We start from the raw sequence: 72089 nt of genomic DNA, 5'->3' as shown, positions 1-72089 counted from the left end.
TCATCTATCGTTCGTCGAGAGAGTGAACAGGAATTTGCAGTCGGTGCTTGCCATATTTCACTCTAACTCGCAAACCAAGTGGGAGCAGTGTACTGTGTGGCAAATTTTGCTCTCAGTACTGCTGTGCATGAGGCCCACAAGATGACTCCTGCCAAGTTGATGTTTTCTTATACAGTCATTTCTCCAGTTTCTAACGTATGGGGGATCAACGATTTGCTCCCAGAGGGTAGCGATCCTGAAACCATAAGGAAAAATTGTGAGACTGCAAAAAAAAAAAAAAAAAAAAAAAAAAAAAAAATAAGTCACCTAGTGCATAGAAGAGAGGCTGTCCACTACAGTCAGGGACGGTGTCCGATCTCGTTACCCGTGAGGAGAACTGCATTTTTGAACAGCCGCGCGGGGTTAGCCGAGCGGTTTAGGGCACTGCATTCATCGACTGTGCAGCTAGTCACGGCAGAGGTTCGAGTCCTCCCTCGGGCATGGGTGTGTGAGTTTGTCCTTAGGATAATTTAGGTTAAGTAGTGTGTAAGCTTAGGGACTGATGACCTCAGCAGCAGTCCCATAAGATTTCACACGCATTTTAACATTTTCTGAAGAATTTCTGGACACAAAGAAAGTTGTTCACAAGGTCACTACTAAAATGCATCCTACAGTTATTGGGCCTTACATGGTCGTAAGAGCTATCTCTCCAGTCAGTTTTCTGATCGAAGATCCGTCTTCCCACGAATTTGGAATCCATCTTGCCGGAAGAGCGCATGGGACGTTAATTTCGCCGATAGAGAGCAGGTCAGAGAGAAGGCGAACTGGACAAAAGGAGACTGTGACACGGGCGGCGAAGAGCGCAAGTGAGGCAGAGTGTTGTTGTGGCCAAACGTTTGCCACGCTGCGTTGGCAAGAGTGGTGCCTTTGCTCACAAGATGTGCACGATGGGGCAGCGAATTGTCGTCCATGAAGACGAATGCTTCGCCAATACGCTTTCGATATGGTTGCACTATCGGTTGGGGGATGGCATTCAAGTATCGTACAGCCATTACGGTGCCTTTCATGACCACCAGTGGCGTACGTCGGCCACACATTATGATAACCCAAAACATCAGGGAACCTCCACCTTGCTGCACTCGCTGGCCAGTGTGCCTAAGGCGTTCAGCCTGACCGGGTTCACACGAAACACGCCTAGGACGACTGTCTGGTTGAAGACATATGCGACACTCATCGGTGAAGAGAACGATGCGCCAATCCTGAGCGGTACATTCGGCATGTTGCTGGGACCATCTGTACCGCACTGCATGGTGTTGTGGTTGAAAAGATGGACCTCAGCAAGGATGTCGGTAGTAAAGGTCTAAATCATGCAGCCTATTGCGCACAGTTTGAGACGTAACATGGCGTCCTGTGGCTGCACGAAAGGCATTGATCGATATGGTGACCTTGCTGACAGAGTTCCTCCGAGCCATAATCCGTATGAAGCGGTCACCCACTGCGGGAGTAGCCCTTGGGCGGCCTGAACGAGGCATGTCATCGACAGGTCTTGTCTCTCTGTGTCTCCTCCATGTCCGAACAACATCGCTTTGGTTCACTCCGAGACGGCTGGACCCTTCCCTTGTTGAGATCCCTTAGCCCTTCCTGGCAGAGAGTCACAATGTGGACGCGATCGAACCGCGGTATTGACTGTCTAGGCATGGTTAAACTACAGACAACACGAGCCGTGTACCACCTTCCTGGTGGAATGACTGAAACTAATCGGCTCTACAACCCACTCCGTCTATTAGGCGCTGCTCATGCATGGTTGTTTACATCATTGGGTGGCTTTAGTGACATCTCTGAGCAGTCAAAGGGACTGTTTCTGTGATACATTATTTTCAGTCAACGTCTGCCATTTGGAGTTCGCGGAACCTGGGTTATAGGTAACTTTTTTTTTATTTATGTCTGTTCCGCTTCGTCGTAACTGGAAAAGGCCCCAAATAAGGCCTAAAAACCTTCTGCATGGGCTTCCTTTCTGGGATAGGCCACTACAAGTGTTAAGATTGGGCTTTGCCATATTATAGGCTTCAGACTCACTAAGCAGAGTTCTGACACCTGGGTTTAATGTACGCCAAGTTAGGCACCCTAAAAGTTTTCCAATCACAGAAAACAACATAATAAGCTCCTTAGGGATACAAATCTTTTATTTCTTTTCACAACAAATGGTGTAACAAAGGAGTTATCAACACTTTATTTGTTCCCCAAGAGAAGTCTCTACTTACCACAATCTATGACTGAGTTCTAAGCACGTTTCCTTTCAGTTGCCGAATAGCAGAGGTATTTTTATCGATACTGGCGAACCCCAAGCTCCACACTGGTATCTTGAAACAGCTATGGATCAACGTGATCGATCTCAAACATGCATCTCACCGCATGCATCTCTCCTGTTCCAGAGGTTCCTCCTCATTCTGAAAGGTCCGGGAGTTCGCAGAGGGTGGGCTTACTGGTAGTTGGGAGCCCCTTAGGGATATGGCTGAAAGGGAGGGGGGGGGGGAGTCATTCCAGGTGTGGAAAGTGTCCTCCCGGATGCCTTGAAGTGTACAGGGTGCCCATCTGCAGGTGGTCGCTCATGTCGGCACCAATGATGTGTGTCGCTATGGCTCGGAGGATATCCACTTTGGCTTCTGGCGACTATCTGATTTGGTGAAGACTGCCAGTCTCGCTAGCGGTACGAAAGCAGAGCTCACCATCTGCAGCACGGTCGACAGGACTGACTGCGGACCTTTGGTACAGAGCCGAGTGGAGGGTCTGAATCAGGGGCTGAGACGGTTCTGCGACCGTGAGGGCTGCAGATTCCTCGACTTGCGCCATAAGGTGGTGGGATTTCGGGTTCCGCTGGGGTTGTGTGGCGTGGACTCGGCGGTTTTTAGGTTGGATGGCCTCGGGCAAGTACAGAAAGGGCAACAGCCTCAAACGGTACGGGGCAAAGTCAGGACATGCAGGGACCAAGCAGCAATCGGTATTGTAAACTGTCGCAGCTGCGTTGCGTTGGTAAAGTACCGAAACATCAAGTGCTCAGAGAAAGCACTGAAAGCTTGATGAAGCAAGAGATAAATTCTGCCGAAATTCTTACAAAATCATGGGTGGTGTTTAGAAGGGATAGATTGCATGCAACCGGTGGTGCCGTGTTTGTCGCTGTTAGTAGTAGTTTATCCTGTAGTGAAATAGAAGTGGATAGTTCCTGTGAATTATTATGCGTATAGGTTATACTCAAGAACCGAGCTGGGTTAATAATTGGCTACTTTTACCGACCTCCCGTCTCAGTACCATTAGTGGCAGAACAACTGAGAGAAAATTTGGAACACATTTCACATAAATTTTCTCAGCATGTTATAGTCTTATAGACTGGGACACTCAGGTGTTTAGAACGGGTGGTAGGGACAGACCATCGAGTGACATTATAGTGAGTGCACTATCTGAAAATTAATTCGAGCAATTAAACAGAGAACCGACTCGTGGAGATAACATCTTGGACCTAATGATAACAGACAGACCCGAACGTTTCGACTCTGTAAGGGCAGAACAGGCAATCAGTGGTCATAAGTCCGTTTCAGCTTCCCTGAATACGGACGTAAATAGGAATATAAAAAAGGGAGGAGGTTTATCTGTTTAGAAAGAGTAATAGGAGGCAGATTTCAGACTACCTAATAGATGAAAACGAAAATTTGTGTTCCGACACTGAAATTGTTGAGTGTTTATGAAAAAGTTCAAGGCAATCGTAAAATGCGGTTTAGACAGGTACGTGCCGAGTAAAACTGTGAGGGACTGGAAAAACCCATCATGGTTAAACAACAAAGTTAGGAAACCACTGCGGAAGCAAAGAGAGCTTCACTGCAAATTTAAACGCAGCCAAAACCTCTCAGACAAATAGAAACTAAACGATGTCAAAATTAGCGTAAGGAGAGCTATGCGTGAAGCGTTCAGTGAATTCGAAAGTAAAATTCTATGTACCGACTTCACAGAAAATCTTAGGAGGTTCTGGTCTTACGTTAAATCAGTAAGTGGATCGAAACAGCATCTCCAGATATTCTGCGATGAGAATGGTATTGAAACAGAGGATGACACGCGTAAAGCTGAAATACAGAACGCCTTTTTTCAAAGCTGTTTCACAGAGGAAGAACGCACTGCGTCTCCTTCTCTAAATACTCGCACGAACGAAAAAATGGGTGACATCGAAATTAGTGTCCAAGGAATAGAAAAGCCACTGAAATCACTCAACTGATGAATTCCACTGGAGCTGACTGAATACCAATTCGATTCTACACAGAGTACGCGAAAGAACTTGCCCCCTTAAGAATCTACATGGATTCCGGAAACAGAGATCGTTTGACACCCAACTCTTTTTATTGTTCATGAGACCCAGAAAATATTATATACAGGTTTCCATGTAGATACCATTTTTCTTGACTTCCGGAACGCGTTTGATACTGATCGCACTGTCACCTGATAAACAAAGTAAGCACCTGCGGAATATCAGAAGAGCTGTGTGACTGGATTGAAGAATTTTTAGCAAACAGAACACAGCATGTTCTTCTCAATGGAGACGTTAAAGTAACCTCTGGCATGCCACACGGGAGTGGTATGGAACCATTGCTTTTCACAACATATATATAAATGACCTAGTAGATAATGCCGGAAGTTCCATGCTGCTTTTCGCGGATGAATGAAGTTGAAGTGAAATGATCATATGAAAGTAATTCTTGGTAAGGCGGGTGCCATGTTGAGATTCATTGGGAGAGTCCTTAGAAAATGTAGTCCATCAACAAAGGAGGTGGCTTACAAAATACTCGTTTAAGCTACATTTGGGTATTACTCATTAGTGTGGGATCAGTACCAGGTCTGTTTGACAGAGGAGATTGAGAAGATCCAAAGAAGAGCGGTGCGTTTCGTCACCGGGTTATTTGGTAAGCGTGATAGCGTAACGGGTATGTTTATTAAACTCAAGTGGCGGACTCTGAAACAGATGCGCTCTGCATCGCGGTGTAGCTTGCTGTCCAGGTTTAGAGAGGGTGCGTTTTTGGATGAGTTATCAAAAATATTGCTTCCCCTTACTATACCTCCCGAGGAGATCACTAATGTAAAATTAGAGAGATTCGAGCGCGCACGAAGGCTTCCCGGGAGTCGTTCTTACCGCGAACCATTCACGACTGGGACAGGAATGGGAGGTAATGACTGTGGCAAGTACAGTGCCCTCCGCCAATCACCGATGGGTGACTTGCGGAGTATGAATGTAGATGTAGATCCGCAGTCTCATTATCTGATACACTACGCTGCATTGAAAAGAAAAAAGTTGAAATTTTGAACACTCACATGCTGCTTTCCAGTTTTACAGTCTGCCAAGCACACACCTTAAGGGCCTGTTGTCAGTATGTAAGAGAAATTTGTGATGTTCACGATGAAATTTCAATTACTCCAGGTTGAAAAGGACCGCTAGAGCATCTAATTTGACGTCAGAGTCCTTCATTTTGTAGGCAAAAATGTACCTGACTGGCATTATGTCAGAATTCTGCTCCTGAAGGAGGTGAGCTGGAGTTTGGAATTGCCGGCATCGGTCCGTCTTAAACGACCGTTCAACATCTGGAAGCGCAAATTGGAAGCACTATTGAAGACAAGTCTGAGAGCAACAAACGCCGCCCTGACTAGACGTCCAATTAAACACGACCCTTACAGTGTACGTGATTTAAAGGGGCAGGTGTACAGACAAGGTTTGGTAAATTCCACGAAGAAATTCTTCATGCCGATGGACGGAGCTACACTTTTCTTATTTGTGGTATAGGGGTAGCGTCTTTGATTCATAACAAAAACGTCTTCGGTCCCGGGTTCGATCCCCGCCACTGCCTATATTTTGATAAATAATCAGCATTGGCGGCCGAAGACTTCCGGCATAAGAAGTCAGCCTTATTCTGCCAACGGCCTTGTAAAAGAGGGCGGAGGAGCGGTTAGAGGTTCAGGGCACTCTCTTGTCAGAGGTGTGGGAAATTGCTCCTAAAGGCGGAAGAATCAGCAATGATCAACGACATGAGGATGCAGAAGGCAATGGAAACCACTGCATCAAAGACACGTAACGTGTATCCACAGGACATGTGGCCTGTAGTTGAAGAAGTGTCATGATGATCTCTCCATTGGCAAAAGATTCCGGAATAGTCCCCCATTCGGATCTCCGGGAGAGGACTGCCAAGGGGGAGGTTACCACGAGAAAAAGATTGAATAATCAACGAAAGGATAATGTCCAACGAGTTGGGGCGTGGAATGACAGAAGCTTTAGCGTGGTAGGGAAACTAGAAAATCTGAAAAGGGAAATGCAAGGGCTCAATCTAGATATAGTAGGGGTCAGTGAAGTGAAGTGGAAGGATGACAAGGATTTATGGTCAGATGAGTATCGGGTAACATCAACAGCAGCAGAAAATGGAATAAAAGGTGTAGGATTCGTTATGAGTAGGAAGGTAGGACAGAGGGTGTGTTACTGTGAACAGTTCAGAGACCGGGTTGTTCTAATCAGAATCGACAGCAGACCAACACCGACAACGATAGTTCAGGTATACATGCCGACGTCGCAAGCTGAAGGTGAAGAGGTAGAGAAAGTTTATGAGGATATTGAAAGAGTAATGCTGCATGTAAAGGGGGACGAAAATCTACACTCCTGGAAATGGAAAAAAGAACACATTGACACCGGTGTGTCAGACACACCATATTTGCACCGGACACTGCGAGAGGGCTGTACAAGCAATGATCACACGCACGGCACAGCGGACGCACCAGGAACCGAGGTGTTGGCCGTCGAATGGCGCTAGCTGCGCAGCATTTGTGCACCGCCGCCATCAGTGTCAGCCAGTTTGCTATGGCATACGGAGCTCCATCGCAGTCTTTAACACTGGTACCATGCCGCGACAGCGTGGACGTGAACCGTATGTGCAGTTGACGGACTTTGAGCGAGGTCGTATAGTGGGCATGCGGGAGGCCGGGTGGACGTACCGCCGAATTGCTCAACACGTGGAGCGTGAGGTCTCCACAGTACATCGATGTTGTCGCCAGTGGTCGGCGGAAGGTGCACGTGCCCGTCGACCTGCGACCGGACCGCAGCGACGCACGGATGCACGCCAAGACCGTGGGATCCTACGCAGTGCCGTAGGTGACGGCACCGCCACTTCCCAGCAAATTAGGGACACTGCTGCTCCTGGGGCATCGGCGAGGACCATTCGCAACCGTCTCCATGAAGCTGGGCTACGGTCCCGCACACCGTTAGGCCGTCTTCCGCTCACGCCCCAACATCGTGCAGCCCGCCTCCAGTGGTGTCGCGACAGGCGTGAATGGAGGGACGAATGGAGACGTGTCGTCTTCAGCGATGAGAGTCGCTTCTGCCTTGGTGCCAATGATGGTCGTATGCGTGTTTGGCGCCGTGCAGGTGAGCGCCACAATAAGGACTGCATACGACCGAGGCACACAGGGCCAACACCCGTCATCATGGTGTGGGGAGCGATCTCCTACACTGGCCGTAAACCTCTGGTGATCGTCGAGGGGACACTGAATAGTGCACGGTACATCCAAACCGTCATCGAACCCATCGTTCTACCATTCCTAGACCGGCAAGGGAACTTGCTGTTCCAACAGGACAATGCACGTATGCATGTATCCCGTGCCACCCAATGTGCTCTAGAAGGTGTAAGTCAACTACCCTGGCCAGCAAGATCTCCGGATCTGTCCCTCATTGAGCATGTTTGGGACTGGATGAAGCGTCGTCTCACGCGGTCTGCACGTCCAGCACGAACGCTGGTCCAACTGAGGCGCCAGGTGGAAATGACATGGCAAGCCGTTTCACAGGACTACATCCAGCATCTCTAGGATCGTCTTCATGGGAGAATAGCAGCCGGCATTGCTGCGAAAGGTGGATATACACTGTACTAGTGCCGACATTTTGAATGCTCTGTTGCCTGTGTCTATGTGCCTGTGGTTCTGTCAGTGTGATCATGTGATGTATCTGACCCCAGGAATGTGTCAATAAAGTTCCCCCTTCCTGGGACAATGAATTCACGGTGTTCTTATTTTAATTTCCAGGAGTGTAATAGTCATGGGCGACTGGAATGCAGTTGAAGGGGAAGGAGTAGAAGAAAAGGTTACTGGAGACTATGGGCTTGGGACGAGGAATGAAAGAGGAGAAAGACTAATTGAGTTCTGTAACATGTTTCAGCTAGTAATAGCGAATACCCTGTTCAAGAACCACAAGAGGAGGAAGTATACTTGGAAAAGGCCGGGAGGTAAGGGAAGATTACATCATGGTGAGAAACAGGTTTCGAAATCAGATACTGGATTGTAAGGCGTACCCAGGAGCAGATATAGACTCAGATCACAATATAGTAGTGATGCAGAGTAGGCTGAAGTTCAAGACATTAGTCAGGAAGAATCAATACGCTAAGAAGTGGGATACGGAAGTTCTAAGGAATGACGAAATAAGTTTGAAGTTTTCTAACGCTATAGATACAGCAATAAGGAATAGCGCAATAGGCAGCACAGTCGAAGAGGAATGGACATCTCTAAAACGGGCCATCACAGAAGTTGGGAAGGGAAACGTAGGTACAAAGAAGGTAGCTGCGAAGAAACCAAGGGTAACAGAAGAAATAGTTCAGTTGATTGATGAAAGGAGGTAGTACAAACTTGTTGCGGGAAAATCAGGAATACAGAAATACAAGTCGCTGAGGAATGAAATAAATAGGAAGTGAAGGGAAGTTAAGACGAAATGGCTGCAGGAAAAATGTGAAGACATTGAAAAAGATATGATTGTCGGAAGGACAGAGTCAGCATACAGGAAACACAAAACAACCATTGGTGACATTAAATGCAACGGTGGTAACATTAAGAGTGCAACGGGAATTCCTCTGTTAAATGCAGAGGAGAGAGCAGATAGGTGGAAAGATTACATTGAAAGCCTCTATGAAGGTGAAGATTTATCTAATGTGATAGAAGAAGAAACAGCAGTCGATTTAGAAGATATAGGGGATCCAGTATTAGAATCGGAATTTAAAAGAGCTTTGGAGGACTTACCGTCAAATAAGGCAAAAGGGATAGGTAACATTCCATCAGAATTTCTAAATCATTAGGGGAAGTGGCAACAAAACGACTATTCACGTTGGTGTGTAGAATATATGAGACTGGCGACATCCCTTCTGACTTTCGGAAAAGCATCATCAACACAATTCCGAAGACGGCAAGAGCTGACAAGTGCGAGAATTATCGCACAATCAGCTTAACAGCTCATGCATCGAAGCTGCTTACAAGAATAATATACAGAAGAATGGAAAAGAAAATGGAGATTGCGCTAGGCGACGACCAGTTTGGCTTTAGGAAAAGTAAAGGCACGAGAGAGGCAGTTCTGATGTTACGGCTAATAATGGAAGCAAGTCTAAAGATAAATCTAGATACGTTCATAGGATTTGTCGACCTGGAAAAAGCGTTCGACAATATAAAATGGTTCATGCTGTTCGAGATACTGAAAAAGTAGGGGTAATCTGTAGGGAGAAACGGGTCATATACTATATGTACAACAACCAAGATGGAATAATAAGAGCGGACAATCAAGAACGAAATGCTCGTATGAAGAAGGGTGTAAGACAAGGCTGTAGCTTTTCGCCCCTACTCTTCAATCTGTACATCGAGGAAGCAATGATGGAAATACAAGAAAGTTTCAGGAGTGGAATTAAAATAGAAGGTGAAAGGATATCAATGATACGATTCGCTGATGACATTGCTATCCTGAGTGAAAGTAAGGAAGAATTAAATGAAGTGCTGAACGGAATGAACAGTCTAATGAGTACACAGTATGGTTTGAGAGTAAATCGGAGAAAGACGAAGGTATTGAGAAGTAGTTGAAATGAGAACAGCAAGAAACTTAACATCAGGATTGATGGTCACGATGTCAATGAAGTTAAGGAATTCTGTTACCTAGGCAGTAAAATGTCCAATGACGGTAAGAGCAAGGAGGACATCAAAAACAGACTCGCTATTGCAAAAAAGGCATTTCTGGCCAAGAAAAGTCTACTAATATCAAATAGCGGCCTTAATTTGAGGAAGAAATTTATGAGGATGTACGTCTGGAGTATAGCACTGTATGGTAGTGAAACATGGACTGTGGGAAAACCGGAACAGAAGAGAATCGAATCATTGGAGATGTGGTGCTATAGACGAATGTTGAAAATTAGGTGGACTGATAAGGTAAGGAATGAGGAGATTCTACGCAGAATCGGAGAGGAAAGGAATATGTGGAAAACACTGATAAAGAGAAGGGACATGGTGATAGGACATCTGCTAAGACATGACGGAATGACTTCAATGGTACTAGAGGGAGCTGTAGAGGGCAAAAACTGTAGAGGAAGACAGAGATTGGAGTGCATCCAGCAAATAATTGAGGAAGTAGGTTGCAAGTGCTACTCTGAGATGAAGAGGTTAGCACAGGAAAGGAATTCGTGGAGGGCCGCATCAAACCAGACATTAGACTGATGACCAAAAAAAAAAGATGGAGGGAAATTCTGGATACCTCTGGTACTCTCCTAATGAATCATCATGCCGGCGTCAGGAACTAAATATCCTAAAAAGGAAATTTCCTAGAGGATGAGAACTCTGGATTATTTAACCGTCAAACAAACTTCAGGAAAACGAATTAATGATCAAACTGCTCCTGAAATATGTTAGTATTTGTTACTAAATTATTCAGATAGTTATAAATATATTTTAACCCAAGGCTACCCAAAAGGGAGTCAAATAAATCTGAAAGAAATGGCACACTAGTAGGTATCCAAAATGGAACAAGTGTGTATTCAAATAAATCTCTGCCCATACAAATATTTGTAAGGAGTTTCGATTCTTCTACTAAGAGCACTGGATGGGAGAGCTTGTTAAGATCTAACACAGTGAACTAAAATGTCTTACTGAACCACGTGAAAATACTGTGTATGTCCGACAACATAACTGAACACAAAATCACCTTTTGATTGAGAGCAGGATGATCTATGATCAGCCTATGTACCACACCATTACGCTTGAGCACCAGCGAGAAGGATGGAGCGTAGGGTGAGGTGCACGGCCTAACAGCGCCGTCAACAAGCTGCTTTTCAACAATCTGGTAAAAAACTTTTGTCTCATGAGGGGACATGTTACATGATGCTCTGTGAACCTGTATGGAATCGGTGAAGTTTATATGGTATTGAATCGTATTCATAACCACTAACCTGTCTTTCGATGCACCAAGAATCTGCTTCACAACACTTAATAGCTGTTCAGCCACCCTTGCTTCAGATGAGCAATATCAAATTCAAGAGAATTACCAGGGACATTGTTGGAAACTGATCCTGGTACAGACCGACTATTAGCTGTACCGAAAAATTATAAAGTTACTGTTGCCATAGCTGAGAATGCAGCACACAAAGTGCGATAGTCAAGCAGTACCTCAAGTACTAGTGACAGTCCGCGACTGAATTTCAGCTACCTTGGTGTCACAAGCTACACACAGACTCATAAATAATATCGCACACACAGAAACAGCAGCAATGCGTGGTGTCCCGTCGTGTGTTTCTTTGGCATCAGCTAATGCCAAATCTCTCAATTCCAAGGGGATGGTCTTGGAGAGAATGCCTGGGCCTTACGCAAGGAAAACAATTGATATTGTACGGATCGCACCTTACTCTCCATGATGCACACACTGACAAGATGTCAACTGGATTTCTGGCGGCGCATATTTCATCAGCAAACCAAATTTTCTCTATTCTTGTGCAAATTTGTCGAGGTCAGCAAGACTGCTGAGATTTTCGGTGTATAATTCATGCGATCGGTTTTCAGATAGCATCCTCTCCATAATGCTTCAGTAATCTTCAGACTCAGGGCCAAAATAACGGTTCGACTATGCACTTAACGAGCGTGCATGAGTCTGTTTCCAAAACAAATACTAGTTGGCAAGTTCGTGTCTGGGTCGACTGGAAACATCGTCTTGGACAGCTATTTCATGTAAATCCTTCAACATACCCATATTCTAAACCTTGGTAGCCACTGTTCACATCAAGACCAGAGTTGAAGGATTCATCATTTGAAGAACAGTTTATGCATAAGGTGTTGTCATTGCATGGAGTGTAGCAAGAGACTGATTGTGCTCGGTAGTTGAGCTAACGAAGTAGTAACGAAGCTCTGAATCATGGGCAAAACTGTGTGAGGTAATTTATTGAAGAGACAGCCGTTTTATCGTACTGACGTGTAAGCAATAAAGTTTTGATATACTGGCACGTGAAACAAAATGCTCCATTGCCGACTTTGAAGATGGAGAGATTCATACGCGACGGACCTAAAACCAGGGCCGTACAGGGGGGCTGGGCACCTGCCAACGTCGCTGGCACAGAGAGGGTGCAAGACGCAAGTAAAAGAGAAGTAAGGAAGACACCTTAAGAACTGACTTGGAGAGCTATGTAAGTTCTCCTACCTCTAGTGTACTTACAGCATATTCTAGCCATAAAAAGCAGAATTCTCCCCAGCCTGCGAGTGTAAAATCTAGCAGTTGTCACCGCTTCATTTCTGTATTGTCATTTCGATCAGGTAGCTTCGAAAAACAACATCTACTAGTAGACGCATGTCTGCTGCTATCCTTTTGTACAAGGCAACAATGCAATTGGTTCACATAGCTGACGCCTGCAATACTCTCACATGTCCAGCACTGAAGTTCTACTTCTGCTTCGCTGCAGTAGCGGAGAATTTTAGAGGTAGTCGTGTGGGTGCTTAGGCAAAAGTCCTATTTTGTCAAAGGCTACGTACTTTTGTTAATTTCTGCCGAGTGAGGACTGGGGCCAGACTATTTGCATTACAGTACTTCACAGTATTTGATACAATAATTAATTAAATGGAAACCAGATATTATTTGAGACACTGTATGTTACCTTCAAAAATGTGCTGTAAAGCTATATGCCAAATATAGCAAAGTAATTGATAAAGCAGAGCTAATTAACGAAATAGCTGTTTTAAAATTCCACGCGAACGAACAGCTAAACACCATTGACACAGCTTCTCATTTAGATATTTTGAAGTTCTCTTCATAGAATGAGTTAAAAGTTCTATAATCTGAAACTGCTTTGAGGATATAAATGGGAAACCCATTGACGTCAGAATCCTGTGACCGCAGTTCCATCGTAATAAAGTTAGCACAAAACTACCAAAGCTCGAATACGGGTGACTTCTGACTGTCAAATGCAGCAGTCTTGGCGGTAGAATATAACAGAGTTGATGAGTTCAATTACGTAATTAATGAAGTTGCATTTTTCATTCTTGGTAAAAGCAATGTAAACTAATGATGAAAGCACAGTCCCTAGAAATGAATTAATTATCAGCTCTTAGTTGAAGGTCTTTTCTTTTGTTTCTAATTTAAAATAGACAACGTGTGGTTCCTGAAGAGGTGCAGCTGCCTTTTCAGTAGTTGCAGGGGCAACAGTCTGGATGATTGACTTACCTGGCCTTGTAACAATAACCAAAACGGCCTTGCTGTGCTGGTACTGCGAACGGCTGAAAGCAAGGGGAAACTACGGCAGTAATTTCTCCCGAGGGCATGCAGCTTTACTGTATGATTAAATGATGATGGGGTCCTCTTGGTTAAAACATTCCGGAGGTAAAATAGTCCCCCATCCGAATCTCCGGGCGGGGACTACTCAAGAGGATGTCGTTATCAGGATAAAGAAAACGGGCGTTCTACGCATCGGAGAGTGGAATGTCAGATCCCTTAATCGGGCAGGTAGGTTAGAAAATTTAAAAACGGAAATGGATAGGTTAAAGTTAGCTATAGTGGGAATTAGTGAAGTTCAGTGGCAGGAGGAACATGACTTCTGGTCAGGTGACTACAGGGTTATAAACACAAAATCAATTAGGGGTAATGCAGGAGTAGGTTTCATAATGAATAGGAAAATAGGAATGCGGGTAAGCTACTACAGACAGCATAGTGAACGCATTATTGTGGCCAAGATAGATACGAAGCCCATACCTACCACAGTAGTACAAGTTTATATGCCAACTAGCACAGCAGATGACGAAGAAATTGAAGAAATGTATGACGAAATAAAAGAAATTATTCAGATATTGAAGGGGGACGAAAATGTAATAGTCATGGGTGACTGGAATTCGGTAGTAGGAAAAGGGAAAGAAGGAAACGTAGTAGGTGAATATGAATTGGGGCTAAGAAATGAAGAAGAAGCCGCCTGGTAGAATTTTGCACAGAGCAACACTTAATCATAGCCAACATTTGGTTTAAGAATCATGAAAGAAGGCTGTATACATGGAAAAACGCTGGAGATACTAAAAGGTATCAGATAGATTATATAATGGTAAGACATAAATTTAGGAACCAAGTTGTAAATTGTAAGACATTTCCAGTGGCAGAAGTGGACTCTGACCACAATCTATTGGTTATGACCTGTAGATTAAAACTGAAGAAACTGCAAAAAGGTGGGAATTGAAGGAGATGGGACATGGATAAACTAAAAGAACCAGAGGTTTTATAGAGTTTCAGGGAGAGCATAAGGGAACAATTGACAGGAATGGGGGAAAGAAATACAGTAGAAAAAGAATGGGTAGCTTTGAGGGATGAAGTAGTGAAGGCAGAAGAGGATCAATTAGGTAACAAGAAGAGGGCTACTAGGAATCCTTGGGTAACAGAAGAAATATTGAATTTAATTGATGAAAGGAGAAAATATAAAAGTGCAGTAAATGAAGCAGGCAAAACGGAATACAAACGTCTCAAAAATGAGATCGACAGGAAGTGCAAAATGGCTAAGCAGGGATGGCTAGAGGACAAATGTAAAGATGTAGAGGCTTATCTCACTAGGGGCAAGATAGATACTGCCTACAGGAAAATTAAAGAGACCTTTGGAGATAAGAGAACCACTTGTATGAACATCAAGAGCTCAGATGGAAACCTAGTTCTAATCAAAGAAGGGAAAGCAGAAAGGTGGTAGGAGTATATAGAGGGTTCACACAAGGGCGATGTACTTGAGGACAATATTATGGAAATGGAAGAGGGTGTAGATAAAGATGAAATGCGTGAAGAGTTTGACAGAGCACTGAAAGACCTGAGTCGAAACAAGGCCCCCGGAGTAGACAACATTCCATTGGAACTACTGACGGCCTTGGGAGAGCCAGTCCTGACAAAACTCTACCATCTGGTGTGCAAGATGTATGAAACAGGCGAAATACCCTCAGACTTCCAGAAGAATGCAGTAATTCCAATGTCAAAGAAAGCAGGTGTTGACAGATGTGAAAATTACCGAACAATCAGTTTAATAAGCCACAGCTGCAAAATACTGACACTAATTCTTTACAGACGAATGGAAAAACTAGTAGAAGCCGACCTAGGGGAAGATCAGTTTCGATTCCGTAGAAATACTGGAACACACGAGGCAATACTGACCTTACGACTTATCTTAGAAGCTAGATTAAGGAAGGGGAAACCTACGTTTCTAGTATTTGTAGACTTAGAGAAAGCCTTTGTAGAAATACTGGAACACGCGAGGCAATACTGACCTTACGACTTATCTTAGAAGCTAGATTAAGGAAGCGGAAACCTACGTTTCTAGCATTTGTGGACTTAGAGAAAGCCTTTGACAATGTTGACTGGAATTCTTTCAAATTCTGAAGGTGGCAGGAGTAAAATACAAATGTTACAAAATGCAAATGTTACAAACAAATTTCAATTCCAAAATGATTCTTGCACTGAAAGTGGCGTTAATACTAATGATAATGAATTGTGAATTTAAATAATTGAAAATTTGAAATCCTGTTCTGTTACCAAAATGGACTGACGGTAATAAAGGTTATATTCCCCAATGTGGTTAATATTAAGATAAAAAATTGCCATATAACGCAGTAAAGAACAAAATTTAAAAGACAGAAATTTGAAAGGAGCTTTGGTTACAGGAACTGACTAAGAAAACAAGATCTCATTTAAGGCAGCAAATAATAAGTCATAGAAACAGAAGTGTTAAATAACTACAGTATTAAATATCAGATTTCAATTTCTAAACAATTAACGTATGGAGAAATAAAGTATTACGCCTAATTTTGATAACAGTAAGACCAAAAGATTAAGGAAGGGGAAACCTACGTTTCTAGCACTTGTAGACTTGTAGAAAGCCTTTGTAGAAATACTGGAACACGCGAGGCAATACTGACCTTACGACTTATCTTAGAAGCTAGATTAAGGAAGGGGAAACCAACGTTTCTAGCATTTGTAGACTTAGAGAAAGCCTTTGACAATGTTGACTGGAATTCTTTCAAATTCTGAAGGTGGCAGGGGTAAAATACAGGGAGCGAAAGGCTATTTACAATTTGTACAGAAACCAGATGGCAGTTATAAGAGTCGAGTGGCATGACATGGAAGAAGTGGTTGGGAAAGGAGTGAGACAGGGTTGTAGCTTCTCTCCGTTGTTATACAATCTATATATTGAGCAAGCAGTAAAGGAAACAAAATAAAAATTCAGAGTAGGTATTAAAATCCATGGAGAAGAAATAAAAACTTTGAGGTTCGCCGATGACATTGTAATTCTGTCAGAGACAGCAACGGACTTGGAAGAGCAGTTGAATGGAATGGACACTGTCTTGAAAGGAGGATGTAAGATGAAGATCAACAAAAGCACAACGAGGATAATGGAATGTAGTCAAATTAAAACGGGTGATGCTGAGGGAATTAGATTAGGAATCGAGACACTTAAAGTAGTAAAGGAGTTTTGCTATTTGGGGAGAAAAATAACTGGTGATGGTCGAAGTAGAGAGGATATAAAATGTAGACTGCCAATTTAAAGGAAAGCGTTTCTGAAGAAGAGAAATTTGTTAACATCGAGTTTTGATTTAAGTGTTAGGAAGTCATTTCTGAAAGTATTTGTATGTAGTGTAGCCATGTATGGATGTGAAACATGGACGATAAACAGTTTGGACAAGAAGGGAATATAAGCTTTCGAAATGTGGTGCTACAGAAGATTAAGTATTGAATAGCATTGGGGAGAAGAGAAGTTTGTGGCACAACTTGGCCAGAAGAAGGGATCGGTTGGTAGAACATGTTCTGAGGCATCAAGGGATCACCAATTTATTATTGGAGTGTAGCGTGGAGGGTAAAAATCGTAGAGGGAGACCAAGAGATAAATACACTAAGCAGATTCAAAAGGATTTATGTTGCAGTAGGTACTGGGAGATGAAGAATCTTGCGCAAAATATAGTAGCATGGAGAGCTGCATCAAACCTGTCTTACGACTGAAGACCACAACATCTCTTCATTTCACGTCATACTAAAACCAGTGTACAGTAGCTGCCATACGACTGCGATATTTTGAAAGTTTATACTATTTATTGTTTATTCAATACAGCATTACATTATATTTTCTGTGTATATTATTTTTCATCAATATAGTACACGTAACAATAGAGAGACAGCGATAATCCCTCAGCGCCTACATGCAGGTACAATTCCGAAATTTTGTCGCATTTGTAGCTCGCGTGCTTTTGGGAACACAATCGGATGCCTTCGAGAAACTTTAGAGTCGTCCCACACAGCGCCTCGTCAGTACTCACTGTCTACCTTACTGAGCGATTACATTCTGACCTACGTATTTAGTATTTGCATTTACACGAAAGCTATTCGGTTTTATTTCTTAGATACTTCTGAAGTCATTTTACTGCATGAGTATGTCAAATAGATTGCAGTAAAACTAAACTTTCATGCTTAGAGTGAATATTATCCAAACAGAGTGAAAGTGCACCTATAACTGTAAAACGGAAACGTAAGATGTTGACAGTTCGCCATAACTTTCGACACAGTAGGAAAATAGGAAAAAGATGAGAAAAGTGACGACTTCGTGTATGAATTTAACATTCGAACTTCCAATGGGAGACTTTTGTAAAAAAAATGCTACTGGCTCACAATATGGTTTAGTTAAAAGTCTTGAAATTAGTGCAGCTCTAATAAACCAAAGTTAGAAAGTGTACACATAGTTTCTTATACGTGGTTCAATGCTAAAACAAAGCAGAGAGACAGTCAATAATGTGCCTTTGTTAACTGTAATAGCAAACTTTTTTGACAACGAATTAGATCTATTCACAGATAAAGTGCTCTCATTCTCTGAAGGGTGATTAATTGACTACTCCCTGCTGAACTGAGTTGACCGACGGGTCGAAGTTGATAGAAATTAAGGGGTAGAAGATATATGACGATTTGATATTAAAAGGTGTTTTCAACTCACACGAGTCACCAGAAACAGAGGATGACGAAACAGAATTGAGTACGGAATAAGGATTGAGATTAAATCGAAAAAGGACGACAGCAGTGAGAACTAGCAGAAGTGAGAATAGTGAGAAAACATCAGGATTGAGGGTTACGATTAGATGAAGATAAGGATTTCCGATATCAAGGCAGGAAAATAACAAATATCGGATGGAGCTAGGACATAAAAAACAGACTAGCACTAGAAAAAGGAGCATTCCTGGGCAAGAGAAGTCTACTAGTATCGACTATAGGACTTGATTTGAGGATGAAATGTCTGAGAATTAGGTCTGTAGCGCAGCATAGTATGGATGTGAAACATAGACTGTGGGAAAACCGGAAAGGAAGAGAATCGAAGTATTTGAGATGCGGTGCTACAGACGAATGTTAAAAGTTAGGTGGACCTATAAGGTAAGGAATGAGGTGGTTCTACACAGATTCGGCGAGGAAAGGACTATGTGTAAAACACTGACTAGGAGAAGGGACAGTGTAATAGGACCTCTGTTAAGGCTTCAGGCAATAATTGCACAGTACAAAGGGAGCTGTAGAGGGAAGAAACTCTAAAGGAAAACAGAGATTAGAATACAACCAGCAAGTAATTGAGCACGTTGGTATCATTCTGTTTAGAAGACTGATGACGATGAAATAAATATCTACTTTTCCTGAAAAGAGAGCATTGACTGAAAAGGTTTTACAGTCCAGAACAGATACTATTCAATCTGTGTACTGTATAATGCGTAAAAGAGGCAAAGGAAACTAAATAAAAGTACAAAGAGGACAAATAAATACAGATATATCGACGAGATTGTAGTTTTCTCAGAAATGGCAAAGAGCTTAGAGTAACGGCTGAACAGGATACGTAGAACGATGAAAAGTAATTATGAGATGAACCTATGCAACAGTAAAAAATGGGTAATGAAATGTAGACGTATTAAGCCAGGCTTTCTTGAGGGAACAGGGTTGGAAACGACACCCTAAAGATAAAAGACTTATCTCGCCGTTAGGCCAACAAAATATCTGACAACGGACAATTAAAGAGGATATAAAGTGCATTCAGGCCATAAAAATGTAGAATAAAAAATTTAATAAAATAAATTGAGAGGACAAATGTTTTGTCATCAGTTATGAATTTTAGTTTTAGGTAGTTTTTTATGTAAATGTTTAAGTGTGACCGTCTTTCACGAGTGAATTGTGAACAGAAAACCATACCGACAGAATGAGAATTGTGGAATTTGTAATGTCTTGCTACATAGGACAACTGAAAATTAGATCTGTAAGTCGACTACCAAATGTGTGGGTACTGAATGTACTTGGGGAAAAAAGAAATCATGGCACAACTCGACTAATAAGAGGGACCAGCTAATAAGACTAATACGAGTAAAAAGGGATAGGGATAGGGAGGGAAGATTCTGGTCACAAATTGTAAATATTAAAGCTTAACCAGAGATAGGAAGAGGCTTGCACAGTACAGATTAGCATGTAGAGAACCAACACATCAGCTTTCGTAATAATTACCACAAAAACATGTTTCTCAGTTTAAACGCACATTTTACGTTTGTAATTGGATCATTAATATCTGTACCTTTTACTACTTTCATTTCAGTATAATCAATACACGTCACAATCAAAGCCCACACATTTGTTCTTCGTTTATCTGGTTGAAGACAGCAGTGAAACAGCAACACGATTCTCAGTTAGGTTATCAGTCCCGTTCTGATCCCTATGGTATTTGGCTCTTATTAATTTCATTTCAGGGCAGTCCGTACTTTGGCAAAGTAATCTAATGCGTCAACTCATCTTAACTGGTGAGATTTCTGTGGTTTTTCATATCTGCATTCTCAGCATTGATGGTTGTTTCTGTACCAGTTGGTGGGTCCATGTTCCCTGTCGTAGGTAATAGTTTTAGAGCTTGGGGCTTATTCGATTTTTACATAATTATTTCATTATAGGCAGTGCTCTCCGTGTTCTGGGATAATGCTTTCCTCTAGGGAAGATGCACTCTGTCTAAATCATCGCAGTCGCACTGCAAAAATAAAATCCAAGAGATAATGCCAGAGCTTAAAAATTAAAAGGTTTCTTTATCAGCCACTTGTTTATTTTGAAACCACGAGTTTCTTAGGTTCAAACCATAATCTCTTGGTACAGAATAATTTATTTACATGGCTGGTGTTGGTGACGAGCACAGACGTGTTTTCACAGTATTAGACCAAGGAAACTGTAGGTTATTTTGCATATTTTGCAAATTTTAAAAATAGTTTCATTAGGTAATGCACTTGAGAGATTACAAAACCGTCCCTGTAAGTAGAGTCACCGTTAGAAATTCATGTTTTTAACATCTAAAGTGCCTTCTGTAAACAAGTAATTTTCTGATTAGCAAACGACGCACGCGAAATATCGTGCGCTGCCCTTGGGTTGCCACTATGAAAACATGTGTGTACTCTTCCCCATCACCATCTGTATTTATCAACAGTCACAGTCCTCATAAATGCGTTCATTACGAATATTGATTGTTGAACTTATTAATTAATCTGTGATATATCAGTGGGAAGACTGTATCAAAGTAGGTACAATACGCCACACTTCTAATCTCGAAACTCTTACTAAACGTTTCTTGCGTATAAATGGTTAATTGGAATGAGTTTATTGCTCAGTGTCACGGAAGTCATCTTTCCCAAACCCACATATCTGATTAGTGTCCAGTTTCGCTTGCTACTGGACTCTGTGGTGCAACCACACATGGGCTAGCACTGTCGCTAAACACAGTGCGAAACATTTTACAGTCAGCTTCAAATCAAACATAACAGTCAGTTACTAATGAATAGGTATAGTTTCTGTTGTCACTGATTACTTTTAGTTTTAACGTCAGGTCATTTCAGTTTTCTCTATTAATGTCTCTACCGCTCTCTGGTAGTTGTTTTCGCGACTTTGCGGTTGAAGCGCCCAGAAAAGGTGTCTCCTCTGTCGTGATCTGCGGAAGTGCAGCAGTATGTGCCGCTCCTAGCGTTTGTGATTATTGGTTTTCCTTGTATTGGAGAGGCGTGAGGTCATGTAACAGCCTGTCCATAACGCCATTATGTGCAGTAGAGTGGAGTAGCGTACTGTTCATTAATCTCGTAAGTACCTAAGGTGTCCCAAGTACTTTTCTCAGTTGTTCGATTGTGGCTATGCTCTGGATGTGTAAGTCACATGGCTTGGCAACTTATTCATGAAATGTAAAAGCATTGGCATGCTTCTGTCATGTTCTATCAGCAGCTAGTTAGTGTTTGTGTCCTACGACAGTAAGGAACTAGCTAAAGGGGAGGTGGGGGTGTGGGCCAGGGTGCCCTGACACCGAATACCCCCCTTCTCCATCAAACGAAATCACACACAGACTAGTTAGGGTGTGCTGCAACTGAAAGATATCTTGATTTTCAATGACACGACGAAAAGAGGATAAGTACTATCCATAGTAAACAGGGCCAACGACGGATTTAAACTTCCTCTTCATTGATAGCATTATCGGCTATCGCCCACCCCAGCCAAGACCAACCACTGTACGTTGTTAGCGTAACTTGAGCTGAACTTTTGTTTTGTTAATTAGTTCCGTTCTTACTTGCAGTTGAATTCAGATTAGTGCAAACATTTACTGCTTTCGTCAGGATGAATAATGACAGTATTATGAAATGGATAGTTGCTACTCACCATGTAACGGAGATGATGAGTCGGAGATAGACAAATCAAAAGCACTACCAAACAAAGCTTTCCACTAATCATGCTGTTATGGTTGGCAGGAGAGCCAACACCGTGTCACTAAAGGAGGGCAAAATGCACGCATTTTAGCTCACGCAGGCTGGCGTGTGGTCTGGAACATGACAAGGGAATTAGAATTGAGGAAAACTGATGTAGCTGGTGGAATACTTAACTTTAATCCATTAATGACGAACGTCGCTCTTGACGGTACATGATTTACAATATCAATAGAAACTGATCATGGCGCCTTGCTAGGTCGTAGCAAATAACGTAGCTGAAGGCTATGCAAACTATCGTCTCGGCAAATGAGAGCGTAATTTGTCAGTGAACCATCGCTAGCAAAGTCGGCTGTACAACTGGGCGAGTGCTAGGAAGTCTTTCTGGAGTTGCCGTGTGGCAGCGCTTGGTCTGCAATCACTGCTAGTGGCGACACGCGGGTCCGACCTATACTGCCGGACTGCGGCCGATTTAAAGGCTACCACCTAGCAAGTGTGGTGTCTGGCGGTGACACCACACATGCCTTCATCAGAATTAGAGAAAACACACACACGAGCGGAGTCTGTGGCTGACGAGGCCTTCTGATGGTTTAGTTTGCGTGCGTGTGTGTGTGTGTGTGTGTGTGTGTGTGTGTGTGTGTGTGTGTGTGTGTGATGTCTAATTCTGATGTAGGTCTGTTTGGCAGAAAGCATTGTTTGACAGTCTTTTTTTTTTCTCATCAGCGACTCAGTATCTCCGCTACATGGTGGGTAGCAACTATCGTTGTTATATGTACACACTACTGTAATAGCCTTATTACTTTATCTATAGCTGTCTTATAATTCACTGGAGTCGTCATCTGGAGGCTGGTAGAACTTTGGACTTAATATATTTCAGTAATTCACATAGTTACAAATAATGTTAAATTAAAATCAGTGCACAAAAGTAAATATAGATATTTCTGTGCCACCCATAAATCGCATTGATCAATATAAACATAACCTAAACGGCAATAGTTGTATATCTCCAGAAAAATTGCCCTATATTGTATCATTAGTAGCCAAAATGGCAAAATAGCGCCCAGTCTGTTCATCTGGGCGGTACTCAATTATAAAACCAGTTCCGATAGAGAACGATGGGGAGGGGTTTGAGGAGGGCAGAAGGGGTAAGTGATGACCGCATATTCTATAGTTGTTTCGTTTCTAAAAGGTGTTTTCACCGGGATGTTTCAACCCGTCCGAGCCAACTGCGCCCTGTAGATGTGTCTCTAACCCTTGTCGTGAAAAATCTATTTATGCTCTTGTAATGCTATAATAACTGAAACCAGGAATTTCACGCGCAGATAACTATCGAAATATGCAGGCATGCATTGGAGCACTATCAAATAACCAAACAAACACAATTAAAGAAATTATATCCAGTGTTAGAATTCCAAATTTTGTTGTGATACATTTTTCTTTAAAATAGTGTACAATGGCCAGTTTTTTTGTTTTCCTTTGTAATTCTTTATCGAACGGGTTAAGTCTGCTCTCTGAACTGCGGAGCTACCAATCCCTGAATGGCGGTTCGAATCCATCCGCCTGCAATCTTGTAAATGATTCTGCGTGACTTCCCATTTTCAAATTAGACAAATTCCGGGGCTGGCCGCAGGTAACTTCTTCCGAATCCTTTTCTTTCCTGGCGGATACCAGTTCCCTTACAGATGCAGACTTTCTACATCGAAGGCTAGCCGAATTTCTTTTCTGAGACTCCCAGCACCAAGAACCGTAATATAAACAAGTAATACTACAAATTCTGGTTATTTTGGATCATGCGTTTGTTTGCTGCTCCATTATTCAATGCAGAAAATGATCTTCCTACAGTGGCGACGCATACTTAAATCAGGGAATTTGGTAAGTGTAAGGTTGAATAATTCCACATCCTTAGCATTTTCTCCAGCGAAAGTTGTTCCTACTTGTCTGTCGCAAAGACATATCTCTCTATTACAACTGCGTTGTCGCTAATAATTACGGGTTCACAGTAAATTTGCGTTCGTCCATTCCTGATCACTTCTTCAGCTCAAATCCAGATTGTAAGAACAAGGGTGAAATGAGATTACTGCATGACTGCTTCTTAGTGCTTTGCCAAAATACAGCAATTTTAAGTAATGAGATAATATCTCTGCTTGGTGAAAATTCCGAGATCACTATCGAATAGCTGTCCTCGGGAATTTTGGCAATAAATAAAAAGCACGAGTCATTTTAAGGGGAGACGGGAGGCAAATTTTTATCCCTGTTCTGCCAACATTATTTTACCATTCTAATAGGTACACTTATCAAAAGAACTGTAAATCATAAAACAATTTTCACTGAAATATGTAACATATATGCCTCGATTTACAAGTAAAAGGAACATAATACCTCTTATGATTTTGAAAAAAATTACTTTTTTGTGCATTAATAATTAAAAAACTGTATCTGATTGTTTACTTGTAATAACTTATTTGCATGTGCAGTACAAATTGACCAAATTTCATGTTTCTAAGCCCATTAGTTTATCAAATATTGGTGCCTGAATGTAAAAAATATGTAGTTGTGAGAAAAAAAAAAACATTTTAAGTTTAGTATTTCAGTTCCAGTATAGTTATTGATGAGATTTACTTACCGCTAATATTTTACTGCATCATAGTGAGCATCATCAGAATCATACTGATCTTATTTTCTTCTCTTGGTCCCTCTTCTTTTCTGCCTGGTTCCTTTTGTGCATTTTAAATTAGAAATATCTGCTTTGTGGATTCTCTCTTCATCTATTTGCACCAAGGATTTTGCAGTATTTGCACTAGAATTTTTGCCCAATAATTACAAAACATCCAGTCTTCTAATTACACAATTATTGAAGAATAAAATAGCATAAAAACACTAAATTTGAAGGTAGGAAGCTAAACAAATTTACGTTTGGTAACCAGTGCCGAATGACAGAATTCACACGTTCATTTAAATTTTGGGTTTCCCTTTATGACATTTCTTCAAAAATGTATCTTTACAAAGGTCTCTAAATATGGGTTTAATTTCATTCATTACTGATGCAAGTAAAGAATGTTTGTGGTCATCTTTGGCACTTCTCCTGTACTTGCACCAAGTGTCAGGATCGTTCCGGAAAAGATCGTGCATTGTATTTTTACTTGTTGAATGCTTATGGGAAAAGATAGCCCAAACTACTTTTTTAATGTTTTCTAAGTTCTCTAAATTTCTTCTTATGGAAAAGCCATAATAATTCTTTACTCTATCTAGTTCAACATTTTTCATGCGACCTTTACCACGTATCTTCTCACCATCTTCCAACACTATTTCTGGAGATGGGCAGTGCACTCTAATTTAGAAATTGTTACATTAGGACGATAGGGGTGTTCTGCACATACCTCGACATAAGCCGTGCTCCTACTGTCCCCTAAATACTATTCATATCTGACACATCAGTTCGCCACCGAGTGATAAAAATCCTGAGAACTTCTGCTACTTCCAAACCACCACTTGGACTAGTGTAATTGGTCTGTCTGTTATTTTCATGCTCTTTCTCAGTTCAACTGCCACAAGTTTTACACTACGTGCTTAGAATCTCTATATCAATTACCTTGCCAGTAACGATGTAGCTGTTACGACACCATTTAGTGATGTTTGTCCACGTTTCTGCTAGTTACCATCAAAACATGCACAAATATCACCATTTTCCCTGTCATTACTTTCCTTCAGTGCTTCTTCAGCTTCTTCCTTCACTGAGATGTTACAAACTTCAGCAACAGCAGTATCAATAACATTATTGTAAGTCATAAATTTTGCAGGATTTGAAATGTCAAGTAATGCACATAAGAGTTTGCCTGCCTCAATCCCTTTACCAGTACATCTGAGACCATAACCTAGCCTTATGTTGTTCTCATATGAATTAATATCTGTCATTCTTAATGTCATTTCTGTAGCAAGTGCATCATATTTTGTATAACCCAATGTCAGGTTTGACCCAATCTCTTTACGAAGAAGCTGATTCTCACCTGAACATACGTCACCATCACATATTGTGCATACAGTATTTTTGGAAATGAAATTACAGAGAATGTAAGGTTCACCATAAAGTTTCCAAACGAATGTTCATCTCCACAAGCTGACTCGGAGGAAATGCCTTGAAGACATTGCAGTTTCTTTCTTGATATGCTGATTTTCTTTATGTCTAACATTCTTGTGTACTTTGACTCACTAACCTTATTTACCTTTACGTATTTATTTCCTGTGAATTTTAAGTTAGGCGAGAAATTCTCTATTTGCAGCATTTGTATGAAAACACTCGGAACCTAGAAAAGTACACGACTTCACTCACAACCATCTTCACTAAGTACAACCATTAACGCTCGGAAACGAAAACAAACACGATCGGAAAAACGAGTATCGATAGTAGATACAGGGTAGGAAACACTGAACCGTTAAAATAATTTTGTTTTTGTTATGTTGAGTTTTTCCTCATTATATAGGCTTATCTCCAACAAAATAATTTACTCTGATGTTACTATACAAAGAATAAACGTTCTCTAACTATAATTCTCAAGATATGCCTCAAGGAGTTTCGATCTTGTGTGCCCTTTTCCTCTACATCCATACTACTCGTTGTGTGCTGTACATTTTGGAGCCAGGTGGTCATAGGTCGACCTCTACTTCTTCTCCACTCCGGGTCCCACTCCAGTATCAATTTTGTTATTCTATCTTCCTCCATTCTTCATGCATGCCCGTTCCACTGTAATTTCTTCCGATCCATTACGTCATATATTCTTTCTTTTACTTCCGTTCTTCGGTGTTCTTTATCTTCTCTTTCCTGGAAAGTGTTGCTGATCTTCTTCAGAAGTGCATCTATAGAGCTTGTAATTTTTTAATGTACTTCAACTCAGTTGTCCAGGTCTCCGTTTCATACAGAACCCCACTCTCTTGTATAGATTTGAATATAAATTTTTTAGTTCTGCTCATTACATTCCTGCTCCATAAGACAGCTAAGCATCCCAATGATCTTCTATCGGCTACTAATTCTTTATTTGATTTCTGACTCTGATTTTCCCTCGAGTTTTAAAATAGATCCCAAATAACAGAAAGTGTTTATCTTCTAGATTTTCGTTCCTTCAAAGTAGGCCTATAGCTCATCTGAATCATTAGTACTCTATTTTTTGGTAATCAACCTTCAAACATCAATTTCTGTACGCTAATGCTAATTGATTGCACATATAGTTAGCATCGTTCCAAATCTTGTGCTACAACTACTTGATCATCAGCATACAATAAATGATGTTGGTAAACTCCATCTCTCACTTCTAATTCCATACTATTACATTTAGGAGACAATTTTAAAGGCTAATATCTTTATTGGTTTTAAATAAAAGCCCTATAAAAGGTCTTGGCTTGTTCTAAATTTCTATGAAAGTTTACTGCCAAAATTCTCTTGGCAAATGTTATGTTTATTCATCTGTTGTAAGAATTTCTTCAAGGAATGTTTTATGTTTGCCATGTGTAGTGCTCTCCAAAGTAATTTTCTTGGAACAGTATCATACACTTTTTCTAGATTCACGAAAATTAACCCTATATTTTTATTGTTTTCCCTATATTTCTCCCAAATCTGCTATAATATGAAAATACGGTCTCCAATTCGTGAAACCACATTGTTCTTCTTGAGTTCTATGATTTTTTTCCACTTTCTTTTTAATTACTTTCGTAAAATTTTCATTAATGGGTTTGTAACAAAAATTTCTCTATAGTTTGAACAAACTTTGCTATCCTCTGTCTTAAACATGGTATTAATGTAACATAGATTCATCTCATTGGGTATTGAGTCTCCATGTTTCAATTTGTAGGGAAGCTGTGTTATCAGTTTCACAATTTTGTCACCTCCATATTTCAGACACTCCAGTTTGATATTGCCTGGTCCAGGTGATTTATTAGTCTTTCCTGTTCTCAAGCCTGAATTACTTCACTTTCTAAATTCTGGATCTCATCACCTTCATGTCCATTTTCTTCCATTGTTAATTCTAATAGATATTCTTCTCTGTCATCATTTAATAATTTTTGGAAATACTCTTTCCAGTCCTTTCGTGTTATCAATTGGTGATTGGTTTTGCTTTTTATATCCTGTCGAAGCCCTTTTAATACTGACCCTGCTTCTTTTGGTCTCCCAAATTATAATTTGCTATTAACTGTGGTACATGTGCTTCACTTTTTGCCATCCTTATTATTTTCATCATTTAATTCTTATTTTCCTTGTATATTGATCTTGTTTCTTCTGATTTACTATTCAACCACTGAAGGAACGCATTTCAGTTTTCTCTAACGAGGACCACTAATTCCCCCGACCACCACTCTTCTTCATGGTCTTGGTAGCTACCTTTTTTACCCAATCCCTCTGTTGTAATGATTTTCACGTTAGTTTTTATGAAGTCATGAATTTTCTCTGCATTTCCTTCAAATGATTCAACTAGTTTCCTCTCCACCCTGCCGGCAAAGAGTATTCCGATACTTTTGTGTTGTATACTATCAATATTAAAAGGTAAATTTTCATCTTACTCAGTGTGGTTCGATTTATTTATGTTACTTGTATTATTCCTTGCATTGTTCCAAGACAAAAAAGGTTTCATTTTTGCTAGATGGTTGTCTGATTAGCACTGGGCTCCTCTGTAAGTTCGTACGTCTACTGCCTTAAAACTACTTGTTTGTCAAATGATGATATAAACTATTATAGAAGGAAGTTCTTTAGTATTCTGTTGTAAAGAATATTTATGAACGTCCTAGTGTTTGAAAAATGTGTTGGTAATTCTTAGATCAAATGTTCACAATTTACAATCAATGGTTTCCCATTGTCATTATATTCTTCCTTTCCATGTTTTCCTACTATTCTACAGGATTCTCTAATTTGTACTCTTCCATTCATGTCTCCCATGATAATCAGTTCCTTTCTTCTTGGGATTTTCTCAACAGTCTCCCTGAGGGTGGCCCAGAATGTTATATTCCTCCTTATTTATTTTATAGTTCGTGGGTGCACATACGCCAATAATCACCACTAGCAAATAATGTCATTTCAACAGTTATAATACATTGATTGACGAATGTCCAACTTGAGATTCTTTTTTGCATGACTTCTTTATCATAATGGAGACTCCTGCTTTTCCTCTTACTGATTTTGATACCCCACTCCAGATACGTACATAATTATCCAGTTCTCCTTCTCCTTGGCGTTTCTTCTTTGTTTCAGAGAGTACGACAACAACCATGTTGAACATGTCAAGTTCCACCGTTAGTAAATTTAGTGAAAATACCTTGCACATTCCAGCATCCAAACATAATTTAAGCATTCTCACCGCCAGCTCGTCGTTCAAAGTTCCACTTTTTCCGAGGGATATTATTAGGTTTTTTAGCACTTAGGTTTTTGTGAGTGAGGAGCTGGCCCACTGCACAACTCCCAACGCGGAGGACGAGGTAATTTTTACTCAAGGTTTCTTCCCTTAGCCTTGGATAAGCCAATGTCATTCTATAAGGTAGCAGTTGGTAATTTTGGTCCACCCCGGGTACTTTATTTCCCCCGTACCCACCATGTCTGGTGAGCATTCCCATATCCGCCATCTGGGGAGGCGCCCGATGGGAGACCAACAAACTACACACGGGGACAAAACAATAGAAGCACGGAATAATAAACAAGGAGTAATAGAAAGCTGTGCATAATCTCTGCATGACACAAAAATTAAGGCGTTACATTTAAACGCCAGATTGCACAGACCCTCAGGAAAACAAATCATATCTCAAGAAAAAAAATTTTTTCATGTTTATATAAAACAAAGACTGTTTCACGCAGAAAATACCAGGCATTTCAAATACGCTAAAATCTAAAACTCGAATTTTACATGTCCACTTGCCTTCCGTCTCCCTTTCAGGTCTTTCTCCTTTGACAAAATCCTGTCTATGTCCTTGGCAACTGTCGCCTAAAAGCTATTTTCAGAATGGCTTTGCTGTAACTTTGGTTGACGAATGTATTATTGGCCAGAATGTTTCATGGGTTCGGGATTCGGTTCTGGTTCAGCATGATTGGTTATGCAGTGACGTTCGATCTGTGACTAGGCACCCCAGGTGTCGTATGAGCGTCTCGTTAGCGAACCACGTGAACGGTTAGTAAATCTTTGTTTGTCTGTCTGCTGTGAGAAATGTTTTCTATGTCAAATCTCAGGCAACTAAATCAAAACTGGAAGACAACTGTGTGTTGGATGGGAACATTATAGTGCTTTAAGGAGATATGTGGTTTGCGAGTGCCGCGTCCCACAGGGTATTCATTTTACCTTGTTGGTCTTATTAATTTTTCGTGCTGTTTTTGATGGTTTGTTTTTTGCATGGTTGTGGCCACGGTTAGTTTCTTCACCGTCTCGTGTTCCTCTGTATTTGACTTGACGCTCATATTTTAAGGCCTCTGTGGGATACCAAAATTCCTCAGCTTCTTTAAATATGTTCCCTAATATATTGTCATGCGAAGATATTCACGACTTTTACGCCGAGAGAGGAGACAGCGGCAGTAGGAAAATAGAAGGAAAATTAATAGATACTGAAAGGTAGTGGTATACAGGTTGTTTGGAGATTCTTGTTACAAACGATTTAGGACATGTAGAGGAAGTGAGTACGTAATACTCTGAATACGAATCCATGTCCGGAAACGTACCGTTTCAGTTCTAAGACGGTCTCATTTCAGATGTGTGACGTATGCACGTCTGTTGAGGGAAAAGTCTCAGAGTTGCTTGTCCTCGAATGCAATTGTGTAACTCAACCACCAGATTTAACTCCTCTGGACTACTGATTATGAGATATATGTGACGATGCCGTGCTGAATATATTTATGTATTTTGACAGTGCCATTAAGGCCTTATCACTTTATGACTTGGTGTAGAAAATATCTGAGGATGGTCATTACTGACTGAAACCAGTCATCGTCCAAAGAAGTTATATAGTGATCAAAGACTGTAATAAAAAAAATTTAATTATGAGATCCTATGCAAAGTTAAATTCATGACACTACTTCTGGGCCAGAGGAATATCAGGTCGCTGTGTTAGGAACTGGAGAGACACCACCTGGGGTAGAGAGTAAGTACTGCAACATTCTTCGTAAGTACAATACGTGTAACAAATTGGTGCTCACTACGTCGAGTTACTATTGAAATGCATCAGTTCTGTTAACGACGTAGATCAAGTTGGATTCTTTTTCTTTTTCAATGATGTAAGTGCTTAAGTCTAGTAGAAACATAGTTTGTTCATTGATAAACGGATGTTTCATTATGTTTCCAAAAGTGGATGACTTGAATATATGAGTAGAATCTGTCATAAAACGGAAAGGTACAATCTGAATATTGGTTCCTGTTCAAAATATTATCTACCCATTCCACTCTACAAGTCTTAGAGGTTCGTAACGGAAATTTCCGAGAATCCTGTCGGAAGAGTGAAGACAACAATGGTAGCGTAACAAAGACAGGGCTGCAGTGACAGTGCAACATAGACCACATTGATGGAACGGTGCTAGGAAAGGAGTGAAGCGAGCAGTGCCAGTCAAAGAGGAATGAAGTTAAGGAGAAAGTGGTAGGGACTGAGAGCCAGTGATAATAATAGACAGAGCCCATGACAGTGACAACGAGGTAGGGAGATGTAATGACAATTGACAATCAGAACAGACAGCATTAGTGGCAAGGAATGAACGAAATAAGTAGCAGTAAGACAGAACAAAAAGTAGACACGGTGAGAGGTTCCTCTACTGGATGGACAGAATAAGGGCTACTGTGACTGCGGGACAAGAGCCAGTGAGAGGAGGACGTATAGAGATAATACGATGAGCTTAAAGAGTTTGTAGGAATGGGCACGTGGGAGTGGAAGCGTATGAGTGATTAACACCGATGGCCTAGTGGATGTGAGGGAGTCAATGGTTACGGAAACTTGTGGGAGTAAGGTGTGAGTTGGCTTGTAAAAAAGGAGCAAGTACGTTCGCATGTCAAGACGTTGGGTAAAGTTTTAATGGGCCGGAGGACTTGCAGTCATTCTGTTAAACAGGAACATATTCGCTTTTTATACTCTGACAGGAGTATTTTCCCGCTGGTTTCTGTTAAGTTGAGCCATTGTGTTGTGTAAGGAACAACGGACGTACTTCCCCATAGACGCTGTTAATCATTCATATCCAAAGCCGGGAACAGTTATAATTCCTGTAGTCATAAATTACGGTAGTGCCCGGCTGGCTATTATCGCTGCCGCTCTGTGGAGGGTTTTACTGTTATTTAGGCTAGTACCTGTCTAGTTATAAAGGGTGTTAGCTATTTTCAACTTTGTTAAAGCTACGTCTAGTCGCGATTAGCTAAGTCACTGTTATCCTGTGGGGGTCTACTGGCATATTTACAAGGGACATTAAGCTCACTGAAATCAACAAATTATGAGCGCCTTGCTTAAGTAGCTTTGAGTGTGGCTTAGAGCGCCCACTACTTTTCCTAATTTCCTGTACACTTCATTATTATCAACTTTGCACGTGGAAAAAGGTTAAGCGTGTAACTGCTTGAAAGATAACCCGAGTTTCTTACAAGTGATGTATATAGCTTTTAAGTTTAATGTTTCAGACCAGGTTGTATTTTATGTATTTCTGATTATATTTGGGTCATAGTCCCACTGTATGTTTTGGTGTGATTTTAAATGTCTCGCAGTAGTTTTGTTCCTTGAAGTGCAATCAAGTTCCTTGCTCCGGACTGCGCTTCAGAGTTGCGATTCGGAGTTGCCATTAGCCTTCCAGTCTCAGAAGGTGAGTGGGACGCATCATCGTTGCTACCGACTCCGTCGTGGTTGAACTGGGTCAGATCTTAGCATCTGCCTCTTGGCTCGCTCCACAGATGGTGATCGTCCTTACTTGATGCCACATCCTGGGACTCGTTTATGAAATATGAGAAAACATGAGAAAAAAATTAAATAGTGGAACTGAAAAACTGAAATTGTCACCCCAACGGACTCTCATTTGCAAACACAGTGTGCTTCACATCCCAATAACAATCCATGCCGTTTCAAGGCCGTTGCCATAAAAAAAAGTACATGCACAATACGCGATTTGCAACACAAAACTAGCTAATTAGAAAAGTTCTTCCATCGACAGTATGATGTTTCTAGTCATTTCATTGCGACAAATCATACCAGAAACAACGCATTCTAGAAAGGTCTTGAATGTCCTGGACGGTAGAAAGCAGCATACATTCATACGCTATAAATAACGATGTAAAATCCAACAATCGTGGGCTTCAACTGAAAACGACAAATATGTTGTTTTTGTGAATACGTTTCCCATAAGTTAAATAAATACAACATATAAAGAGAACAGAGACATTAGTCTCAGTAATATTCTACTTAACTATTTCGAACAATCGGCCAAAGCTGTTCAAATAGGAGGCAAGGCTACTGGTAGTGATTGAGGACCACATTACAATTGTGGACTGTGAACATAATAGAGAACTACCTCCTTCTCTTCATGTTTCATGTTTTCCACGACTGTACAAGAATCTTGTAGGAGGATAACTGTCCGTGTCACAATACTAGAATCTTGCTACAGTGGTTTGAGGTGGGTGATAGTTGACGTCTTGGCCACAAATTTGCCTAGTGTGAACCCGGTGGAACACACCTGCGACGCTTTGGGGCGTTTTCTTCGCTCCAAGTAACTACCATTTATTAATTATCTGAATTACGTGTCCTGTACGTACACATCTGGTGTCACAGACGACGGCAAACCTACGAACGATTCATCAAATTCTTGCATCACATAATCGAATGTCGACAAACACTCTATGAAGAATGTGGTCGTAACAGTTTGGTACATCAGCATTTCTTTAATAGGCTTCCATGAATGATGAATACTGAAACAAATCACAAATCCCAGGCTACTACAGGAAGTGACATTAAGATGGTATATGTTCCCGAAACAACCTATACCCCTGATGACCGTGCCGCATCTCTGGAATGAAATGGTATTTAAATGAAAACCCTTAGTTGCCGACAGGTGTTGTTGATATACATCAGTGGGGACAGGTGAAAATTGACCTTTTTCTGTGCGAATGTGCACACTTTTCCCAAACTCTTACCGGACTCGTCAGCTTCGTCTGGCGGGAGTACTGAGTGAATGGGCAAATATATATTAGGAACACTACGAACGTAGTTTGTGGACAGTTGGGAATGTGGGTTTCCAGGAAGCGCGCTAGGGATTAGTCCCTGCAGTCGCACTGTCCTTCGTGCACTCACTGGTTCAGATGGATAGAGCGTCTGCCATGTAAGCAGGAGATCCCAGGTTCGAGTCCCGGTCGAGGCACATATTTTCAGGTGGCCGAACTATTGTATATCAACAACACTTGTCTAAAGCTAACGGTTTCCACTTAATTATCATTTAATACAGGAAGGTTTCTACCGCTGGAAAATTGCTATTTTCAGCAAAAATGTTTAGGTCAATGGAATTGTGTTACAGTAATCGTACTTTAAAAAAAAATAAGAAACTGGGAAACAGTGTAAATATCTGCATCTACATCCATACTCCGCAAGCCACCTGGCGGTGTGTGGCGGAGGGTACCATGAGTACCTCTATCGGTTCTCCCTTCTATTCCAGTCTCGAATTGATCGTGGAAAGAAGGATTGTCGGTATGCTTCTGTGTGGACTCTATGATTTAATCCTCATGGTCTCTTCGCGAGATATACTTAGGAGGGAGCAATATACTGCTTGACTCTTCGGTGAAGGTATGTTGTCGAAACTTTAACAAAAGCCCGTACCGAGCTACTGAGCGTCTCTCCTGCACACTCTTTCACTGGAATTTATCTATGATCTCCATTACGCTTTCGCGATTACTAAATGATCTTCTCTATCTCTTCTATCAACCCTATCTGGTACGGATCCCACACTGCTGAGCAGTATTCAAGCAGTGGGCGAACAAGCGTACTGTAACCTACTTCCTTTGTTTTCGGATTGCATTTCCTTACGATTCTTCCAATGAATCTCAGTCTGGCATCTCCTTTACCGACGATCAACTTTATATGATCATTCCATTTTAAATCAATCCTAATGCGTACTCCCAGATAATATAAGTGAATTCTTATCATCCGCATATTTGTGTTACGATAATTGTCACAGACTGGAATATATCCATGAAAAAAGCCGTCTTTTAAACAAGTTCTAGAGATATTTCTGGGATCACTGCTATTATAATGTAAGTTTTCAGTTGCTTTTGCAACTCATTCCTGAGAAATTTCAGAAAATAAAATAAATTCTTGCACTAGTCGATCTTTGAGGCGATGAACACGTTGAACAAGGTTAGGAACGCATTTTCATCTAGAGAGGAAGTTCGTTAAAATTTCTTTGACAGAGAGTGGAGGAGGTGCAAATCTGAGGGCTCTGATGTTCAATGAGGTGGGTGGGGAATGACTTCGCAACACAGCTCCTGTATTGTGTATTTGTGTCTAGCAGAATCCCAGCGGGCTTTATCGTTTAGTAACATTACTGCACGCAGAGTTTTTCTTTTGCGAAAGCGTGCAGATCTTTGTTCCGGGAGTTGCTGCTTTGTTTGGACTCAGCCACTCCTTTCTTTTCGTTACATTAGTGTGAAGACACCATTACTCATCACCATTAACGGTAAAAGAGAGAAGTGGTCGGTGTAGTCCACGAGCCAATCGATGGTCAGCAAGCAGGCACGCAAATATGGCCATCCGCTGACTTTTGGGATATCGACTTAGAGCATTGGTAGTCATACACGCATTATTTCACATGTAACCATAGCACGCAACTATCGCACGATAGAGGAATATCACAGTTTACCACATTTATCAGTTCTCGAGTAGACTGACGTAGATCATTGTGGATTAAGGCGTTTAAATGTTCTTCACCAAGCCCCGAACATCATTAAGAACGAGAAGATTCACTCATTTTCTCCTTGAAACGAGAAAACCAGTTTCTTTTCGTACTCTGTAGAAAAGCGTTGTGCCCATACACGGTACAAATGGTTCTGGCTGCCTCGGCTGCTGTTACCACATAACTGAACTCAAAAGCTAGAATATGTCGGAAATTATACGACCTCTGTACCTGGCACTACATTTTCTAGGGCCCGCAGCGCCACTCGTGTAGGTCCAAATGAAAAAATTAATATGTGTAAAGTCAAATAGCATGAGTGAGCTACAAATAAAGAGCGACAATCGATAAATAAACCCACAGCTTTCAGAATACTAACATGCAAAGCAAAAACTGATGCACCAGCCTAATAGTATGGCGCCGGCAGGGTTGGGCGAGTGGTTCTAGGCTACAGTCTGAAATCGCGCGACCGCTACAGACGCAGGTTCGAATCCTGCCTCGGGCATGGATGTATGTGATGTCCTTATGTTAGTTAGGTTTAAGTACTTCTATGTTCTAGGGGACTGGTGACCTGAGATGTTAAGTCCAATTTGGCTCAGAGCAATTTTTTTAATAGTATGACGTCTCACAAGTTACGTTTGAGACATAGTCGTGTTTGATTCTTATTGGTGGCACGTTACCGAAATATTGTAGAAAGTATTTGCTTTCTCAATTGCCGAAATTTTAGGAAATTATGTAACAATACTCGTACTACTTGACGTCAACGTAAGCAAAGTCGTCGCGTATGGGGTCAGTTTACTGTCTTCTGCAAACTAGTGAAAAAAAAAACTATTACCCGATGAGAGCCTAGAACCTCGTTTGTGAACATCGCGGGCGCGTCTGTGACCAAGAGAGGTCGCAATCCAGGCGGTGAGACCGTGGTTGCCGGCGCCCAGTTTGCTCTATTGGAGTTTGCTGTCGCCTGCAGCCGGTGGCGGCGCCACTGAGAGTGAGTGCTGTTTATCCTGATGCTGTAACATTGCCAGTTGGGAACAATACTCCCACTATGGTTTTCCAGGAAGGTTGACGCATTGCAGCGGTCAGTGACTAGCGGATATGATTTCTGCTCGTGTATACATTGTAGTAGCAGTTTTTAATACGACTTCTCGCTAATTGAATTTCGTTAAGCAGGTTGACAACGAAGTATGTACTCGTCCAATTATAGAATTTGGAAGTTGAAGGTGATTATAACACATCTGCTGAAGACGTTTACAAAAATTTGGTCTATCATTCGGGAACGACATTTCGTTCAATACGGGTATACAGTCTGCTGCGGTTTTTCGAATACATCAAAGAAACTAGCAACAATATTTTCATAAAATGTCGACAATTTCATACTAACGTAAATACATGCATTCCATCTTATTTCAACAACTTGGAAAGCCTGTAGCAATAGTTGAGATGTGGACACCTTTTTTATCTACACTGAGATAACAAATGTCGTGTGTCATCAGGTTACATTCCATTACGAAAGTGGGCCCACTCAGCGACTGTTATGTGATTTATAAATTATAGAGCGTAGCCATCAGTCGTTCTTTTTCTTCGGCAGGTTTTATTACGCAAATCCAGAATTCGGCTAGTGCCAATCATTAGCAATGCATTCTTCTGAACAGCACGTTGTAAGGCTTCTCAGATTTGGTCAGTAATGTTCATCTCTGGGAAGTTTGGTGGCCAGCCAATGTGTTTGAACTCCGAAGAATGTTTTAGGCCATTCTGTAGCAATTGTAGACGTGTGGGGTGTTGCATTGTCCTGCTGCATTTGCCCGAAGTCCGTCGGAATGCGCAATGAATATGAGTGGACGCAGTCGATCAGACAGGATGCTTACGTATGCATCCCCTACCAGAGTCGTATCTAGCCGTGTTCGGAGTCCCACTTCACTCCAGCTTCACACACCCCACACCATTACAGAGCCTCCAAAAGTTTTAACAGTCCATTTCTGACGTGCAGGATCAATGGATTCATGATGTTCACTCCATATACGTACACGACCACCTGCTCTAGACAATTTCAAACGAGACTCGTCCGATCAGGCAACATGTTTCCAGTCATCAACAGTCCAATGTGGGTGCTGGAGGGTCCAGGCGAGGAGTAAAACTCTGTGTGGTGCGGTTGTCAAGGGTACACTAGTAGACCTTCGGCTCCGAAAGCCCAAATAGATGATTTTTCGTTGAATGCTTCGGATGTTGACGCTTGTTGATGGCCTACCACTTAAATCTGCAGGAATTTGCTGACAGGCTGCATTTCTGGCACGCTGAACGATTCTCTTCAGTCGTCGTTGGTCCCGTTCTGGCAGGACCTTTTTGCGGCCGCAGCGATGTCGGATATTTAATTTCTTTACGGGATTCTTGATATTCAAGGTACACTCTGAAATTGTCGTACGAGGAAATCCCCAGGTCATCGCTATAACGGAAATGCTATGTCCCAATGATCGGGCACCGATTGTAACACCACGTTCAAACCCACTTAAATCTTTATAACGTGCCATTGTAGTAGCAGTAATCTATATAACAAGCGCGCCAGACACTTGCCTTATATAGGCGTTGCCAACCGCAGCGCCGTATTTTGCCAGTTAACAAATCTCTGTATTTGAATACGCATCCCTATATCAGTTTCTTTGGCGCTTCAGTGTATGTGAGAGCTATTGATATAAAGTCCCGTCACTGAATTGTATTACGGCTAGAGCATTAAGAGCACGTTAATGGTTTAATATACGTGAAACCAGTTGATATATATGCGGTGGGCATAAATATGGAAATACCATAAACGCATTAACATGCCTAATAGTGCGTAGGATAACCTCTGGCATTTAAAAGAGTTTCCACTCGTAGCGGAGTTACGCTATATGCTTTTGAAGGAAATCGTATACCATTTTTCCCGCAAAATTGGTTACGTTCAGCTAAATTAATGGGGGCAGCTAATGCCCACTCAAAAAAGATCTGGTGGCCGTGATGGATAGGTGAGATGCGTTAATTCATTGTCGTGCCGGCAAAACCACTGCTAGATGGTGCGAGATACTGTACTTTAACAGGTGCTCTTGAACACGCCATTATCACCGGGGAACAAACACTGTACATGAGATGAACCCGATCAGCCAGAGACGTCACACTGTGGCAGAACGCTAATGGGACACATGAAATACTATGATTCGGCTGCCCTGATCATCACTGAACCCTCAGTATTTTCCACTCTTGGGACGTAATCTCGGTAAGAAGTTGGAAATAGTGTTAAACAAGAATCCTCCGATCAAATTATTTTCTTCCATTGCCACCTAGTCCACGCGATAAGGCTTCGGCACCCCGTGTTCTTGTTACGGACAATTGCATCAATGTTTGTTGATTTTGGAATTCCGTCTCGCGCTACAATTCCCTGCATATGGAGCTCCCTTTCACTTGATGCTGAGTAGGTTATCAAGTGCGACAGCAAGCTTTAGAATGACTTTTACAGCTGTCGTCTTCTTATTTTTCTTCACAATCCTCTTCAATGACCACCCGCCACTATCTGTCTACACCCACTTTAGTCTACGTTGTGAGTTTGCGCATGATGTTTTCCTACGTTGTTTGTATGCAATCGAAATTTCGATGTGGTATCTCTTTAAACACAAGACAATTCAGCTACATGGCTTACGGAAGATCGCACCATGCGAACACGAACAATTTGCCGACGTTTGAGATCACGTAGCTCTGACATAACCCACTCACTTCTACACATTACGCTGTTCTGAACGACACTTGTAACTTAATGAGCATACTGTGCAGTTACTGTCCGTGTTTTGTGTGTTGTGGAATGGTTTTAAAATATCGAGAGCTTACTTGTTTAAGTGTTATGGTTTCGAAGGAGACAGATTTGTTTTCCCTATTAGCAAATGTGATAAAATGTAGATGGATTTAAACTATGTAAATATCAAACAGTCCTGTTAGAAGAACATCCGCAACTGAGCATTATAGCAGAGACTGAAAATAGCGCTTCAGTTTGAAATTTCTTTATTTTCACACGACCGGTCTCGGACTGTTATAAGCCCATCTTCAGGTGTCCTAGCTGTGCTGTGGTCCCCAAACGCCGCGTGTACCAAGCGCTGTGTACTGCCTATGAGAATGGAACAAGCAGTAGCTACTCCCTGTTCTGCGCTTATAGGCAGCACACCGCTGGGCTTATAACACTCCGAAACCGGTCGTGTGAAAATAAAGAAATTTACAAATGAAACGTTACGTTCAAACTCTGTGTAAATATCGACAATTGTGAAAATTCTCATATGGCGTTTGCGTGTTTATCAGTCAATGATGAATTCAGTTTTGTCCTATGAGACCAGTAGCACACTAATGACCCCACGCCTGCGCTCTCTAACGGCGCAGTAATAGCGAGAAAACGTTTTACAAATTAGGGGGTGCACAGTCACAAGCGACTTTAAATGAGGGAAAATTTTTTAGGCCCGGCGCCTCGGAAAGTGCATCTCGGAAAAGGCGAACCTGGTCGGCTCTTCACACACTGCTTCAGGGTATATGTATGAAAACTTAATGAAATACCGTGAAATCACTACTACGCAACAAAGTATTGGACGTTTACGCCTCATCACAGAATTTGAAGGTCGGAGGCTTGCCCGCTCTATAAAGTTGAATAGACGGCGATCCGTGGGCGACCTGATCGCAGAGAGCAATGCTGGTGAAGGCACAAGTGTTTCGTAACGCTGCATTCGGCATTGATGAACATAGAACCATACAGCAGAAGACCCTATATATTCTTAAGTTGACTCAACGATATGGTGAGTTACGACTGCAGTGGGCCCACGATCATTCAGTATCTACCGTGGATGTTGGAATGATTCAGTTTCTTTAAAACCCCAACTCGCCCGTAGCATATGGTACGCCATCACGGTGAACGGGTGACTGAAACGTCCACGGTGCCATGAACGGAGCAGGGTGGTTAAGCTATGTGGACGTTCGCCTAGGTTTCAATGTGACTTGTGGCAGTAATGAAAGGAACCATTACGATTGTTGTGTACACGCTCAATAATACTGACCATCTGCTTCCTTGATGTTTGATGCTTGCATCTTTTCCCCACAATGAAGGCACTTTTTGATAGGATAAAATTCCCGGTCAAAATGTTAACGTCATGCAATGCTGAATTTATAATGGTAACCGAATTTGCCTGATCGAAACTCGATCGAATGGATCTCCTCCGTCTTTGGGAGCCAAGGATGTGTACACTAACTAGCGGCATGTCATTTGCGGGAATTGCGTAATCCTTGAGTAGACACTAGTATCACACACATACATAAAACTACCAAGCATATTGAGAATCTTTCCTGCACAGAATCGCTGTCGCGTCGTGCTCAAATGACGGACCATTACCCTGTGACACAGTTGCTCCTAGTAGTTTGGCTCGTCAGCGTAGGTGGACATCATCTGTCAATGAACTCACCTACTTCCTACATTCACAAATAATCAAGATGACAGTACCCGAGGATTTGGGGCACATTGTCCCAGAAATGGATTGAAAGTAGTTCCTATTAGTGATTGTTGCTTTCCCTTTAGGGAGATTTATGCAATATCGGATCTGGTAACTCCCTCCTAAAAATATCAGTATGGTCCGTTTGCCTACTAACAGCTCGCCTGGTACACGCCTGAAAGGATCCTGACCCTACAAGAGCCGTTTATGAGGAAAAAATAACAACGCCCTCCAACTAGTGAGTGAAACGAAGAAGCCGCGCTGAGTGGCCGCGCGGTTTGAGACGAGATGTCACGGATTGAGCAGCCCCTCCCGCCGAAAGTTCGAGTCGTCCCTTGAGCATTGGTGTGCGTGTTGTTCTTATCGTGAGTTAGTTTCAGATAGTTTAAGTAGTGTGCAAGTCTAGGGACCAACAACTTCAGCAGTTTGATCCAATAAAAATTCACACCCACTTCAACATTTGAAAGACATATAATGAAATACGGAAAACAGCACAATTTTAGAAATTTATGGTAAGAGACTACGGGACAAAACTCCTGAGGTCACCGATCGTTAGGCTTACCCACTGCTTAAGCTAACATAAAGTAATTCACGCTAAGAACAACACACACACACACACACACACACACACACATACATACACATGCCCGAGGGAGGGCTCGAAACTGCGACGGGGGAGCCGAGTGGACCTCGACAATGCTTCTTAGACTTCGTGGCTACCCCCCTGTGGTGAAAACTGCGTACTTTATCATACTGGGGTACCGCTGACCCAAGGTCTATGCAATGGATTTCTTCTCCTGCATGTAGATGCTTCCAGGCTGGTCGCTGTATAATATCGTACACATAAATTTAATAGTGCTAGTGAATCACTCCCCAGAAGTCCGAAAATACCATTCGTGAAATTGTAAACATTATGCAAAGAAAAGCCATTTTCTGGAGTTGGAGGCTGGTAAGTTACTTCAATCAACGACCAGTACATAACTTTTTTCTACGAGGATCTGCCGCTGCTATTGGGAATGACACAGTTACGGAAAATTAATATATCGAAGGTTTTTTTACCAAAGAAACATGGACAAAGAGTCGTATGTTTTCAGAAGTTATTTCATCTAGACGACCTGACTCGGTATCTCATCAATGCCAAATTCTAGCCCCTAAGCTCTCCATGTATAGACAGTAGGATATATCGACACGTTCATAACTGATATCGTCAGTATCTGGATTCCGTGAATTAACCAACTTCGAAGACTTGACAACAACTGAGTATCAGCAGTTGATCAACAGAGACCCATTGAAGATGTCATTACCATTGAAAGCAATAGGAGTGTCCTAGAATATTCACTACTCACGTCATGAGTCATATTGTCGCTTCATTCGTCATAGCGTAACCTTTCACTATCGATATCCTAGGCCAGTCCTGAATCATGAGACGATATCTGTCCAGTGTTTTGATGCGCCGATACATGAATTTACGGGTTCACACAGCCCTATCAACGGCAAAGCCCCATTGTCTTCAGGCCCACGCGTGTTGTTGGTGAATGACAAGGAGAGGTAACATACACAAGAGTGTGTTATCGACACGTTCCACCCCAAACAGTGCTTCTTTCAAGGTTAGCCTGTAATGTTTCCGTCAATATTTTTTTTTTTCGTTAGTCTACTGACTGGTTTGATGCGGCCCCCCACGAATTCCTTTCCTGTGCCAACCTCTTCATCTCAGAGTAGCACTAGTAACCTACGTCCTCAATTATTTGCTTGACGTATTCCAATCTCTGTCTTCCTCTACAGTTTTTGCCCTGTACAGCTCCCTCTAGTACCATGGAAGTCATTCCCTCATGTCTTCTCAGATGTCCTATCATCCTGTCCCTTCTCTTTATCAGTGTTTTCCACATAATCCTTTCCTCTCCGATTCTGCGTAGAACCTCCTCATTCCTTACCTTATCAGTCAACATAATTTTCAACATTCGTCTATAGCACCACATCTCAAATGCTTCGATTCTCTTCTGTTCCGGTTTTCCCACAGTCCTTGTTACACTACCATACAATGCTGTACTCCAGATGTACATCCTCAGAAATTTCTTCCTCAAATTAAGGCCGGTGTTTGATATTAGTAGAAATCTCTTGGCCAGAAATGCCTTTTTTGCCATAGCGAGTCTGCTTCTGAAGTCTTCCTTGCTCCGTCCGTCAACAGTTATTTTACTGCCTAGGTAGCAGAATTCCTTAACTTCATTGACTTCGTGACCATCAATCCTGATGTTACGTTTCTCGCTGTTCTCATTTCTACAACTTCTCATTACCTTCGTCTCTCTCCGATTTACTCTCAAACCATACTGTGCACTCATTAGACTGTTCATCCCGTTCAGCAGATCCTTTAATTCTTCTTCACTTTCACTCAGGGTAGCAACGTCATAAGCGAATCGTGTCATTGATATCCTTTCACCTTGTATTCCCTCTTGGTCGTTGTACATATTGTATATGAGCCGCCTCTCCCTATAACTTACCCCTACTTTTTTCAGAATCTTGAACAGCTTGCACCATTTTATATTGTCGAACGCTTTTTCCAGGTCGACGAATCCTATGAACGTTTCTTGATTTTTCTTTAGCTTGCTTCCATTATTAGCCGTAACGTCAGAATTGCCTCTCTCGTGACTTTACATTTCCTAAAGCCAAACTGATCGTCACCTAGCGCATTCTCCATTTTCTATTCCATTCTTCTGTATATTATTCTTTTAAGCAGCTTCGATGCATGAGCAGTTAATCTGAATGGGCGATAATTCTTGCCGTCTTCGGAATTGTGTGGATGATGCTTTTCCGAAAGCAGATGGTATGTCACCAGTCTCATGTATTCTACACACCAACGTGAATAGTCCTTTTGTTGCCACTTCCCCTAATGATTTTAAAAATTTTGATGGAATGTTATCTATCCCTTCTGCCTTATTTGACAGTAGGTCCTCCAAAGCTCTTTTAAATTCCGATCTAATACTGGATCCCCCATCTCTTCTAAATCGACTCTTGTTTCTTCTTCTATCACGTCAGACCAATCTTCACCCTCATATATGCTTTCAATGTATTCTTTCCACCTATCTGCTCTCTCCTCTGCATTTAACTGTGGAATTCCTGTTGCACTCTCAATGTTACCACCGTTGATTTTGGGTTCAAATGGCTCTGAGCACTATGGGACTCAACTGCTGTGGTCATCAGTCCCCTAGAACTTAGAACATCTTAAACCTAACTAACCTAAGGACATCACACATGTCCATGCCCGAGGCAAGATTCGAACCTGCGACCGTAGCAGTGGCATCATTCCGGACTGCGCGCCTAGAACCGCCGTTGCTTTTAATGTCACCAAAGATTGTTTTGACTTTCCTGTATGCTGAGTCCGTCCTTCCGACAATCATATCTTTTTCGATGTCTTCACATTTTTCCTGTAGTCATTTCGTATTAGCTTCCCTGCACTTCCTATTTATTTCATTCCTCAGCGACTTGTATGTCTGAATTTCTGATTTTCCCGGAACATATTTGTACTTCCTCCTTTCATTAATCAACTGAAGTATTTCTTCTGTTACCCATGCTTTCTTCGCAGCTACCTTCTTTGTACCTATGTTTTCCTTCCCAACTTCTGTGATGGCCCTTTTTAGAGATGTCCACACCTCTTCTACTGTACTGCCTACTGCGCTATTCCTTTTTGCTGTATCTATAGCGTTAGAGAACTTCAAACGTATCTCGTCATTCCTTAGAACTTCTGTATCCCACTTCTTTGCGTATCGATTCTTCCTGACTAATGTCTTGAACTTCAGCCTTCTCTTCATCACTACAATATTGTGATCTGAGTCTATATCTGCTCCTGGGTACGCCTTACAATCCAGTATCTGATTTCGGAATCTCTGTCTGACCATGATGTAATCTAATTGAAATGTTCCCGTATCTCCCGGCCTTTTCCAAGTATACCTCCTCCTCTAGTGATTCTTGAACAGGGTATTCGGTATTACTCGCTGAAACTTGTTACAGAACTCAATTAGTCTTTCTCCTCTTTCATTCCTTGTCCCAAGCCCATATTCTCCTGTAACCTTTTCTTCTACTCCTTCCCCTACAACTGCATTCCAGTCGCCCATGACTATTAGATTTTCGTCCCCCTTTACATACTGCATTACCCTTTCAATATCCTCATACACTTCCTCTATCTGTTCAGTATATGTAGATATTATTTATTTCTGTGAGATAACTTCCCACAGCAGCATGAAATATTCAGAATAAGATGCTGTTGGCAAGGCAGTTACATGTATACAAGGCAGCATTTGTCTGCTGAATGCGGTTCTGCAATCGGGATGTGGCATCGTACTATTTTAAGACCATTTAGTGTTTAGTATTTACGCGGCATCCATCACCAGAAGCCGTGTGGAATGGAATGATAATTATCAGGTTACAATCACGGAATGATTTAGTAGACTTTTCCCGTCAGGTTTTGGCGGGGATTTCAATTGTTCGGTTGGCTAATAAGATCGGCGTTGACTACTCTCAACTGGTTTTCCACAGCTTCCATACGTCATATAACAGAGGTACTGAAACCTGCTAAGATCACTTGCCCGCGAAAGGTAAAGGTCCAGAGTTCGAGTATTGGTCGGGCTCACAGTTTTAATCTGCCAGGAAGTTTCATATCAGCGCACACTCCGCTCCAGAGTGAAAATCTCATTTTTTTTTTACTTACACCCTCCGAAACGATCTGAGCATCTACCGAAGCCGATTAGAAACGACATATGGAGGAGTATAATCTGAAGTAGTTGTGGATTCATTTACATCTCTGATCTGTGCATTTTTCAACAGTCCATTTCGCATAAGATAAATTGAAGAATATTCTTAATATTCCAAATTTTTGTGATGACCACGAATCTACACTCATTAGCTTAGTACTAGTTTTAATCTGTGACGCCCTTAAATAAGGGTAATTCCTTGAATGAAATTTTCACTCTGCAGCGGAGTGTGCGCTCATATGTAACTTCCTGGCAAATTAAAACTGTGTGCAGGAACTAGACTCGATCTCGGGAACTTCGTTTTTCGTGGACAAGTGCTCTACCAACGGAGGTATCCAATCACAACTCAGAATCCGTCCACGTGAAAATACTTCCACCAGTCCCTCTTACTTTCGAAACTGTAGAGTAGCTCTGTTGCGAACCTTGCAAGACTAGCACTCTTGGAAGTTTTAATCTGTCATGAAGTTCCATAGGTAAGCCCTTATTGAAGGACCAGTGAGGCTTCTATACAGGCACCTCAAAAGAAGACATAACGGTTGTAATTAAGGGGTTCGAATCAGAATTCACTTTGACATCAGGCTTGTGGCAAGCCGGCCAGAATGACGTGGCTAGCAGCGCCGAATGACTGCGGAGTAAACCGAGGCGGGGCTCGGCATGGGACACGGTGACTTGCTCCAGCAGGGAAGCAGAGGAACTCAGCAACGAAAGGGGCAGACTAAAAGTAAAACACAGTATCCACAAGAAGAAACTCCTCTACGTTGGCAAAGGTGAATTGGCCCGACCAGCGCCGTCCGACAAAAACAAAATAGTTCGCTCGGTAATTAATTAATGTAAAGCTAGAAGCTGCGTGCAATAATATATAAGCCATAATGCCGTAATTTGAGTGCCAGGGAGTCAGAAAGAACGATTCAAGCAGGATCGCGTATAATTTCATCAATAAGATGGTGGCTGAAATTGCAGCAAGATGGAAGGGTGCAGGAGTGCAATTCTTTGACATTTCGAGTTCTGGAGACGAGCGTGACAAATTGGCATTAGTGTTAGGTTAGTGTTGCTTAACGTCCCGTCGACAACGAGGTCATTAGAGACGGAGCGCAAGTTCGGGTTAGGGAATGATGGGGAAGGAAATCGGCCGTGCCCTTTCAAAGGAACCATCCCGGCATTTGCCTGAAACGATTTAGGGAAATCACGGAAAACCTAAATCAGGATGGCTGGAGACGGGATTGAACCGTCGTCCTCCCGCATGCGAGGGCATTAGTGTCTCTCACTCAAATCTTGGAGATAAGCATTGCGTTTTGCTGTTACAGCGCCAGAGTGTATGAACTAGCAGGCCCGTAGGTTGCGCTAATTTTATAGCTGTGCATTAAAGTTTGAGTAGGATTAATGACAATGAAAGAGGCCTAGACGAACGTAATTAATTTAGCAAAGTTTATTTTGTGAGACCACACGGATGCCGTCGGAGAAGGAAAGTTAGCTGCTTCGCTTTTACCAGCTGTGGTAATTGTCGGTCGTGGTCAAAGAGCGGTCGATTGTAACCTGTCCATTACGGTCGCTGCGGTTTATCATTGTCGGACTGTAGTGGGACAGAGCTGCGTAGTTTCATATCATTTCTTTGGAAAACGTCTCGGCGTTGTGTAGGGAAGGCCTGTATAAAAAAGGAACTATTGGGATTAGCCTAACGGTGACAAGATACATTACAACTTTGTACCGGACGGGAGGTTGCACAAGTGGCGTAAGCGTCGCAGAGGTGCAAAAGCGCAAGTCCGATATCATTGTGGATTCTGAATCGTACAGTACGCATTCATGATATCGATGTTACAGCGCCCGAGCCTAAAGAGTAGATTTCATGTTCACCAGAACGTTGTTACTTGGCCAACCTTCACTTCCACGCATTATCCTTTCGCTTTTGTAGAATGATAGAATTTACAGCGTGGCGAACAGTTCACTCGTAGCTGCACTGTCGGTAAGGGAAGATACGTTAAAAGTCAAGTAGGTACGAAGGCTGACTGTACTGCTGATGTGCAGGTAAGCCATAGTTAGGACCCACAGCATTCCCCTTGCAATGCTACATATTACCGCCCAAATCAATGTGGTACTTGTGCGTTTTCAAGCAGGAATTGTCATTCATCACTTCTCCTGTTGGGGCACCCATGTTACGTCTTATTACGTTTTCAGCCAGTTGGGAGAAGTATAACCTTCATCCAGAAAGCAGGCCGTGATATAATGTTCATGTTAGAACACATAACGAAATTTTATGTCCGAGTTTGACCTCTTCTTTAAAAAACAAGGTGAATGGGAGATGAGTCAGAGAAGTATTTACATTCAATAGTGATATATTGTTGCAAAACTATTTGTGATGGATTACGAATATACTAGCAGTTACAGAATATCTGCACATTTCAGCAGTGTGGGCAGCAGTAGGCGGACTCGTGCAACAACTGACCATTTGAGATCAATCCTCGGTGTTCGTTTCGAATTGCAGGCTTTAGCCTGGCAGTAAGCATGTCACTGTAACGTACGCTGTTTACTGCAGTGCTCCTTTCCTCATAATGTTCCAGTACTGTACCTTGTGTCCACCCCCCCCCCCCCCAAAAAAAAGAATAACTATACAAAGTAATTACATTCGTTATAAACATGTGTGTCCTATTGCACTGCATGGAAGATTACAGATATTGACGACCGTGTTTGGAATTCCATAAGCTGTATGAAGACGTGAACTACTTTATTTGAAACTACGCAGTAGCAAAATTTTAGAGTGAAATGCTCTGTTTAATGAACTCATACAACTGATTAGACGGTAAGTGTGATTTTGAACATCGTGACTGTTCAGTGCCCTTAACATTTCTCTGTTGTTGTTGTGGTCTTCAGTCCAGAGACAGGTGTGATGCAGCTCTCTACTACTGTATTACTCTTTTTTTTACCAGTCTACTGACTGGTTTGATGCGGCCCGCCACGAATTCCTTTCCAGCGCTAACCTCTTGATCTCTTGCAAACTACGTCCTCAATTACTTGCTTGACGTATTCCAATCTCTGTCTTCCTCTACAGTTTTTGCCCTCTACAGCTCCCTCTAGTAACATGGAAGTGATTCCCTCATGTCTTAGCCGATGTCCTATCATCCTGTCCCTTCTCTTTATCAGTGTTTTCCACATATTCCTTTCCTCTACGATTCTGCGTAGAACCTCCTCATTCCTTATCTTATCAACCCACCAAATTTTCAACATTCGTCTACAGCACCACATCTAAAATGCTTCGACTCTCTTCTGTTCCGGTATTCCCAGTCCATGTTTCACTACCATACAATGCAGTACTCCTGACGTACATCCCCAGAAATTTGTTCCTCAAATTAAGGCCGGTGTTTGATATTAGTAGACTTGTCTTGGCCAGAAATGCCCCTTTTGCCGCAGCGAGTCTGCTTTTGATGTCCTCCTTGCTCCATCCGTCATTGGTTATTTTACTGCCTAGGTACCAGAATTCCTTAACTTCACTGACTTCGTGACCATCAATCCTGATGTTAAGCTTCTCGCTGTTCTCATTTCTACTACTTCTCATTACCTTCGACTTTCTCCGATTTACTCTCAAGCCATACTGTGTACTCATTAGACTGTTCATTCCGTTCGGCAGATCATTTAATTCTTCTTCACTTTCACTCAGGATAGCAATGTCATCAGCGAATCGTATCATTGATGTCCTTTCACATTGTATTTTAATTCCACTCCTGAACCTTTCTTTTATTTCCATCATTGCTTCCTCGATGTACAGATTGAGGAGTAGGGGCGAAAGGCTACAGCCTTGTTTTACTCCCTTCTTAATATGAGAACCTCGTTCTTGATCGTCCACTCTTATTATTCCCTCTTGGTTGTTGTACATATTGTATATGATCCGTCTCTCCCTATAGCTTACACCTAGTTTTTCAGAATCTTGAACAGCTTGCACCATTTTATATTGTCGAACGCTTTTTCCAGGTCGACAAATCCTATGAACGTGTCTTGATTTTTCTTTAGCCTTGCTTCCATTATTAGCCGTAACATCAGAATTGCCTCTCTCGTGCCTTTACTTTTCCTAAAGCCAAACTGGTCGTCACCTAGCGCATTCTCAGTTTTCTTTTCCTTTCTTTTGTATATTATTCTTGTAAGCGGCTTCGATGCATGAGCTGTTAATTTGATTGTGCGATAATTCTCACACTTATCAGCACTTGACGTTTTCCGAATTTTGTGGAGGGTGCTTTTCCGAAAGCAGATGGTATGTCGCCAGACTCATATATTCTGCACACCAACGTGAATAGTCGTTTTGTTGCCACTTTCCCTAATGATTTTAGAAATTCTCATGGAATGTTATCTATCCCTTCTGCCTTATTTGACTGTAAGTCCTCCAAAGCTCTTTTAAATTCCGCTTCCAATACTGGATTCACTATCTCTTCTAAATCGACTCCTGTTTCTTATTCTATCACATCAGACAAATCTTCACCCTTATAGAGGCTTTCAATGTATTGTTTCCACCAATCTACTCTCTCCTCTGCATTTAGCAGTGGAATTCCCCTTGCACTCTTAATGTTACCACCGTTGCTTTTAATGTCACCAAAGGTTGTTTTGACTTTCCTGTATGCTGAGTCTATCGTTCAGACAATCATATCTTTTTCGATAACTTCACATTTTTCCTGCAGCCATTTCGTCTCAGCTTCCCTGCCCTCCCAATTTATTTCATTCCTCAGTGACTTTTATTTCTGTATTCCTGATTTTCCCAGAACATGTTTGTACTTCCTCCTTTCATCAATCAACTGAAATATTTCTTCTGTTACCAATGGTTTCTTCTCAGCTCCCTTGTTTGTACCTATGTTTTCCTTCCCAATTTCTGTGATGGCCCTTTTTAAAGACGACCATTCCTCTTCAACTGTGTTGCCTACTGCGCTATTCCTTATTGCTGTATCTATAGCGCTAGAGAACTTCAAACGTATCTCGTCAAACCTTAGAATTTCCGTATCACACCTCTTAGCGTATTGATTCTTCCTGACTGATGTCTTGAACTTCAGCCTACTCTTCATCACTACTATATCGTTATCTGAGTCTATATCTGCTCCAGGGTACGCCTTACAATCCAGCATCTGAGTTCGGAATCTCTGTCTGACCATGATGTAGTCTAATTGAAATCTTCCGTATCTCCATGCCTTTTCCAAGTATACCTATTACTAGCTGAAACTTGTTACAGATCTCAATTAGTCTTTCTCCTCTTTCATTCCTTGTCCCAAGCCTATAGTCTCCAATAACCTTTTCTTCTACTCCTTCCCCTACAACTGCATTCCAGTGGCCCATGACTATTAGATTTTCGTCCCCCTTTACATACTGCATTACCCTTTCAATATCCTCATACACTTTCTCTATCTGTTTATCTTCAGCTTGCGACGTCGGCATGTATACCTGAACTATCGTTGTCGGTGTTGGTCTGCTGTCGATTCTGATTAGAACAACCCGGTCACTGAACTGAACAGTAACACACCCTCTGCCCCACCTTCCTATTCATAACGAATCCTACACCTTTTATACCATTTTCTGCTGCTGTTGATATTACCTGATACTCATCTGACCAGAAATCCTTGTCTTCCTTCCACTTCACTTCACTGACCCCTACTATATCGAGATTGAGCCTTTGCATTTCCCTTTTCAGATTTTCTAGTTTCCCTACCACGTTCAAGATTCTGACATTCCACGCCCCGACTCGTAGGACATTATCCTTTCGTCGCTTATTCAATCTTTTTCTCATGGTAACCTCCCCCTAGGCAGTCCCCTCCCGGAAATCCGAATGGGGGACTATTCCGGAATCTTTTGCCAATGGGGAGATCATCATGACACTTCTTCAACTACAGGCCACATGTCCTGTGGATACACGTTTCGTGTCTTTAATGCAGTGGTTTCCATAGCCTTCTGCATCCTCATGTCGTTGATCAATGCTGATTCTTCCACCTTTAGGGGCAATTTCCCACCCATAGGACAAGAGAGTGCCCTGAACCTCTATCCGCTCCTCCGCCCTCTTTGACAAGGCCGTTGGCAGAATGAGGCTGTCTTCTTATGCCGGAAGATTTCGGCCGCCAATGCTGATTATTTATCCAAATTTAGGCAGTGGCGGGGATCGAACCCGGGACCGAAGACGTTTTGATTATGAATCAAATACGCCACCCCTAGACCACGGTATTAGTCTAACAAGGTTTTTTTTATTTTTTCTTTCTTAAGTAGTTTATACACAGTCTGGTCACCTTTATGCGACCACCGGTCAAAAGCATGAATAGCCAGATTGGCTGTTTGGACTTCCAGGAAGAGTGTCACAGAGGTTCTGGAAGATACCAAAATAGATGTAGAGCAGTGCGTTCGTCATCTGTGTTGCGTATCTCGGGTGAGGATCCATGACGTAAGTAGTCCGATCGAGGTTAGCCAACAGATTCTCGATTGTACGTGAATATAAGAGTTAGGTGCGGTTTGGTGGGTTGGTGTTGCAGACTTATCATGAAGGTATTCGTACAATACCTGTACACTGAGAGCTGTGTGCCATGTGGCATTGTCCTGCTGGTAGATGCCACCGAGCCGAGAAAGAAACTACATTTCCGGGTGGGCATGGTCTCCAAGCATAGGGAAATACTTTGGTTTATATATTGTGTCTTCCAAAACCACGAAACCAAGTAAAAGATGCCACGAAAACATTGGCCAGACCACAAAGCTTCCACCTCTAGCCTGCAAATTTCCGACGATTGTTGCACAGCCGTATACGACAATGGCCATTCGTCCGATGCCGCATAAAATCTGATACATCTGGAAACGCCATCTATCACCATTAAGTGGATGTCCAGCTGCGATACTGGGGTGTAAATTTCAGCCTTCGTTGCTGATTAACAGCAGTCAGTATGGGTGTAAAAGTCCGTCACTTGCTGAGGAGGCCCACACGCACCAACGTTTGTTAAACTGGTTTGAGAAGTCACTGTCAGTAGCCTCTTGGCTCATCTTGGGGAGGGGGCTGCTGGTCAATAGTAGCAGTCATGGTTTACCGCTGTCATCTATGACTCATGGTGTACCAAAGTAGCCTCGGTACCGGTTTTGGAGTGCGCCATTTTGCCATGCACGCTATATTTTAGTCGCGGCGGGACACGAACAGTTCACATACTTAGCCAATTAAGTAAATGTTTTCACACATGACACGAAGCCAATGCTCATGCCTTTTCCGAAGTGTAATGCATCGCTTTGTTTAAGCATTGCGACAACGTCTGCACTGTTTTCCACGTCCCGCGACGTGTTTGCATACACTGGACTGTTAGTGCTGCCATCTGAGTTTAGTGCGTGGTTATTGCAAGTTGACGCAGAACACGGGCAGTGATCACAATAATGTTACTCCACTCTGTGAAAATTCACCCGATTATCTGATTTAGGAAACCTTTTTTCGATTGACGCTAATTGTGAGTGGCAGTTACATAGAGTACGTGTCTGCGGCTCGTGGTATTGCGCTAGCGACATCGGTTCCCGCGCATGGGGTCCCAGGTTCGATTCCCGGCAGGGTCGGGGATTTTCTCTGCCTCGAAATGACTGGATGTTGTATGTCATCATCATTTCATCCTCATTTACTCGCAAGTCGCCGTAGTGGCGTTAAAGAACTTGTGGAGCGGCGGCCGAACCGTCCCGCGAGGGGTCTCCCGGCCACCAATGCCATACGCTCATTATTATCACTCATTGCATGCAGTACGTAGTTTAAAAGTAGTCAAGGGTATCTCACAAATAATTACAGTTCGTCACCGAAGTGTGACTGTCAAAGAAAAACTCACAGACTGCAAATAAAAGATACTGTCAGCAAGCACCAAACGGAAAGACATCGGCAACGTTAAACCTCAATGGAATCTTTCCCTATTTTTCGTAAATAAATTCACGGAGACAATGGAAACACGAATCTAGGTGACCAAACCATCATTTTAACGTCCATGCTCCTGCCTTGAAATAAGAGGGTAAGTCAGTTAGTACCCGCAAAGTAGTTATAAAATTTTATTCTAATCAAATAGGAAACATCATTTTTCGACGTAGTCTCCTTGTGTTTCAACGCACTTGGTCCATAGTTGTACAAGCTCCCTGATGCCCTCATAAGGGAAGGTTCTCGCTTGAGCTGCGAGCCAGGAATGCACCGCTTCTTTCACTCCAAAGCGCTTCGACGGCCCCTTTAATGCCTGTTTGAGTGGACCAGTCAAGTGATAGAAGGAGCAAGATCGGGACTGTATGGAGAATGATCCAGTACTTCACATTTGAGTTTCAGGAGAGTTTAAGCAGTGTGGGCAGCAGTAGGCGGACTCGTGCAACAACAGACATTTCGACTGCAATCCTTGGCGTTTGCTTCGAATTACAGGCTTTAGCCTGGCAGTAAGCATCTCACTGTAACGTACGCTGTTTCTTGCGGTCTTGCTGTGCTCCTTTCCTCATAATTTTCCAGTACCGGACCTTGTGTGCCCAAAAAAATAAATAAATAAATAAATAAATAAATAAATAAAAAAAACCTAAACGTAAGCATCAGTTTTCCTGCGCACGATTGGGTCTTCAACATTTTCTAGCACGCCGAATTTGGATGTTTCCATTCCATACTCTGCCGTTTACTCTGTGGCTCGTAATGATGGATGCATGTTCCGTCACTAGTAATGGTCGTGTGCAAGAAGTTGTCCCTTCGTTACCATTGCTATCTAAATGTTTTTTGCAGAGATCCAAGCGCGTTTGTGTATGGAACTCTGTGAGTTGCTTTGGGACCCATCTGTAGCTAATAGACAGATAATTATAAAACTTACAACTCGTTCATACGATATTTCTTTTGTTCAAATATTGCTACAGTACGTATTTTAGCATCAAAGAATAAGTATAAAGTGTAAAGACATTCTTTACAAACATGTGTCCTATGTCATTAATCTTATTAATAAGTGTAAAGACTTCTTTATAAATATGTGTCCTATGTCATTAATCTTATTAATTAGTCAAAAGACTTGATTAAGAGATGTAATACTACTGACGTGTCTGCTGCTGAAGAATTAAGTCGCTTAGCTGATTTGACGTCATAAATATTTGAAGTATGTACTTTCTATTACAATACATGGTAAAAAGTGAATTTCTCCTGTTCTTATTCAAAATCTCTCCCTCCCTGTTGAAATATTTAAATGAAAATAATTAATTTAAGTGAGTTTTGTAAAAGACTGCCCATCTGGCTTTCATTTGTCATAATGGCACACAGACTGCCATCACATGAAATTTAATTAAAATATTAAATATTGGGCTTCACGCTCAAGAAACATAAAATATACATTGAATATTGATACTAATTTTCAATCATTAATATGTGCAAAATTAATTTCATGAAACTTTTACGGAATTCCATAGACATTTAACTGCAGTGGAAACAGGGCTTAGGTTTGCCTCAGGATGTCTTCAACCTTACTATTAAATTTACATCTGTCTAGTGAATACTTAAGCAAACTGAAGCCAGTGTGATATAATTGAAATTATTTACTGTGAGTACAAATCCTGACGCCGATATAATCGCCTCTCTTAGCAAAAATTAATTTATCGGGAAATATCAGTAACAATGGCGTGCTACTTCTGATTATCTTTGAGGTATCCACGAGTTTGGATAACGTAATTAAAGCACTGTAAGCAAAACAAGTTCCCATATTACTAATATTTTTGCGTGCGTAACAACCTCGATTATCGTCAGCGAATAAGTAAGCTGCTTTTACAAGCGTGCAGAATATTCTCGAGCCGGCCACTGTGTCCCAGCGGTTTTAGGCGCTTCAGTCCGGACCCTCGCTACTCCAACGGTCGCAGGTTCGAATCCTGCATCGGTCGTGGATGTGTGTGATGTTCTTAGGTTAGTTAGGTTTAAGTAGTTCTAAGTCTAGGGGACTGATGACCTGAGATGTTAAGCCCCATAGTGCTAAGAGCCATTTGAATTATTTGAATATACGGGATGCCAAAAGTGTATTAAATATCCTTTGGCTTCTACCAAAGAATCCCGATTGTATCTTACATTAAATTCGAAACACCTTAATACCAAAGAGAGAGAGACGACATAGAAAATCGACATAAACAGTATCGAACATTCTTAGTGCTTGGCTCAGTATCTGAGAACATCGTGATACATTAGTTGTCTCTTTCTTTATTCACCTACCATGTGTTTTATTTTATTTTTTAAACTCTTTTATGCACCGGGCTATCATCATTCTTCTGACTGGGTCGACGCTAGTGACCACGATATCGACTGTATGTTACACTGTAATCATGCTTCCTTCTTTCCTTATTTTGAGTGGTGTGAGCTTTGACGTCCTCCTTTTCGTCAGCCTATCAACTTGTTGTAGCACTTACACTAAATACCTTTCATTATTTTCCGAAGCCCCCCCCCCCCCACTACAAATTGTATTCTCTGTATAGGTTCCTATCCATATACGATCACATGTACTTCTATCGTGTCCTTTCTTCTAGTCAGGGTTTTGCACACATTTAGTTTCTCGTCGATTCCATGCGGAACATCCAGCTTTCTTACACCTACTTCTATTTTAAGATCCATGTATAACGTCAGATATCAAACGCCTCAGTTCCTATCTTTCCTTGTTCTCCCGATATTCAGTCCTTCACTTACTAAGCTGTATTTCAATCGTATGTTCCAAGAAATGTCCTTCTCAAATAAATTTCATTGATTCTTACTAGTGGAGTTCTTTCGACAAGGAACGTCCATTTATCTTGTTAGTGAACTTCAGTCATCATTCTAATTTTGTTTCCATGTTAGCAGAACATTTTGTCTGCTTTGTGCTTTCATGATCTGATGTTAAACTTCCCGCTAATCACGACGTACCTATGAACAGCACAGGAAATATGCAATCTCCCTGTCTTACATCCTTTTTAATCCGAACACTGCTGTCTTGGTCTTCAATTATGCCGAACCTTCTGGGTTCCCGTAAACAAAATATATGTTCCTGAGTACCTGAAATGTGTTACACCACATTATGATTATGCCTAGATCAGTACTTCTCTGGCCATCTTACTGTGAGTTGCGTGGGGTACAGTCTTCGTGTCGCACTGTCAATTCACTCCATTCCTGTTCCAGTCACGAATGATGCAGGATAAGAGAAACTGTTGCTAAGCTTCCATCGATCTCTGTCAATTTACTTTCGGTCTTTTATTGCGACATATATGTAAAAGGAAGCATTACATTGGTGGCTTCGTCAAGGAACATATAGTCACCGAATCTTTAAAGTAAGCCACACCGTGATCTCTTTCAGTACCTGCCACTGGAGTTGACTGACATGTCAGAGGTACATTCACCATTACTAAATTAAGAGCTATCGACTAAAAGTGCAGATCTTTTCTGAACCTATTTCCGTTGTCCATTGTATGTGGTGCTGGTATACGTTCCAGCCCGGCGAGCAATGTTTTCGTACTGGTCGAATGAGGATTTTGTAATCTGACTAGGTTGTAGGTTAACTACGATACCTGAGATTTCTCTCGATTCATGTTTCTTTCATACGTCTTACCCGCGTTTCGTTTTATGTATCCGTTGCACTTTAAACCACTCTTTACAAATACTGGAAGGTATTTTATGGACGTGACTGTTTCCACTAATTGTTCTACAATCGTCTAAATATCCTATAACAGGCCTTACTGCTTGTTAACACACAATATATCCTTACATCCCTGTGCAGAGTGTGACTCCTCGGCTGCACTTCCTGCATTTCGCTACAGTGATTTTGCGTAGCGATTTCTTTCTAAACAACAGCATCAACAGTGCAAGTTCTCATGAAACTTTCGACTTCATCTACTGGGTCATGTATATAACATGTTGAAAGAAATGGAGTTCGTAGGATAGTGGATATCTTTATTAGTTTACATCAAAAAATAGCTTTTACTTATGAACAACAGGTAGATAATAAAATGAAATTTTAGACATCTCTTTAATTAACAACAGTGATGCACGTGAGATTGCAATTTACAGAAAACCTTCCACATCTGCTACTACTATTCCTTTTCATGCAGCACACTTCAACCGGTACTAAATGTCTTTCTTCTACAGCCAGGTCAGTAGGCTTACTAGTGTTACAAATGATAATGAGAAAATCAGAAAAGGAAAGAATATACCCAAGGACAATGAGATGAATAATGGTTTCAGACCTAACATCGTTGATAGCACACATACCTGAATATTGAGGAAAGATTCGAATTTATGAAATGAGCTAAGCCTTTACCGCGAGAACTCAGTTCATAAAACCTATACATGTATGGAGTACAAAGTCCAGATATCTAATAAGATAGCAAATGCGTTTAAGAACATTAATGTTCACTTTGGTTTCAGTAATAAAACGACTTTGGGAAAAATATTAACGTATCCGTCTGAGCGTACCAAGCCTCTAAGTCTGGCGTTTACAAATTATCTGTAATGATTGTAATGCATTTTATATTGGCGAAACAGGTATTTCATTTAAGGAACGATTCATAGAACACACATCCCTACACTATTAAACATTCCTCTTTCAAACAACACTTTAAAACCAATAATCATGACATAGTAAGCATTGCCAAGTGTTTAGAGATTTTACGCCTTGTTGATGAATGAGGAACGATGGACCTATTGGAAGAATTGAAGTTATTTATCCATTTACATACCTCTTAAATGAGAAAGTAATTTTTGAAAATAAAAAATTCTTTGAAACTGCCAGTCACTTCTTCTAATTTTACCAACTACGGATATGCTTTATGTAATTTACATGCAGAAGTGTGAATTGTAGTGGAGGATCGTCCTGTAAGCTTCTCGTAAGATTTATACCTTGTCAATTTCTTGATGTCTTTTAGAGGTTGACAATAGTATAACTGAGATATTGTTAGATAGGTACTTATTATTACTTGTCGTTGCCAATCAGGTCCTTGTCATATTTGTGTCCTATTATTTCCTGTATAAGTAACCGAACAGCAATATATCGATGAGTCGTAGTAGTATCTGACAGGGATATGGAACATATTGTGAGGTCATCTTTGGCCCTCGTACACTCCTGGAAATTGAAATAAGAACACCATGCCTCGGTCGTATGCTGTCCTGATTGTGGCGCTCACCTGCACGGCGCCAAACACGCATATGACCATCATTGGCACCAAGGCAGAGGCGACTCTCATCGCTGAAGACGACACGTCTCCATTCGTCCCTCCATTCACGCCTGTCGCGACACTACTGGAGACGGGCTGCACGATGTTGGGGCGTGAGCGGAAGACGGCCTAACGGTGTGTGGGACCGTAGCCCAGCTTCATGGAGACGGTTGCGAATGGTCCTCGCCGATAACCCAGGAGCAACAGTGTCCCTAATTTGCTGGGAAGTGGCGGTGCGGTCCCCTACGGCACTGCGTAGGACCCTACGGTCTTGGCGTGCATCCGTGCGTCGCTGCGGTCCGGTCCCAGGTCGACGGGCACGTGCACCTTCCGCCGACCACTGGCGACAACATCGATGTACTGTGGAGACCTCACGCCCCACGTGTTGAGCAATTCGGCGGTACGTCCACCCGGCCTCCCGGATGCCCACTATACGCCCTCGCTCAAAGTCCGTCAACTGCACATACGGTTCACGTCCACGCTGTCGCGGCATGCTACCAGTGTTAAAAACTGCGATGGAGCTCCGTATGCCACGGCAAACTGCCTGACACTGACGGCGGTGGTCCACAAATGCTGCGCAGCTAGCGCCATTCGACGGCCAACACCGCGGTTCCTGGTGTGTCCGCTGTGCCGTGCGTGTGATCATTGCTTGTACAGCCCTCTCGCAGTGTCCGGAGCAAGTATGGTGGGTCTGACACACCGGTGGCAATGTGTTCTTTTTTCCATTTCCAGGAGTGTATTTTAGAAAACATACCCGCACTGGATCACAAGTAAACACTAGACGCAGACAGATTTGGTACGTAAATTCCATCCGGTATGTAAATGGAGCTTTCAAAAGAGATATCGGGCCACCTACAACCACTAACAATAGCGCTTTCTAAGTAACGCAACGATATAGTGGCTACAGCGATAAGACCAGGAACAAGAAGGTGTCAGTGTTTCAGATGATATTCTCTCATAGGTCGCTCAGCTAATCTGATATGATTCTTGCCCCTCTTTCTAAGCAGAAATGTCTTGGAACTTTTCTTTATATTCCTATTTACAACCATATTCAGTGATGCTGTAACGGCTTTATAAACATAGATCCTTTGTTCTACATCGAGTCGAAAAGTTCAGGTACACTTGTGATCGTGAGATGCTGTATTATCTTCACTACCAGGTTCCCTTGTTAGCTTCTCAAGATAATTTTCGGACAAGCTATTTAAAACAATTTCGTGTATTCCCTGTAACTACCCGTTATAATACTTGAGTCTGTCAAACTATAAGTGGTAAGTTTAATTCAAGTACCTAATACTGCAGCTAATTTGAGAGAAATATTATTCAGGTTGCATCTAAAATGTTCGTCCCTATTACTCCTAAGGCAGTTGGTCTATAGAAGCGTCGGATGACAATGTTTCACCCACCTTATCATAACTAAATGTACTTCCCTTTCATAATCTGTACTACCTTCCGTTTTTCTTTTTTTTTTTTGTATAGTGAAATGACTTATAATTGCTAGTAATTTTTTCTTAAATGGGAAAATTTGGACCCTATCTGCGAACGTGAAGACTTTGATTCACATGTGTTTCATCATGCAACTTCACAGCTCCGAGAGCATGATTTACAAGCGAGTACATTTAGATTTTCTGTTTTTCGATGAACATCAATTACAAGGAATTATGGTACAATCTCAATTCACATCTAATAATCCTTCTTTTGCAGAAATTTATAAGCGCGAGGGAAACCCATCCCTTCATGACTTCTGTGTATGCTAGAACGTGAGCAGACGCGCGCAAGCGATTGTTTGTTTGATTGTGTGTGTGTGTGTGTGTGTGTGTGTGTGTGTGTGTGTGTGTGTGTGAGAGAGAGAGAGAGAGAGAGAGAGAGAGAAAAACAGAGAGAGAGAGAGAGAGTTAGCTCAAGGCATTGCTCCTTTCCTTCCATCCAGGAAGTGTCACATATATAACCTGTGTTAATAGGCATGGTATGGTTATTCGGGAATGAAATTGTTTCACTCAAATCAAGCTAGCACAAGGAATCTACATGGAAGTTGACGTACAAATCATCCTTGTTAAAGAGTGAAACTGTCATCACGTGTTTGCAAGTCTTAATAAAAACCGACGAACTAGCTGTTCAAAGGTATCTGATTACGTATGGAGTGTGTTCACCCTTTGCCTTCATGACCGCTTTAATTCTGCTTCGGAAACCTTTTATGAGGTGTCCGAATGTCTGTGGAGGAATGCAGTGCACTCTTCCTGAACAGCCAAAAGCAGATTAGGTAATGGCGGTGGGATTTGGACCTAAATAGACATTCTTAGCTAAGGAGCTTATGCTGGCAACGCCGGTGGTTTTCTCGATAAAACCACATGTATCCCCCGTATCGTGCGAAATGACGAGCACCTTAGAGAGCTGAGTATTCGTTGATCGGCACAGGCTTGGTGAACGCGGATTTCCTCAGTTGGGACTGGAAAGCTGCAAGTTCTGGACGCACTTGATAGATCCCAGTCCTGCACGGAAGTGGAACATGATGTGCAACAATTAAACCCGATCTTGAATCCATCATTGTTTCGCAATGTATGCTACGCACTGGTAAGATGCACGGCTATGGGCGTGTAACAGCCGTTAGAGGGCAACCTGTGGGGACACTTCAAGAACTTCAGTAGTATAAATCATACCCAAGTAATCGGGGCTCAGTCTGGATGGCCACTGACTTACTTAGATGTTCGTATGGTTGCAACGATGTATAAATCACTTTTTTTTTCTACCTCCAGCCCTTCGAGTGCTTCGTTCGACAGTATTAACACACAAACTCCGATGAGTCCTCTTGTGTGTAGTCGAGCTGCCACGCCTCTACTTGTAAAAGAATGCATTAGTTGTGACGGATCCAGCGGGAATTGCGCACCACTTAAACTGAGCTTTCGCTGCGAAGTTAGATTATAAGTACCTAATCGTGTATTACGAATAAAGTATTCAATTTTCTCCCCGACTCATGTGTGTCAATTGCACCCAAGTCCATCGAGTTTTGAGCAAGGAATATGCTGTCTTTGCACAAGATAAGAAAAATTGAATCAAAGTCAATGATCCGTGTAGAGAGCTTAGAAAAGGAAGCGTGAAGAGCTGGGTGTTTACGACTAAGGATGTTTAGGGCTCACACAAATATGCTGTAAATTTGTTTTTGTTTCTTCTATTTCTTTCCTTTTTTACTAAAGCTCATCAGCAACTTGCTGGCTGCAGCGCCAGTTCGGATTATCGATGTCCCTTCATTGGCCGAGGTGCTGGAACAAAGGATCTCTACCCTCAGTACTTTTCTGACACAGGTTGCAACGAAGCCTTCGCACCCCTTCTGCTGCCGAAGGAGAAACACACAGAGAAAGTGGAATTATCTTGCTCTGTAACAGAACTGTGTAAGTGACTAGGTCACACGGAAAAGCAGAACAAGACAGTTCGATGACATTAAAAAAAGGAAGGCCAAAAAGCTAAATATAGCTTAAACATTGGCATAAAAATTAATCGCAAAACCTGAACAATTTTTGACTTCATATGTGTTACTGAGCACTTCATTATGCATTACCATTAAAGTAAGACGGAAATGTGTTAATGAAAATCAGGTCACTGTAGGTTTTGGACATAAAAAAAAACACGACTAAGGGAATGAACACAAACGAGCACTCACTGTCAAACAGCAACATAATTTACGTTTCTCTACGTACCCAGTTAGTAATCCAGAGCAGTACAAATAACAAGGAAACAGCAGCAGTTCTAAGCCACACCCAAGCTTAATGAAACTAGCGGACACGCAGTTAGTAACTTAATTAGCTTGGCGCTAGTTACGACTATGCCAATAGGCCATTATAATAAACTATGTCTGCTCTTACACATACCAGCCGTAACTTAAACTAGGCTTCAGTTCAGGGTGGGGCATAACTGGGGCTAACCCCCATAAATTAAAGCTTTTGCCATAACTGGAAATCACATGCAGTATAATAATAAAATGCGCCCTAGGATACTCAAGCACCACCAGGTGAGTATAATTCTTGATACGGGACTTCCACAAAAGAAACTTAGTGACTGCCACTGAGAGAGGAGAAGGACGACGACAACAAACACATTTCCGTTGTTCCTTACTACAAAGTGAGGTTAACTAAATAACAGTGGAGACGCCAACAATAAATGACATGGAAAATCATAAAACATGGTCCTACGACGAGCCACAAAGACTTCGCATTCTTAAAAGCAGTCAAAACGCACATCAACAATTCTTAAACCACATATCAATCAGAGGCAAATCATCCCCAAGTTACAGCTGTAATGCACGAAAGAAAATGTCAATCATAGGCAAATCATCCAAAAGTTACAGCTGCAGTACACGAAACCAATTCAAGGAAACACGCTGACGTACGAACAAATACACTCCTGGAAATGGAATAAAGAACTCATTGACACCTATGTGTCAGACCCACCATACTTGCTCCGGACACTGCGAGAGGGCTGTACAAGCAATGATAACACGCACGGCACAGCAGACACACCAGGAACCGCGGTGTTGGCCGTCGAATGGCGCTAGCTGCGCAGCATTTGTGCACCGCCGCCATCAGTCTCAGCCAGTTTGCCGTGGCATACGGAGCTCCATCGCAGTCTTTAACACTGGTAGCATGCCGCGACAGCGTGGACGTGAACCGTATGTGCAGTTGACGGACTTTAAGCGAGGGCGTATAGTGGGCATGCGGGAGGCCGGGTGGACATACCGCCGAATTGCTCAACACGTGGGGCGTGAGGTCTCCACAGTACATCGATGTTGTCGCCAGTGGTCGGCGGAAAGTGCACGTGCCCGTCGACCTGGGACCGGACTGCAGCGACGCACGGATGCACGCCAAGACCGTAGGATACTACGCAGTGCCGTAGGGGACCGCACCGCCACTTCCCAGCAAATTAGGGACACTGTTGCTCCTGGGGTATCGGCGAGGACCATTCGCAACCGTCTCCATGAAGCTGGGCTACGGTCCCGCACACCGTTAGGCGCTCCAACATCGTGCAGCCCGCCTCCAGTGGTGTCACGACAGACGTGAATGGAGGGACGAATGGAGACGTGTCGTCTTCAGCGATGAGAGTCGCTTCTGCCTTGGTGCCAATGATGGTCGTATGCGTTTTTGGCGCCGTGCAGGTGAGTGCCACAATCAGGACTGCATACGACCGAGGCACACAGGGCCAACACCCTGCATCATGGTGTGGGGAGCGATCTCCTACACTTGCCGTACACCTCTGGTGATCGTCGAGCGGACACTGAATAGTGCACGGTACATCCAGACCGTCATCGAACTCATCGTTCTACCATTCCTAGACCGGCAAGGGAACTTGCTGTTCCAACAGGACAATGCACGTCCGCATGTATCCCGTGCCACCCAACGTGCTCTAGAAGGTGTAGGTCAACTACCCTGGCCAGCAAGATCTCCGGATCTGTCCCCCATTGAGCATGTTTGGGACTGGATGAAGTGTCGTCTCACGCGGTCTGCACGTCCTGCACGAACGCTGGTCCAACTGAGGCGCCTGGTGGAAATGGCATGGCAAGCCGTTCCACACGACTACATCCAGCATCTCTACGATCGTCTCCATGGGAGAATAGCAGCCTGCATTGCTGCGAAAGGTGAATATACACTGTACTAGTGCCGACATTGTGCATGCTCTGTTGCCTGTGTCTATGTGCCTGTGGTTCTGTCAGTGTAATCATGTGATGTATCTGACCCCAGGAATGTGTCAATAAAGTTTCCCCTTCCTGGGACAATGAATTCACGGTGTTCTTATTTCAATTTCCAGGAGTGTGGGAACAACGAGATCACAGCAAAGAAAAATCCAACCGGAAAAGGCGATACTGTGTCAGACACAGCACTCACCAACAACATGTCCGCAGAAATGCCACTATATGGACCCTTATGGAACAGCTATACCCCCAATCTCAATTTTGTGACAAGTATTCGACATAGTGCATGCAAACTAATCTTTCTGGTCATGCTCTATGTAACTTGCAAGTTATTTTCTGGTCAGTAGACACTGCTCGTGTCCTGTCGCTAAGTCACTGAATCATCAATAATCAGCAGATACGTATACAGTCTTAAGACAAGTTAATGGAGCACAACAGGCACCCAAACTATACTGCACTAACTTTCACATGGTTGACCTAGCAGGCACTCACGACTCATGTATGCCTCCTTACCTGCCGCACGTCACCTTATAACCACGAGCGGTTGTACTATAACCTATTCCAGAAGGTGCGGTCGATGCAAACAAGCAGACACATAAGCCAGTGACACAAGAAACCGGCTCTGACAACAGCTTCAGCGTGCCGACTGCAGGAAGAATTCTAACTGTTGGACTCAAAATGCGCACTCGACCTATGGAGCTGATCCCCGCTCGCACGCCACAGAGAACTACTCCCCATGGAGCTATACCCGACAACCGAATGCACAACACCAAATAGACCTGGAACTAATTATCCTTTTACTTTTCCTGTAAGAGAACACCAACGACTGCATCTAAGAATCCAATCACATGCAATAGTTTTAATTTGGTACTGGTAAAAACTAACAAAGGCTACATAATAGGAGTGACAGCACAATTCAGAATAACTTCCTCCTTCAGCAGCAAACTTCACAGCGAATGCATAACTTTCTTGGCTTAACAACGTCTTAAGGCAGATGGCAGAAACTGAGACAGTCCAGACGTACACTTCAAACAAAGGAAGGCGAAAGCAGGACTAGAGAACTGAACCAATACTTAGCTAATCGTAGCTAGTAAACAGAATACTAAACAGTAAACAAGTCTACTTCATTACCCATAACGTCATGATATGAAGCCTGTCACTTGAACACCTAAATACAGCACTACTGCCTCGGCGACACAGTGAGAAAAATATGATCGCAACCATATGAAGCAACCAAGACTACGAGACAGTTCCGCAGTGAAACACGTTTCCCAAGCGAGGACCCTTACTCCCAAGTGCTGCACATTTGAGGTTGCGCAGCCGTAAGGGAGTGTCAGACTGACAGCCAGCGCCCCGGATGTAAAGTGGCAGGGTTTTTCAAATGCGCCCAAAGCGGGTCCGTGCGGCACAATCACCCAGCATATTGTGATGTGAATGAGGCATTTAACGATATACGGCCACCCACTTCCGTAATACCATTTCCCACAACACTGAAATGTTTTGTACATGAAACTAGAATTGGCGCCAAGATATTCTAAACGCAGCTGCATGCCTTCAGGGCTAGTCCCTCAACAAAACCTTCCCATCACGGAAATAATGATCGTTGCCGGAAAGAATAGCAGACCCTCTCAGCAGACAACAGAGAAACACAGCAAAATGTTTCTGTTACTACGTCTTAGCCACCAACTCCAGAATCTAAGCTGCAATGTATGCCCCCTTGGTATAGCCTGATGGATCTGACGATGACGATACCGCATTGTGGACATCGAATTCTGCTTGAGGTGATTCCTTCTCCTCCGCAGAAATCTCCCACAATAGAGGAACGACGGGGAGAATGCAGAGGAAATCCTCATTGTTAAGATGTCTTCCATACCTCACTTGAACTCGAATGTGTAATGGCCACATGTGGAGGAACTATGTCTAGGATAAATCTCCCACTTCAGGAGGCACGTTTTGAATCCTTTGACGCCTCTGAGCTACATGGATACATTATCCACGAGAAAGGATGATCTTAGTGGAGAAGGAGCTAAAGGAGGAGTTGCTATTTTTGTAAGGAACTCATGTAACTCTTCGTTTCGCTCACTCATAACCAGCCTACGGCAGCCGCTGTAACAGTGCGTCAAGGACTGACAGTAAGTTACAGCTGCCTCCACGTGAGTTGATAGACGAAGAGGCTCTCCGTGACAAAGGCCTATAAATGTCATTATGGTGGTTTCTCGTTAAAAGAGGATGAACACGAGACACTTACAAGGACAACGACTTAGCTAACTGTTATTAGTTAAAATTAATTGTGGTAATTAATTAATCGTGAGCAGCTTCCTTGGTAAATTTGAGTGTTTGTAAGGACTGTAACTCACCATCCTGCTTACTGAGTGCCAAGACGTGCTACACAGAGTACCTTCTTAGCTGTAGTGAGCGCCTTGTCCTATTACAGGCGTCTGCACATATTATTCATTGCTCTGTTCAAGGTTAATAGCCAAGTAGATGAAACTTTAGTTGTTTCGGTTTGTGACTTCGGAAATTTGTGGTAAGACCTTAAGGGACCCAACTGCTGAGGTAATCGGTCCATAAGCTTAAGCTAACTTACACTAAGGACAACACATACACCCATCCCCGAAGGAGGACTCGAACCTCCGATGGGGGTAGCTGCGCGAACCTCGACAAGACGCACAAGACATCTAGGCTAGCCCGAGCGGATGGTTTGTGATTCACCTATTCACTTACACTATGTGATCAAAAGTATCCGTACACCTGGTTGAAAATGACTTACAAGTTCGTGGCGCCCTTCATCTGAAATTCTGGAATTCAGTATGAGGTTGGCCCACCCTTAGCCTTGATGACAGCTTCCATTCTCGCAGGCATACGTTCAGTCTAGTGCTGGAAGGTTTCTTGCGGAATAGCAACCCAATCTTCACAGAGTGCTGCACTGAGGGGAGGTATCGATGTCGGTCGGTGAGGCCTAGCGTTCCAAAACATCCCAAAGATGCTGTATAGGATTCAGGACTCTGTGGCAATCGCCATTCCCGGGTTGTTTTTCAACAGTGGAAAGTGGGAAGCAAGAAGGTGCTTAAAACATCAATGTGCTGTGATGTTACCACACAAAACAACAAGGAGTGCAAGACATCCCCATGAAAAACACGAGCACACCATAAAAACACCGCCTCCGAATTTCACTGTTGGTAGTACACACGCTGGCAGATGACGTTAACCGGACATTCACCATACCCACACCCTGCCATCGGATCGCCACATTGTGTTCCGTTATTCGGCAGTCCACACAACGTTTCTCCAATTTTCAGTCGTCAAGGGTTTACGTTCCTTACACCAAGCGAGGCATCATGTGGCATTTACGGGCATGATGTGTGCCTTACGAGCTGCCGCTTGACCATGTAATTCAAGTTTTCTCACTTCCCGCCTAACAGTCACAGTACTGGTGCAGTCTGGAATTCGTGACTGATGCTCTGGATGGATGTCTACCTATTACACATTACGACCATCTTCTACTGTGGCAGTCTGTGTCAGTCAACAGACAAGGTCGGCCTCTACACGTTTGTGCTGGTCGAGTCCCTTCACGTTTCCACTTCACTATAACATCGGAAATAGTGGACCTAGGGATTTTTAGGAGTCTGGAAATGTAGCGTACCGTTGTATGACGCAAGGGACAGCCAATCATCTGACCACGTTCGAAATCCGTGAGTTCCGCGGAGCGCCCCATTCTACTCTCTCACGATGTTTAATGACTGCTGAGGTCGCTGATATGGAGTACCTGGCAGTAGGTGCACCTGTTATGATAAACGTTTGTTTTTGTGGATGTCGTGATACTTTTGATCACATAGTGTATGTCACTGATATCACACGTCTATTGACGGAACTTGTACATCGATTCATGGTAATTTTTTTCAAGCTGTTATGTGTTAGTTGATGCTAGAATTACTTAAATATTTTTTGTGACTTTCAAGCCGTCACTAAGAGCGTTTATATGGTGTAAAGTGAGATGAAATTAAATAAGGGATTTCATTAGTAACACGCAACAGACACTAGCATGTGACTGCTGGAACTGTAAGGTTTAATAGTGTTTTCTTCATGTTTTATAGGTAAGCTTGAAGATGCATTCTAATATTGATTTGTATTGTACACTAAAGCGTAACTGTTGTTGCAGACAATTTCTTGGTGTACCTATTGCTTGTTTAAATTAAGAAAATCTGATCCGTTTTCTGTGTGTTTGTTCTAAATCCTTCAGTAGGGAAGAGATATTTTACTTAGTGACAACCTTTTGCCCTTGATGTTTCCCACTATTGATTCAAAACGAGGCTTCGATTCAGAACAGCCTTTCATTTACCTGCTTTTGCAAAACCTGAGGTAGGCTCATTTCTATCTTTGGGTCATGAAATACAAGTGTTATTCTCTCTCTCCACCGCTACATAAAGCTTCTGTGACAGTTCATTTTGGCGACATAGAAACAGTTTGTGTATTCTTTGAGGCAAAGGGTAACCGTCTCACTCTTTACTACTGCCAACACGGGCAGTTTTCTTATGTAAATTATCTTGTTAAAGGCCAAATAATGCAGCCAAATTACAAGGATTTGCTAATGTGTCTGTTTAAATATTTTTTGGACCCAACTAGTTCCATCATTAACCACTCAACTTTGAAAAAAATATATCTCTTAATTTTAATGGACCCATTTCATCATTACCTACTTCTTGCCTATTCTTAAACTTTTGTGTGTTCAGTTGTTTACACATTTATTACTCCACCAAATGTTTCCGACATGCTTTAAAGTTCAATGCGTTTGATTATTTTTTTATTTGTTTCATTCTCTTCAGAAGTGCATTTTAGTAATTGCCTGAAACTGCGTGTGTGCTGTGGAGTCGACAGTTGTAATCAATTTGAAGTGATTCAAACAGTTACGTATTTCTTGCAATGTCTATATTGCCAAAGTTTTGGTTGGTTAAATGGTACTGACATTTTGGCGAAGGGATCCACAAAAATTTTCTATCTTTACTTTGTGTAAATCTGTAGTTTTTATTGTTGTGAGCAAAGATTTTATTAGGGAACTACCTTATCACTGACCCTGGCCACTTCCTACCACTGCAGTAGTAGCAGAGTGTGATTAGTTTTGAGTGACAGGGTTCTGTTCCTGTGTTGGTAGGAGGGGCAATGGTTACGGTTTACTTGTGGAATTTTGTTTTATATCAGGTATGTCCAGAACATTGTAAAGGTTATTGATCACTGACGGGTATTGGGCATTTCTTACTTAAACAATAACCAAGTACAATATGCACTGACCAATCATGCTGAAGCAGTTGAAAAGTGACTGAGCTGAGCCAGCACCTGAGAGCAATGCTGAACCATAACATGGTAGTTACGAAGGAAACCATCTCCTAGGTCAAGACACCTGTTAAATATATAATAGTCTTCTAGCTGGCGTGCAGGCTAATACTGAACTGTTCCAAAATAACTTTCAAAAGTGCTCAAAATCATTCAGGATTCCAGCGTAGTTAGAACATTTGGCTAATCAGATAAAAGCTGATTAGATAGTTGTAATAAATAAAAGTTGCCTGTTGTGAAATTACGCGTTAAAGTTAATAGATTATAAAGTACAGTGAGTTCACTGCACTGGCAAGAAGGGGATCGGAAAGAAGGGAAAGGAACTGGTCAGTTTATGAGCCTGCTAGTCACAAATCGGGGATATGGTGAATTGGACATTGTTTAACCAATTATGCAGCCATTTGTGGTCTATCGCGCAAGGGATTAAAAAATTGTTTGTGGGTATTAATGGCCAAATGGTTGAGTTGCTGTGCCTCGTGATCCGGTTGCAGAACCTGGCCGCCCTGTTGCGGTTATCATACTTAGTCGCATTTAAGGTCCTTTGTCCAATAAAGACGAGGAAATTGAGTATGTGGGTAACTGCGACACTTCAGTTAGTCGCTGACTGACTTCGTTAAGAGGTTTCTGGAGGGATAGCTGTCAACCTGTTTCGCAAAGAACTTGTGGGTCTGCTCATCTGTCATGTTCATGGACATATCGAAAAGTTCGTTAAGTTTATTGAAGAGATTTTTGTAGCCATCATGGCAGTGTGTCTCAGTGTTGCAAAGGCTGAAGCCATTCATAATACTCGGAGCGTATCTGGCAAAATTACCAGTCCTGTATATTCTCTGAACAAGCTAAATACCTTTATAGATCTAGTCAAGCTTGTGGCAAGCATAGATATTATGCACTTTGGTGGCGAGAAGCGGGTCTACTCCGCCCAGTGCAGATGTGAGGGAGCGTCATCACACAGTCCTGGTGAGCACAGGCTGATACTAAACACACGTGAGATACATTACTTGCTTTGTTTATAATCTGGGAGGCCTCTTGGTGTGTAACTGCCCGGTACCTAATTAGAGAACGGGTCAGAGTTGGCTACAAGCTATGGCCAGCTGTTGTAAGGGTGTGCACTCTTTGATTAAACACTGCACTAAAGTCAAGGCCAGACGCCACTCTGACTTGCTGTTCGTTGGTCTTACCTTAAATCGCGCAACAACACTACCATCACAGGTCAGGCACTATGTCACAATCATAGAGAAAAAAATGCTCATTTAAGTAACTACCTCGAAGCAAACGGAAATAATAATTACGCTCATCTCAAAACGAAAACAGCTTTGGATGCGGAAATTGATAAAACATCAGATGTTTATCTGTTTCTGTGAGATTAGTTGTGTTGGTTTTAATATTATGTATCACTGCACTAAACAAGTTTAAAGTAAATACAACATCTCTTCAAATGTTTCTCCATGGACAAATCCGACTGACGGAAAATCTGTCAGACCGTATCACGACTGAAATATAATTAACGATGGGAGGGGCGAACACCAAAAATGTAGTTCTAAGAGAGTTACAAATCAAGTATTAAGAGTCTATAATGCAGTAGATGTTAAAACTGTGGAAAACCAGTCTTATGTACAATGCGCCTGGAAAGGGAAATAGAAAACGGAGAGCTAAGTGAAGGAGAATTACGTACTCAAATAGCACTTTCTCGATATAGTGGCAAGAGAAGGGCTCTCTGGACGATTATGTCGCTCCCTGGCCATTGAAGACGTTCACTTGACTTCCATCACCCTTTACAGTTGCGCTTGCCGTTATTACGTTGCTCTGCCAGTTGCTAGAACGGTGACTGATTCTGTCGATCTCACCCCTTTTAGACAGTTTAAACAAATGCGTTTATCACCGTAATT

The sequence above is a fragment of the Schistocerca gregaria genome, chromosome 3 (genome assembly GCF_023897955.1).
Source record: "Schistocerca gregaria isolate iqSchGreg1 chromosome 3, iqSchGreg1.2, whole genome shotgun sequence".
In the NCBI taxonomy this organism is placed as follows: Eukaryota; Metazoa; Arthropoda; class Insecta; order Orthoptera; family Acrididae; genus Schistocerca; species Schistocerca gregaria.
Note: the sequence above shows the minus strand (reverse complement) of the source record.